Source organism: Haliotis rufescens, unplaced genomic scaffold (genome assembly GCF_023055435.1).
Source record: "Haliotis rufescens isolate VD_foot unplaced genomic scaffold, xgHalRufe1.0.p SCAF_77, whole genome shotgun sequence".
Lineage (NCBI taxonomy): Eukaryota > Metazoa > Mollusca > Gastropoda > Lepetellida > Haliotidae > Haliotis > Haliotis rufescens.
In genome coordinates, this window is record NW_025964369.1 from 1525219 (window position 1) to 1597307 (window position 72089).

General features: G+C 42.6%; 5 protein-coding genes across 6 annotated transcripts in view; all 5 read left to right on the plus strand.

The window, feature by feature from the left end:
* The window catches only part of LOC124111644, a 5529-nt gene extending 4692 nt beyond the window's left edge, over nt 1–837 (plus strand). The window contains exon 3 of the mRNA XM_046471399.2: nt 387–837. Within this exon, the coding sequence (XP_046327355.2) occupies nt 387–655 (269 nt within the window). The 3' untranslated portion in view covers nt 656–837. The remainder of the gene's footprint in view (nt 1–386) is intronic.
* Nucleotides 838–20937: 20100 nt separating this feature from the next.
* LOC125376784 lies at nt 20938–24294 on the plus strand. Its single transcript, XM_048388707.1, has 3 exons — nt 20938–20995; nt 23131–23317; nt 24129–24294. Exons 1-3 carry the CDS (start codon nt 20938–20940, stop codon nt 24292–24294), a joined length of 411 nt encoding a protein of 136 aa, XP_048244664.1.
* Nucleotides 24295–26868: 2574 nt separating this feature from the next.
* On the plus strand, nt 26869–46088 carry LOC124111673 (zonadhesin-like). The gene is made up of 8 exons (XM_048388711.1): nt 26869–26998; nt 30794–30861; nt 32423–32608; nt 33098–33325; nt 36965–37153; nt 39168–39383; nt 41137–41356; nt 45956–46088. Exons 2-8 carry the CDS (start codon nt 30804–30806, stop codon nt 45969–45971), a joined length of 1113 nt encoding a protein of 370 aa, XP_048244668.1. The 5' UTR covers nt 26869–26998; nt 30794–30803; the 3' UTR covers nt 45972–46088.
* Nucleotides 46089–49706: 3618 nt separating this feature from the next.
* Nucleotides 49707–59483, plus strand: LOC124111645 (probable endochitinase). Its single transcript, XM_048388715.1, has 4 exons — nt 49707–49757; nt 55091–55162; nt 56971–57154; nt 59170–59483. Exons 2-4 carry the CDS (start codon nt 55105–55107, stop codon nt 59348–59350), a joined length of 423 nt encoding a protein of 140 aa, XP_048244672.1. The 5' UTR covers nt 49707–49757; nt 55091–55104; the 3' UTR covers nt 59351–59483.
* A 10085-nt stretch (nt 59484–69568) lies between these two features.
* LOC124111646 overlaps nt 69569–72089 on the plus strand; it is an 18881-nt gene continuing 16360 nt past the window's right edge. For both annotated transcript variants that reach the window (XM_048388723.1, XM_048388724.1), the window contains exon 1: nt 69569–69623. In XM_048388723.1, the coding sequence (XP_048244680.1) occupies nt 69596–69623 (28 nt within the window). In that variant the 5' untranslated portion in view covers nt 69569–69595. The remainder of the gene's footprint in view (nt 69624–72089) is intronic.

Here is a 72089-nt window from a genome sequence, read left to right on the forward strand (position 1 = left end):
TAAATAATCGAGCGATGAACATCGATCCACGCGATTGGCATATGATGACATGCATCAACCAAGCCAGCGAGCCTGACCTTCCAATCCCATAAGTCACCTCTTACGACAAGCATAGTTGCCTTTTACTGCAAGAATTGGTTGCTGAAGACCTATTCTACCACGGACCTTCACGGGTCAGGGTATCCTCAACAGGGAGGATTGGATATTTCAAGGCAATGTGTTGAAAAGTATATTATTCTAAAACAATGTCATACAAGTGGACTGGATCAACCAAGGGAGTTTTTTTCTCTGGCCTATTCTCTGTTAGTTTTTTTGACTGGCATGGTATAAATGTTTTTTTATAGATTAGCCATCAACAGAGACTAATTCGCACCATTGTATTTCAGGGTGCAGGGTGTATGGGAAGATCATGTCTGTTTACGAAGAGCTGTCCATAACAGGGCACAATGATTTCGAATCGCGATCCACACCAAATGCAAAATGCATGCATATGTGTACGGCTGAAAAAAGCTTTTTGTGTTTGAGTGTGGACATGACTTCAACTGGCAGCTTTTGCCACCAGTCTAGTTCCGGGTACCTTGACGTTAGCAAAAGCGACAGACAATCTGGAGAAGTTGGTTGGCTGTTTGGAACCCGAGATTGTGAATACCCCTAAATAATGCTATTGTCTGTTGTGTGTTCAAGTAGTTTTCCCGTTGTGTTTGTTGCTGGTGTATGGACGTGAAATCCCTCTTGACCACAATGAACCAAAGTAGGTGACGTCATCTATTAATGCCAGAACAGTTTTCAGTCATTTTGGAAATTAAATGTCACATGTAAAACATACACTATCTATGAAAGAAGGTAATCAAGATTAAATATTAATAATGCTATGTACATGAGTTCATCCTTTCGCTGTTTTCTTGAATGTCTGAACAGAACTGTACAATAGAGCCCTAGGTTGTGCAGCTCACCTGATATGGTACTAAACAGACTTGCCCACAGCATGTAAGCTACTTTTAACAGAGCTACAGACATCATACATCATTCGTAAGAGGCGACTTACGGGATCGGGTGGTCAGGCTCGTTGATTTGGTTGATGCATGTCATCGTATCCCAACTGCGTGGATCGATGCACATGATGTCAATCACTGGATTGTCTAAACTCGATTATTTTACAGACCGCCGTCATACAGCTGGCATATTGCTGAGTGCGGCATTAAACCCCTTAAAAATACAAAACAAACAAACATACATCATTCACATGTCTACCATACAATTTTTGATTGCTTTACTGATGCCTTGAAGGTTAGGAACTTGATCAAACAGTTTTGTTTGAACAACACTCATGGGAGGCTCTTTGAAACCTTCGTAGAAAGAGCATGCTCTACTGAAAGTAAATCAGGCAAAGGCTGAAACTGCTAGAATATTGGACAGTTAGTGTCATCCCCCTTAGCATAGTCTTTTGGAGAGGTTTTTTATCTTTGAATCTTTATGTACATATCTTGGTATGAAACAGATGAAGCAGTCTCAATTGTCTCCTCTATCACTAGTTCAGGTGGGTACAGCAATGGAAAGGAATTGCCTCTGTGAATGTTATTTAACAATATAATAACATCTTCATATGTGAAGCTTAATGTAAAGGTCTTGGCAAAATAGACCATGTTTTTTTGGTGTGTTTTTTTTTGTTTTTTTTTGTTGTTGTTATTTTTTTTGGGGGGTGCCCATCCGAGCCGCCATTCGGATTCAGACCAGCAAAAAGGAGAGCACAACTGGTTCCCCTATGGGTCTACTTATGCCTCACCCCTACAAGTTTATCGTGTGGTATAGTGATGCAAAAAGTTGAAACGTCGGTGCGTCAAGTACTCACTTTCCATCTCCTGGTGCAAAAGCTGTGCATGATATTATGGATAAGAAGCTCTCAAACTTTACCGAGTGCAATACCACCCGAAGAAATACTTCAGCGGATCCTTTCAGGCTTGCAAAACATAAAGGAAGCTTTTGTACATATGTATGTATATAAAAGCTTCCTTTTGGCTTTGCATACTGAACCAATAACATAGTTGACAGATGGGACAAGCTTGTTTGGGTATTAAAGCCGCACAGTTAATTGAACAGTATCAAACGTCACAAGCACAATGCTAAAACATGCAAGTCGCACAAGTAACATGCCGTATATGTGAATGTTAGGGTGACTGGTTATAACTGACGGCAATTGTTAGGACAGCCTAGTATTTAAGGCATGTGCTCGTCACGCCGAGGATCCAGGTTCGATTCCCGACATGGGTAAATTGTGTGAAGCCTATTTCTGGTGTCCCCCACCGTGATATTGCTGGAATATTGCTAAAGACCAAATTAACTCACTCACTCATAACATTTACATCTTTTATGACGTTTTCGTGAACATCAGGGTTCCTGCATCAGCATAACGTCTTATATCACTTATACGCTTCTTCCGGTTCGTTGCCTAGGATACCTTTGTCCTGAGACTGCCAACTTGTGACAACTGAGTACGTTCTTTAACTGGCATTTGGAACATGGTACGACTAACAAGGGAGATAATTCTATGGATATACAACTTCTTTATTACAATCAATGCTAGTGCTTGCTTGATAACGGTATCTAAACCAAAACAGCAAATTCATTGTCTTAAAGAAGTTGTATATCTATAGAATTACAGAACACTACGGTTATAACAGACTCAAAGGGATCACTAATTTAAGTTTGTTATAACCGAAGTTTGTTATAAGCATATATGCAGCATATATACAGCACATGGCCAGGACCAAAACTAAGTTCATTTTATCTGTTATAAGCGTGTTCGTTATAAATAGTAGTTTACTCAATCTCCTTTGTTCAACTAAGTGTTGTGATCTTAGTGATCGAACATGTAAAATCAAATATTTCAAAACTAAAAAGTACTTGGGACTTGAACTGACATTTAAGAATTTGTAAGTGTTTAACAGCCTTCAGCACAGACACGTTACGCATGTGCTGGCAGGACTCCAACAAATGAAATGCATTTTTAATGCTATACAATCTATGACTTTGACAGCTTGTTTAAATATTTTACGGACGCATTCAGCAATTTGGGATTTTCATCCCGTTGTATTTGTGCAACATAAATAAGTTTACATTCCTATGAGAGGGAAATAAGAAAGTTATACCCACATTTACTGGGAAACTCAGTGTACCTAATAACAGTAAGGCTATTGATCGATACACCTCGGAAAGTATAGGGATAACTTTTACTTATCGATTAAAGAAAATTAAAGGTATTTTGCATATGCAGTAGAGCCAACATAGTAACGTTCTTATCACAGGGATGTTATAACATGACCCGTAATTAGAGTTACGTCCCTTGGTACGTCGTCAGCTCACTTTCAAATCGATATGTTTCACTTTGATGTTAAGGTATATGATAAGAGGCTGAAATTGGGATTTCGAGCTGATCTAAGGCATGGTATGAAAAGGGCCATATAATAACCTCTAATTATAAGACCTGTGTGGTTGAGTGATTGGTAAATGGTAGTTCATTACTTGTAAGGATCGTTTCATTAATACTAACAAATGAATTTAAAGACATAGTAGTTACAGAAGGTTATACATAAACGTGAAGGGGGTCATTACATATTGATTTTGTACATTGAATGGCAGGTGAATCAGTCGGAAAAAGACCCGTGAAGATCCAGGGTGGAATAGCAAGCCATGCTTGCCTTAAAAGGCGACTAACAGGATCGGGTGGTCAGGCTCGCTGACTTGGTTGATGCATGTCATCGTATCACAATTGCATGGGTCGATGCTCATAACGTCAGACTCGATTATTTACAGACCGTCGTCATATAGCTGGAATATTGCTGAGTGCGACGTTAAACAACAAGCAAACAAACAAACTGTTAGAAAAGAACAGCAGCTTGGACAGTCAGAGTTAGTCTGAATTTGGATCAGTGTTACGTTGTGTGGTTTTTGAGTATCGCAGTATCACTCCAGCTTGATAACGGTGTAAGAATCTGCATCGTTATATCGGTCAGTTGTTATAGGCGTGTTCTTTATAAACGTAGTTTACTGTATTGTGAATTTGACCGCATGCTGTTGTGATTCACATTCCTGCTCATATGGCCTGTTCCTGGTATGTTGACCTGACATCCCTGCTGTGCAGAATAAATCAATGATATTGTTTGCAGATAGTAGTTATCGATGAGTTGAAAATAATACCTGTCTGTATATCTTCCAACAAATGCATGTAAAAAGGGGACACACACAATTGTCACATCATTGATATTTTAGTTGTCCTCTTGAAGTTCCGAGCATGTCTGCAGCAGACCAATACATTCACCTGTACAGGTTGTGATGTATCAGCACACTCATTACCTCTTTTATAGAGTCATTCAAAGTCTCCGCTCTATTGAAAGAGTAACCTTAGTGGTCCAATAATGACAAGACAGCCTCCGTGGTCTAGTGGTAGAGTGTCCGCCCAGAGAGGGGAGTGTCCGGTGATGATCTCCGACCGCGTCACACGAAAAGACGTTAAAAGGTGGTACTTGTTGTTACCATGTCTGGCGCTCGGCAGTAAGGGGATAAAACAAGGACTGGTCTCGTAGGCCAATAAGTGCCCTGATAGACCTTGCTGCTTATCGGAGGCATGGGCTGTCTGGTCATCAGAGGCGCACTGTAGCACACATTCTTTACATGTTGAAACCGGCAGATACAAAAACATGTCTTGAGACCCGGGCAATGTGGAGGATGACTGTTATTTCTTGTAAATTAATAACGCATAAGGTAACCTTCTACAACAATCATATATGGCCTCCTGAAATGTTCGATTTTATTTCCCACATTATCTGACTGAATGTAATGTTGCGTCCGTGATTGCAGGCCATATTTTCTGTGAGACCGATCGAGTGAAGGACATCCATTTCGTCTACAGTACCATGAATGTGATCGAACAGTAAGCGAGAAAAACATGTACATGACGGATGGCACACGCCTATCATCAACGGGACAGGTTACTGGACGATACTGGAACTTTTACAGTGTTGTAGAACCGATTTGATTCAAGAACTGATGAAGTGGGTAAATGCATTAGGTACTCGTGAGCTAAAAATACCGATTTTGTAGAATGTGCCTAACTGACCAACTGTAAGACTAGTTAGTATAAAGGGCGTAATGACACCACGCCACACCAAACCACGCCACGCCACGCCACACCACACCACACCAAACCGCACTACACTACACCACACCACATAACGGCAATACATGCTGGCTTCGAAAACCTTTACTTTTGTTTAAAGAAGTATATTCACTTAGTGAAGCACTTAAGTTCTCGGGGGCGGTCGGGTAGCCTATTGGTTAAAGCGTTCGCTCGTCACGTCGAAGACCCGGGTTCCATCCTAAAATGGGTACAATGTGTGAAGCCCTTTCTCGTGTCCCTCGCTGTGATATTGCTGGAATATTGCTAAAAACGGTGTAAAACTATACTCACTCACTCACATAAGTACCCGAGTGATAAAATGGCTTATTTTGGGGCACACTAGTGAGGACAATAGCATTTTACGTGAACAATACAGAGTATTTCATATGACACAATCGTAAGCATTTTATGTGACACAACAGAGAGTATTTAAGTCCAGAGCCAGTGAACAACCAGTCTCGATTATCCGACGAAACACATTCCAGTGAGGGTAAAAGGCAATATAGCGATGAAAGATTATATGAATGGATCACTGAAAATGAGTGAAGACACCAGATCTTTGCTAAAAGGATAAGCAAACAGGTAGCACCCGTCACTCACACAATTATGGTAAGTTGTATGGTAAGTAACGATTGCGTGCATTTGAAAGCCTGGAATAGCTTTGAATTTACAAATATTAATGGTTTTCGAGCAGTGTTGGTGACAACGCCAACTGCTGCATACTGCACGGCTATTCTTGACTTCCTTGCCAAAAAAGTCCCCACGATCCCTAGCATTGTGGCCTAACTTTGGTTGATGGCAATCTATAGCCGTTTTTATATTGTGTTGTTAAATGGTAGTTTAATCTTTCACATGCCCTCAAGCAAGTTTTAAATACAATCTGTGATAATCTAGTTATCGAAATGGCCTTTGATGACAGAATTTGATACACTCTAAATATAATTGCTTTTAATGTGTAGTTTTGTTTCGTCTCGATATGGCTGAAATATTGCCGATGTGACGTGAAATGTTAACTCACTCACTCCTTGCTAAAAAACAACACCCTTGCTCGTATGTCAAGGCCATCAACCTCACCGAATATTGCCTCGAATGAGCATCTCTGGGACACCGAATCTCTGCTTCCAGTGTGTCACATACTGTGCTGGACCTTCGAGGCAGTACTGGTCAGGTAATGGATGGAAGTACCCCCGGTCTTCTTCCAGACTTCAACGACGTCTATAAGAAGACCTTGCACTGTCCGTGTCAACGCATATGGTTGCCACATCCTGTACTAAGAGAAGCTCACAACTGTCCCACTCAGTCAATGTTTTTGCTGAACCTTTGTTCAAGACCCCTCTGTCTTTCATCACTCTAATTGAATATTGGCGGATCACTGATTGTGAGCCATTTGGGTTACGTGGTCCAGTTAACACCTGTTCTGCCTATGAATTAAACAGTTTTAATATTTACCAACTATAGTAGATATACTAACGAATATTTATTAAAAGGTGAGGACCCCCCGTTTTGTATCACTTGTGATGAGAGAATCACAGTTAAGCATGTCCTGCTTGACTGTATTGATTTTTCCATCACACGGAATAAATATTTCAGTGCTAAAACCGTTAAGGACCTTATTAGCACTGTTGATTGACATTTATTCATTATGTTTTTAAAAGATATAGAACTCATTCATGTAAAAAGTGATGTATCTTTTTAATCGATAGTGTATAATTAGTAACTGAGACTGTTCGTGGCTAGACCCTGGCTATTATTGTCCCCCTGAGAGGGTATGTAAGTCCACCTCTTTCAAAGTATATTCATATCTACCTCTATATTAACTGCAGAATATTTTTTTACTTTTAAGCTCTGGCTAAACTCGCAACAATCGCCAGTAACTTAGAAAAGTGTAAATCCTGCTTGAGAACCATGCAGGTAGCAGAGGTATCGTAAGTCCCCTTGGTCCCAAGTATGGTGATTTTAACTTTGTTGCTGGCGATCTATAGCCCCTTTATTATATTGTGTCATACCTCAATAATCAGATATTTTTAATGTTCTACAACTATTTTTAAGTCAATCTGTGATATATTGCTAGTTCTTATACTGTCCTTCGTAGACAGTTTTTATTAATATTGTATAACTGGCTCAAGTCATATTATGGCTGAAATATTGCCGATTTGACTTTAAATTGAACTCACTCACTCACTCACTTCGACTTTGTTTCGCTTGATACAAGAAAATGCAAAACCTCCTATTTCACTTTTACTTCGTTGATGAACATATTTCAATTTTAAAATATTCCTTCCACAAAATATCTATTAAAAATAGAGAGTTATCGTCTTGCACAAACCATGAATTTGTCAGTTTGTCTTTTCAGCAAAGCTCTAATCACCTTTTAATTTCAGAGAAGATAAATCTTGGCTACAGATGTCAACTTATAGACACTGGTATGCCGTTAGTTAGAGGGATTCCCCAGAAGGGTTTATCATCCAGCTAAAGCAGACGGATACCACGACAAACCCATTATTCTTTCCAATGCTCTGAATAAGTAAGCTTTGCAATTCTTTTCCTTTCTGTTTAACAAATCTACCGGCCTCAGACAGGTTGTTGGTCTGTTGAGAGGGAGTACTGCATATTTGCAGCTTTGAGAACTGTACCCATTTTGGAAACTGTAACTTGGTCGTTGTTAGAACAATTTAACACCACTTATTTGATCATCACCGCCTAACTATGGTACACCTATTCATAGCAGGTACGTTCCTTCTGATGTGTCACCAAGAAGTGAGCACGTATATTAGCTTTGAATACTTCAAGAGGGTCCTGGTTGAAGAAAAGACGGAGATTGCATGGAGCGTAGGCAATGTGTCCACTAGGCTGAAGTGCACATCACTGTGTCTCGCTGATGTCAGGTGTTATACGTTGGGTTATGTTGAAGCAACGGGTACCTGTCAAGCGTTTGGTCCTGGCATGCGGAGAGCAACGGGCAAGCATGGATTCACTGTCTATACTAAAGGACGTAAGTTTTTCTTAATGTTTTATTTTAAAGAAGACATATTTAGAAGAAGTGGAACAACATTCTATATTGAGCATATCTATGATAAGTATGCCTTTTTGAAATACCTCTTAAATCAGTACCGTGATATTGCTGGAATATTGCTAAAAGCAGCGTAAAACCGTACTAATACTTAAATCAGTATGCAAACCGTGAAAGTACTGTTTTGTTGACTTGTATTAACAAAACACACGTTATTGTTTGTTAAAACATTCCCTATCTTATATTTTAGAATTAACTTGTATTTGTGTTAAAGTAAAGCTACCATAAGTCTACCTGCCCAAACCCATGACGATCCGGGGTAGAATAGGTCTTCAGCAACCCAGTCTTGCCGTGAAAAGCGACAATGCCTGTCGCAAGAGACGACTAACGTGATCGGGTGGTCAGACTCGATGACTTGGTTTATGCATGTCATCAATCCAAATTGTATGGATCGATGCTCATGATATTAATTACTGAATTGTCAGGTCCAGACTCGATTATTTACAGACTGCCTTCATATAGTTGGAATATTGCTTAGTGTCAACAAACTAACTAACCAACCATCTGCCTCAATCAGAGGCAGAAAAAGTCACCACATGAGCAATATGGCTTAAAGTGTTTTAGCCTCAAATTGGAACATCGTATCACAGTTATATCTAAGGGTCACGGTAACTACTAGCATTAATATTCATTTGATATTAATGACTATGGTATCTTGAAATGATGTTAAAATCTTTCTATCATATGTAAATAGGTAACGGATGTATATGCAAAGTGTACGCACCGGTTTTTACCGAGCTACACCTCCATTAACGCAAAAACATATTTCTTATTTACGACCCACCAGAAATAAGGGAACCAATGATTTGAATGTACCTATCGTTGAGGTGTACATTTGTAATACAATGGCGTTGCATCTGAACGCAACATCTTATCATAATGAAATCATGCATGAACAGCACCTGATAACCCAAGGGGTGTGCACCTTATGCAAATGGGCCAAGTACACACTTTCAAAATGCCTCAGAGACAGTATATCGATGGACATGCAAATTGTGGGTGCGACCGAGGAGGGGGACGTCAATATCCCAAGTTGCACGAATGTTAGGCAAATCAAAAAGTGTAGTTTCTCGACTGTAGGACTAGAACCGTCAAACGGATGGGTTTGCAATGAGACATCGGTGTGGCAGGTTTACAAATCAACACCAAGGCAAGATCGTCTCATTACATTGATCACACTAAGTTGATTCAAATCTACTCCAGTTATTAACAGAGAGCACAAGGAAGGTGAATTTCTAGCAAATACGCTGGCACTTTAAACGAGCGACTGCGAGCAGGATGTGTTACTCAGGGGAGGCGCCCGATGGTTGAGCTGGAACTCCGCTCACCTCATGAAGGTTTCAGCTCGAAGCTCCGCTGATTGTCGTGTTTGTGATGTGGAGCAGGTTTGTTTGTTTGCTTGTTGTTTAACGCCGTAATAGTAAGTACACATACAACATCAGATGAAGTACATTCGACGCAGGACATGTTTGTATGAATGAGATGATCTGTATTTGTGATACCCTTGTTGATGTTCACAGACGTTTCAGGTGCATCAGTAAATAAAATTAAGAGCAACTTTGTTAGCAGGATCTGGTGACATGCAGCTACCGTGTGTAAAGGCCAACGACTGCTACATGAAAGGTTCCTTGTGCTACAGAGGGCGGTGCATATGCGACCCAGAGTTCAGCTACCACAAGTCGCAGCAAGCATGCGTCAGAAGTGAGTCATAATGTTATGTAAGCATGTTAAATAATCATATCTCAAGGGAAGATTGTCAGTAAGTTGAAATGTGTCGAATTAGGTGAGACTGTTTCTTGGACTATACTCCTGCCCATCCGAGAACACAGATAGTACAACAGTGTGATGTGACGCCAAAGGATTCTCATTGCCTGTCCTCCAAAGCGCTAATCTGACTATCAGAAGTAATATCAGAATCAACACTTTTGATTGATGGTTCCTCAAGTTTATGGTATAAGCAGAAATGTAAGTGGTTATGTGATTTAGGATTAGGGTTAGATGTATTAGTCAATATAAAGTTAACTGCAAAGGAAACTTTGCACATTTGAAATAAAATGTCATTTTAAATTAGTTGTACTGGTTCAAACCCAAATAGGCATAAACACATAGACCAAACGCTTCGTCGTTGTACCTGTAGTTTGTACCGGCAATGCATACGTGTTTTTGAGAAAATGCGAAAAATGTAAAATCACGTGATGCCCTTGCTGATAGAAATGCACGTGCCACAGAAGCAATAAAAACTGCACAGAAGTGTGTCAAATATCTATATTGTAAAGAAATACACATATGAAATGCCAAGACTAAAATCAGATCCACATCCATGCACACCCTCGTTGCAAGAACCTTTGGCTGGTCCCATGCTGCCGTTGGAAACTTGTTGCAGCCTTTCAGACAGATTGGAAGAACAACGGACAGGCCTAGGACAGGGAGACCACAGGTCACTACGCCACAAGGAAACCAGTATATGTGAACGTTGCACCTCCGCAACCGCTTCCTCATAGTGACGTCTTCGGCAATGAATGCTTTGGATCGGCGGGTGAGCACACACACAGCGACCAGGCAGCAAGACTTCGAGCAGCATGTATCATATCCTACCGACTGTTCAGTGGACAGATGTTGACCGCTGAACATTTATGCAGACGAATACGACGGGCTACTACATTGCGTGGTCTTTACGGATGAAAGCAGCTGCTGACTGCGTTCAACAAGTCGTTCCTTACGGTGAAGGTGGCGTGATGTGGTGTGAAATTTGTGGGGACCAGACACGCCACTCGTCGTCTTAAATGAAAACCTCAATGTGCAACACTATAGAGATGACCTCCTCCATTCTGCAGTGCTGCCCTTTGTCCAGCAACAACCTCGAGGTGTTCTGTACCAACACGACAACGCCAGACCCCAAACAGATCGTATCGTAATGAACTTCCTTGCCAACAACAACGTCAACATCTTACCGTGGCCGGCATGTTCTCCTGACTTATCACCCATAGAACACCTCTGGGACGTCTTGGACAGGCGAGACACCCTCCCGCCAACTGTCTTTGCTTGTATGGAGGCACGGGGTAGCCACATTTGGTATTAAAGTGACAAATTTTGTGTCTGTGACCACTTTCCGTGTTTGAATGAATTGCAGTGAAAATCTGGACAACTGAATTTTTGACTACCACTGATTTTATTTATCTGGTGTTCAATATTTAACCACAAATTGTCAAGTTTGAGTTGGTCAATAGTTTGTGGGATTGATTGTTAGTTTATTATATATTCTTTACCTCAAACCTTTGTTATTTTTAGTTTATTAATTACAGTCACTTCAATCAGGTGCAAAGTTTATTTTGCCATTCAGTTCATATAATCCATTAAGCGTTATATTACGTTGAATTCGTGATTAGTTTCTTAGTTATCAAAGAGGCACAATTTGAAAAAGTCATTTTCAATTGCAGAGCCTGGTGGCATGCGTCAGCCATGTGTTGCTGACAACGACTGCTACATCAATGGTTCCTTGTGCTACAAGAGACGGTGCATGTGCACCCCAGGTCTCAGCTACCACAAGGAAGCTCAAGCATGCGTCAGGAGTGAGTCATCATATAGCAAGCAAACAAATCATGTTCGAACATATTTTATTGATTCTCATGTTCGCTGTCTTTTATCACTAAAATATGATAACAATTTTGGGGTTATTTTTTGTCAAAACCTCTTGGTTTGCAAACAAAATTATATGTGACTTTTTTCAACAGGTTCAGACAGGTTATTGTTATATAGAAGTCGTGATATATCTCATATCTGAAACAACTGGGACCCGCATTTGTTTGTTTGTTGTTTAACGCCGCACTTAGAAATGGTCTAGCTATATGACGGCGGTCTGTAAATAATAGAGTCATGAACATCGATCCAAGCGATTGGCATATGATGACATGCATCAACCAAGTCAGTGAGCCTGAACTCCCGACCCCGTTAGTCGCTTTTTATGATAAGCATAGTCACCTCTTATGGCAAGCATGGGTTGCCGAAGAGCTATTCCATCTCAGATCTTCACGGATCTGGGACTTGCATAGTAGTTGACTCATGCTCATAATTATCACTTACGGTTTCACTTTCACAGGTGAACAAAGCAACAGGCAAAGCTTTTCAAATGTGTTTGGTTTTTTGTATATGTTTCAAAATAGATGAGCAAGGCTAGAGGCGTGGCATTTGTTTATATTTGTTTTAGAAATTCACAGAACAATAATGACATTCATTAAAGTTTTTTTATTTACAGATGTTTCCTTAAGTGGCAGTAAAATAGTCAATGAAAAATGATTAGTATTGATTAAATATGAATTATTATTCATTGACGTATGAGTCTTAAAGTACAAGTAAAATTGTAACATCAGTATCCCTAAAGGTGAGTATTGAGGCAAAGTGTCGAAAAGTATATTAATCTAAACAAATATCGACCAAAGGGAGTTATTTCTCTTGCCTACTTCCCTGATGGTTTCTTGACTGGCAGGGTATAAATTTGTTAAAGAATTAGTCACCAACAAGTACTAACTCACTCATTTGTATTTCAGGGTGCAGCGTATATGGGAAGAGTATGTCTTTTTACAAAGAGCTGGCCATAACGGGGCACAACGATTTCAAATCATATTCCACACCAAACGAAAAATGCATCCGTATGTGTATTGATGAAAAAAGTTTTTTGTGTTTGAGTGCGGAAATATCTTCTTTATATGTCACCAGTTGCACTCTGTCGAGTTCCGGGTACCTTGACGTAAACAAAAGCGACAGACAATCTGGAGAAGTTAGTTGGGTGTTTGGAACCCGAGATTGTGAATATGACTAAATAATGCTATTGTCTTTTAGATGTTCAAGTGGCCTCGTTTTGTTTGTTGCTGGTGAATCGACTTGACATCCATGTTGACCACTGCGAACCAAAGTGGATGTCATCTATTGATGCCAGAACAGTTATCAGTCATTTGGAATTTCTGTGTGTTTGTTTGTTTGTTGTTTAACGCCGCACTCAGCAATATTCCATCTATATGACGGCAGTCTGTAAATAATCTAGTCTGGACCAGACAATCCAGTGATTGACATCATGCGCATCTATCGAGGCATTTGGGATCGATAACATGCATCAACCAAATCAGCGAGCCTGACCATCCGATCCCGTTAGTCGCCTCTTACTGCAAGCATTGGTTGTGGAAGACCTATTCTACTCTGGATCTTCACGGGTCCATTTGGAAAAATAAATGTCTACATGTAAAACAGACTATCTCTGTAAGGAGGTGATCAAGAGTAAATATTAATACTGTTATGTTCATGAGTCCATCCTTTCGCTGTTTTCTTAAATGTCAGAACTGTACAATAAAGCCGAGGCCTGATACTCACCTGATGTTTTCTGGAATTATGTTTTTATTAGATGTATATTTGATCAGCAGAATCGATGAAACTGGGAAAACAACATGTACTACACAGACACACCCATAGCATGTAGGCTACATTTCACAGAGCCACATACAGCATTAACATGTCCACCATACACTTTTGGATTGCTTTACTGACGCCTCTTAGAAAACTTTAGTGACGCCTTGAATGTTGTGAACTTAATCAAACAACTTTGTTTCAGCAATAGTCAGATGCTCTACTCCAACTCAATCAACCAAAGGCTGAAACTGCTAGAATATTGGACAGTTGGTGTCATCCCACTTACCAAAGAGTCTTGTAGAGAGGTATTTTTATCACTTTGAATCTTTATGCACATGTCTTAGTATGAAACAGATGAAGCGGTCTCAATTGTCTCCTCTATCACTAGTTCAGGTGGGTAAATCAATGGAAAGGAATTGCCTTTCTGAACGTTTTTTAACAACATAATAACATCTTCAATTGTGAAGCTTTATGTAAACGTCGTGGCGACACAGACTCTGTTTTTGTTTTTATTTTGCCAGTCCGAGCAGCCATTCTGATTCAAATGCAAAAAGATTCAGATCAGCAGGAAGGAGAGCACAACTGGTATTTCTATTTTTTGACTGCAATAACGTAGTTGATGTCTGACATGCGTGTTCAGGTATCCACGCCAGACGGTTAATTGAACAGTATCAAACGTCACAAGCACAATGATAAAACATGCAAAACGCAAGATCGTCGCACAGGTAACATGTCGTATGCGTGAATGTAAGGGTGACGGGTTATCATTGACGGCAATTGTTAGAACACGAGAAAACATCGTAAACACATTCTTATCCCAACGATTACCTTTGAAACCAATGCCAAGAATCCCCAATAATGTTCGTGACAGAGCCATCACGTTGCATTACAAGTCGCACAGATCTTGTTCCTATTCCTGACCGCCTCCGTGGTCTAGTGGTAGAGCGTCCGCCCGGAGAGCAGAAAGTCCGGGGCTCGATCTGAGGTCTAAACAACGTCTGAGGGAGCGTTGCAATGTAACATGAGTAACCACTGATCGTCTGAGAAGTGGACACCAGTTCAAGACGGCTCAATTGTGACGTCTTCTTTACGCAATCGTTTTCTCTCAGCAACTGTTACTGCACAGGTCACCCAAGGAGCTCATAACAACAGAATCAGTGGTGAAGCTGTTCACAATAGGCTTCGACGATATGGCCTGGGAGCCAGGAGGGTTTACTTTGGGGAAGTTCTTACCCAACGTCATCGATGTCAACGTCGAGAGTGGGCTCGTGCACATCTGCGTTGGACTCGACGTGAATGGCAGGGAGAGTTCTGTTGTGACGAATCCTGTTTATCACTCTCAAGAGGTGATGGTCGACATCGGGTGTACAGACGGATGAGCAAACGTTATGCTGACGCTTGTGTCCCTGAGAGAGATCCTTTTGAAGGAGCTGCAATGGTTTAAGGTGAAATTGCACACGGTCGTCGCACAGATCTTGTTCCTATTCGTAGAAATCTGAATGCGATGCGCTGCAGGGACGAGCTTCTTGCTGCCCATGTAGTCTCTTATCTCAACGCCAACGCCAACATGACGTTTCAGCATGGCAATGTCACAACTTACACTGCACGCATCACTTCCTGCATGCTAACCACGTGGGTGTCAAGCCTTTGCCAGCTAAAAGTCCGGACTTGAATCCAATTGAACTTTGGACAGACGTGTAAGACTCGTCAGAAGTCTCAGAACATCAGGAAACTTGAAACTGCCTTGCTTGCAGAACGGAAAAAAAACATTCCACAACAACAAATCCTGACATTAAAGACGCAAATGAGACGCCGATGACGAGCTCTGATTAATGCAGACAGGGCCAAATACGGTTTTGATAATGTCACTTTCAGTTGTGATACCACTTCCACAGTAACGTCAACATCATCGTTCTACAGATGTTTCAGTGAGTGATTTCTGTTGATATTTACTCACAAGGCAGTGCGTGTTAAATCATATTTTGCATTTTCAGTGAGTGAGTGAGTGAGTATGGTTTTACGCCGCTTTTAGCAATATTCCAGCAATATCACGGCGGGGGACACCAGAAATGGGCTTCACACATTGTACCCATGTCGGGAATCAAACCCGGGTCTTCGGCGTGACGAGCGAACGCTTTAACCATTAGACTACCCAACCTCCCCTCTGCATTTTCATGACAATGTAATAAAATAAAATATTGGTTAAAATAAAGTCCGGCGTATCTCTTTCATATATATATACATTATTTATTTTCAGAATAAATCTATTTTCATTAAAATTAATATAAAGCACAGTTACTTTTTTCAGTTGGTATCTAAATAAATATATTTTTCCCAAACTAAACATGTGTTGGTTTCTTATGAGTGCTTAAAATGTTTTTTTCATTCACCTTAGATCTTTACAGTATAGAAGATTTAGTAAATGAAAAACATCCTTGAACAAAATATCCAACTGCCAAATAGAATGTAAGGGACCTCTCTCCATCAGCGTCCTTATTTGGGATTAACTGATTAAGGGTAGCTCACTCCATCAGAGTCCTTACTTGGGATGAACTGCCGATGCCATATGAGATCTGATTAGGCTACGGAGTTCACCCACAGGCAGGATCATAGATGATGCTTCTTAGGTGAATGCAAATGACATAGCATTGACTTAAGCTGCGCTTCAACGTTGACAGTACTTCACACGACTCAAAAATAACAATTGACAAAGCAACCCTTCTGACCTTTTATATGTTCATAACAGGGAGGTCAGGTAGCCTACTGTTTAAGGCATTTGCTCGTCACGCCGAGGATCCAGGTTCGATTCCCAACATGCATACAATGTGTGAAGCCCATTTCTGGTGTCCCCCATCGTGATATTGCTGGAATAGTCCTAAAAACCAAATTCACTCACTCATTCATAACATTTACGTCTTTTATGAGGTTTGCGTGAACATCTGGGGTCTTTGCATCATCATAACGTCTTGTATCACTTATACGCTACTTCGGGTTCGTTGACATGGGATACCTTTGTTCAGATATACCTACACGTTTCTTAGACTGCCAACTTGTGACAACTGAGTGCGTTCTTTAATTGGCACTTTGAACATGGTAGTTATCGATGAGTCGAAAATAATACCTGTCTGTATCTCTCCCAAGAAATGCATCTTAAAAGGGGACACACACAATTGTCACATTATTGATATTTTAGTTGTCCTCTTGAAGTTCCGAGCATGTCTGCAACAGACCAATACATTCACCTGTACAGGTTGTGATGTGTCAACACACTCATTTACCGCTTTTATAGAGTCATTCAAAGTCTCCGCTCTATTGAAAAAGTAACCTTAGTGGTCCAATAATGACAAGACCGCCTCCGTGGTCTTGTGGTACACTGTCCGCCCAGAGAGAGGAGTGTCCGGTGATGATATCCGACTGCGTCACACCAATAGACATAAAAAGGTGGTACTTTTTGTTATCCTGTCTGGCGCTCGGCATGAAGGGTATAAAACAACGACTGGTCTCGTAGGCCAAACAGTGCCCTGATAGACCTTGCTGCTTATCGGAGGCATGGGCTGTCTGGTAATCAGAGGCGCCACTATTTGCTGTGAAGAGTTACGTCCCTCGGGCTCGCCAAACCCAACTGGCGTTCTCACTCACGCTCTTAATGCCGAGCAGAAGTCAGGGTATATCCTGTGCAGAGTAGCGTCCCTTGGGCACGCCAGAAATCTATGATTGTGGTTTCCATGCGTCGTTAAACCCAACTCACTCAGTCCCTAAGGGTAGTAGTAATATAAGTAGTAGTAGTAGTAGTAGAAGAAGTAGTAGAATTAGCAGTAGTAGTAGTAGTAGTAGTAGTAGTAGTAGTAGTAGTAATAGTAGTAGTAGTAGTGGTGGTAGCTGTAGCAGTAGTAGTATTATGTACATTATTGAGTAACAGTATGCTGTGTCATCTCCAATAAAATACTATAATTTTTAACCTTAATGATTTTATCAAATATGGCGGTGTTGTGGTGCCGGTGCTAGTATCTATATCAAGCATACCACAACATAGTCATACTTGATATAGATACTAGCACTGACACCACAACATAGTCATACTTGATATAGATACTAGCACCGCCACCACAACATAGTCATACTTGATATAGATACTAGCACCGCCACCACAACATAGTCATACTTGATATAGATACTAGCACCGCCACCACAACATAGTCATACTTGATATAGATACTAGCACTGACACCACAACATAGTCATACTTGATATAGATACTAGCACCGCCACCACAACATAGTCATACTTGATATAGATACTAGCACCGCCACCACAACATAGTCATACTTGATATAGATACTAGCACTGACACCACAACATAGTCATACTTGATATAGATACTAGCACTGACACCACAACATAGTCATACTTGATAAAGATACTAGCACCGCCACCACAACATAGTCATACTTGATATAGATACTAGCACTGACACCACAACATAGTCATACTTGATATAGATACTAGCACCGCCACCACAACATAGTCATACTTGATATAGATACTAGCACCGCCACCACAACATAGTCATACTTGATATAGATACTAGCACCGCCACCACAACATAGTCATACTTGATATAGATACTAGCACCGCCACCACAACATAGTCATACTTGATATAGATACTAGCACCGCCACCACAACATAGTCATACTTGATATAGATACTAGCACCGCCACCACAACATAGTCATACTTGATATAGGTACTAGCACCGCCACCACAACATCGTCATACTTGATATAGATACTAGAACCGCCACCACAACATAGTCATACTTGATATAGATAATAGCACCGACACCACAACATAGTCATACTTGATATAGATACTAGCACTGACACCACAACATCGTCATACTTGAAAGAGATACTTGCACTGACACCACAACATCGTCATACTTAATATAGATACTAGCACCGCCACCACAACATCGTCATATTTGATACAGATAATAGCACCGACACCACAACATAGTCATACTTGATATAGATACTAGCACTGACACCACAACATCGTCATACTTGAAAGAGATACTTGCACTGACACCACAACATCGTCATACTTAATATAGATACTAGCACCGCCACCACAACATCGTCATATTTGATATAGATAATAGCACCGCCACCACAACATCGTCATACTTGATATAGATAATAGCACCGCCACCACAACATCGTCATTCTTGATATAGATACTAGCACTGACACCACAACATAGTCATACTTGATATAGATACTAGCACCGCCACCACAACATCGTCATACTTGATATAGATACTAGCACTGACACCACAAATCGTCATACTTGATATAGATACTAGCACCGACACCAGAACATCGTCATACTTGATATAGATCCCAGCACCGCCACCACAACATAGTCATACTTGATATAGATACTCGCACCGCAACCACAACATTGCCATACTTGAAAAAGAGATACTAGCACCGCCACCACAACATTGTCATACTTGATATAGATACTAGCACCGCCACCACAACATCGTCATACCTGATATAGACACTAACACCGCCATCACAACATCGTCATACTTGATATAGATACTAGCACCGCCACCGCAACATCGTCATACCTGATATAGACACTAACACCGCCATCACAACATCGTCATACTTGATATAGATACTAGCACCGCCACCGCAACATCGTCATACCTGATATAGACACTAACACCGCCATCACAACATCGTCATACTTGATATAGATACTAGCACCGCCACCGCAACATCGTCATACTTGATATAGACACTAACACCGCCATCACAACATCGTCATACTTGATATAGATATTAGCACCGCCACCACAACATAGTCATACTTGATATAGATACTAGCACCGTCACCACAACATTGCCGTTTGACTAGCTTATATTGGCAGCACATTAAACATTGAATCAACCTGTATCGGACGTTTCTAAATAAGACATGTGTCAAGTTTTGTAATGCAAACTCAAGTGACGTTAAGTGAAATAAAAAATCCTAAATTATTTTATTGATTTCGGTTTGTAAACGTATTCTATTCTGAGAACATGCCGTGTTGCTTGAACTGATATGACGGTCCTTGCAAGGACACACGTCTAAGCCAGCCCATCTATTGCCCATTGCCCTAATCATGACGTAACACGCCGATCTATGTCTCGGGGCATGGGGGAGGATACCTACCTGTATCGGGTGGTTACGATCCTTCCCGAGGCTTAACGTACTAAAGAACGTTCCGATTGACTACCGAGATATGTAATGCTGGATGTATATATGCAGACACAAACTTCATAGTGTATCATTGCCTTCCTCGACACCTCCCTCACGCACAGCTGTAACTCGTAATACCTGTTCACTTCTATTCATCGAATTGATTGTATAACTGATTGTTTAACGCCTCACTCAACAATATTCCATCTGTATGATGCAGCCTTTAAACAACCGATTCCTAACGACACAAACCAGTGATTGATATTATGAGCAACTATTCACGCCTTCAGTGTACGTTGACACGCCATCAACCACGTGACTTCTTACAGCCAGGGCCCCGTTCCACAAAGCGATGTTAGCGCTAAGGTGATCCTAACTCCCATACTTTAACAAAGGCTTAAGATAGTCGTAGCGCTAAGATCGCATTGTGGAACGGAAGCCTTGACCAACTGTAACCAAAGTCGTCACTGGGATCAATTCAATTCAATGGTTGCGCCATATCCTAACGCGCTGAATAATATCGACTATTGGCAATTCACATCGTTATTTGTAGGTACCTCAGATACTTGTTTATGATACTCCGGTGACAAAGAGAAGAATTATTTTTAGGTGAGGTGAGGTGAAATGGGGTTTAACGTCGCGTCCAAGATTATTGCACTTATATAGTAACGTGCATGTACGTGTGTGTGTGTTTGTGTGGCTGCTTGTACTAGTCCGAACTGATGCCGATTTAAAGTGCTAGCTCACTGAGATACCATGCCGCAGTTTAACATGAATTTCCCACTCAGACACAGTATAATGACTCCGAGCCGACCAGTCCTTGTTTTAGCCCCTTAACGCCGAGCGCCAGACAGGGTAACAACAAGTACCATCTTTTAACGTGTTTTGGTATGACGCGGCTGGGGATCGAACCCTGGACCTTCCGCTCTCCTGGCGGACACTCTACAACTAGGCCACGGAGGCGGTCAGAATGTCTTTTAATGCCTTACGTGTCTTCGAATGGCTAACGGACTTTTTTCTTATTTCAGAGTACTCCTCAGCATGGCTGCCAACCAGCTCCTTGTGGTTGCAGTTATTTACAGTGTGTATGCAGTAGCAGGTATGTTCTCCTCACTCATTGCTGGGGAGGTGGGTGGCTTGTCACACTAAATGCCTGGCCTTAATTCCTCACATGGTTTCCTTCTATGCTTACACGTAAGGGAAATTTCAAATTAGACGCATCAGTGATGTCTGATGTAATTCGTTATTTTAACTTGTAAATATGTTCCTGTGTTTTTGTCATGTGAACAATTGACCTGCCTTTGCCTGTGTTTGTGATGGGTGTCACGGGCTGGGCAGGATAGGCTCACATTTTGGTGTCATCACTATTTGATTCATAATCACATGCTCACGATATAGTCGGAATCGTACAATCGTGAGTTGGGTTTAACGCCGCTTTTAACAGTATTCCAGTTATGTCACGGCGTGTCAGCGTAATGTGGGAGGAATGCCCGAAGTGATGCAGGTCTCAGACGTTTACCACTTCGGTGAAACCCACGAGCACGGATATGGTGCTGACAAACGTAGAAACATGATCGGGGCGAACCGGGGGCGAACCCATAATCATAGGTTTCTGGCGTGCCCAAGGGACGCAACTCTACACAGCGAATCGCTGAGTCTTAGACGACTGGGCCACCCGTGCCCCCTCGTACAATCGACTCTGCTTTATGCAGATATCTTTTGGAAATGGAAAGAGTTTTGTTCCATTTATTTACTGTTGGAATACTGTGGCATAAAACATAATCACTCACTTCGATTTTTTATTTGCTTCGACTGTTTATTGTATGCGTGTACTTCATTATTACCGCAATGTGGGAACGAGTCTCCCAGGAGTGGTAGGCGCTGCTACTGTTACTGTGAAGTTGTGTCCCTTGGCTGCGATAGGATCCGCTTGTCCCGATTATGACACTTGGTCTGTCAGTACTTTACCCCTTGGATTTCTGGCAACATTGTGCCGTCACGTCGTGATGTATCGGTGTTACGCAAACCCTTTAATCCATTTCGTTTACCTGCGATAAAATCATTATTATTGTGTATTAAAGCTGAACGATCGCCATTTATATTCCTTTGAAATGTGCCATGGGAACAATTCATAATGATATCGTCACTACTCTACTACTCCCACTACTACTACTACTACTACTACTACTACTACTACTACTACTACTACCACTACTACTACTACTACTACTGCTACTACTACTACTACTACCACTACTACTACTACTACCACTACCACTACTACTACTACTACTACCACGACTACTACCACTACTACTATTTCTACCACTACTACCACGACTACTACCACTACTACTATTTCTACCACTACTACTGCTACTACTACCACTACTACTACTAATACTAATACTAATACTACTACTGCTACTACTACTACTACTACTTCTACTACTAATACTAATTATAATAATATAGGCCCATTTACAGCCTCAGACGTATCCAGGCCAACAAACCTGATCTTGTCCTTTTTGATATATCCAATGAAATCATTTATATCATTGAATTTTCTATCCCTTTTGACGATAATGTTATTGACAAGATTGCGGTAAAACAAGGCTAATATGCAGACCTCGCTTTCGAAATGTCACGCTTGCATCAAAGGTACCAAGTTGTCAGAGTCCCCATAGTTCTCGGTGCCTTAGGTTTGGTACCTCCAAATCTGTTGACTGACATTGGGAGAGTACCCGGGTTTGCTTCCAGGAATACAGCCCTTCTGACAATCTGGGTAATGCAGAAGGCGGCAGTGTTGGGGAGTCTTCACATTCTCGGAAAAGTTCTGGCAGGGTTTGACTAGGCACTACTTCCTGGGAGAAGTCCCATTCGCTGTCTGGACTGCGTGTAGAGGGGGCAAGGGCCCTAAGCTGATGATGAGCCTAACCAGCCTTACTGTGCGAGGATAACCCAAACCCTCTCTGCTGCATTTCATTTTTTTTTAATCTGTTCATCATCATCATCATCATCATCATCATCATCATCATCATCATAATGCATATTATACTGGATGTTACCATGCACATGCTGAGTGAGTGAGTGAGTGAGTGAGTGAGTGAGTGAGTGAAACGCTACTTGGAACAGGATTTCAGGACTAGCATGTCTCTGGTCACTCTATTAACCACTCACTCACTTCACGTCGATTAAGCGAACACATTATAAAGACGAGGTCTCCTCTTTCAGTCGCCAACAACCCGTGTATCTCAGCGTGTTCAGGCCGCCCCAGCGGAGACTACCAATCCTGCAACGGCTGCAACGTGTACGCGACGTGTGCCAACGGCAACGTGTACGACAACCGGCCCTGCGTTGCTGGCACAGTGTGGGATGACACCCTCAAACGCAGCGAGATGACTTCAAGCACCTGCCCCCCGTGAGTACAATGAGTGAGTGAGTGAGTTGGGTGTACCGTCGCTTTCAACAGTATTACAGTTACAACACGGAGTGCCAGTTTGATGTGCGAGGAAAGTCAGAATGATGCTGGTCTTAGACTTGGGTGAAACTCATGGTAACGGATAAATAACGGTCCCAGGTGTCTGGTCAGCTAATTGCGGCGCCTCGTAACATGGGAATCTGTGGGTTTTGAAAACCAATCGAGAGTCAACTATTTACATTCGCCGTTATACAGCTCTAGTAGTGCCGACTGCTGCGAAATTCACTTACTACTTTTTTTAACTTTGGCGAGAGTAATTTTACTTCACAAACATTCCAATAGTCTGCCAACCCATGCTTGCAGTAAAACATGACTATGCTTGTCGTAAAAGGCGACTAACGGGATCGGGTGGTCAGGCTCGCTGACTTGGTTGATGCATGTCATCGATCCCAATTGCGTGGATCGATGTTCATGATATTAATCACTGGATTGCCTGGTCCAGACTCGATTATTAACAGACCGCCGTCATATAGCTGGATTATTGTTGAGTGCGGCGTTAAACAACAAACCAACCTACCGATCGCATAGTCTGCCATTTGTTTACATTCGACAAATACAGAGGACAAATGACTGCAATGTTTAGTTTCGTCCAATCGCAACCTACAAGACGTCGGTCACCGCATGTTACTAGTTCATGTAGACGGGAGACAGTTGACCCACCCATTGAGCGTCCCCGTCTCCTTGACGACGAAGCTCAACGACAGTTACATATCGTGTCAATGCAATGCATAATTACCTATTTCTGCTACAGAAACCCCAACGGCGTCGCCGACGGTGACTACCAATCCTGCAACGGCTGCAACGTGTACGTCAGTTGTAACGGTGGCCGCCTCTTCGACAACCGACCCTGTCCTGCTACCCTTGTGTGGGATGACAGCCGCAAGGTCTGCGATAGAACCTCTACAACGTGTTCTTAAAACACCGCCTGTGTGACGTGTTCTTAAAACACCGGCTCTGAAATGTGTTCTGAAGACACAATCTCGATGACGTTTTCTTAAAACGCCACCACTGTTACGTGTTCTTAAAGCACCGCCTCTGTAATGTGTTCCTAAAACACCACCTCGATGACGTATTCCTAAAACACCACCTCGATGACGTTATCTTAAAACACCTCCTCTTTGACGTGTTCTTAAAACGCCACCTCGATGACGTGCTGTTAAAACACCACCTCTATGACGTGCTCTCAAAACATCACCTCTATGACGTATTCCTAAGACCCCACCTCGATGACGTGCTCTTAAAACACCACCTCGATGACGTTTTCTTAAAACATCCCCTCGATGACGTGTTCTTAAATCACCCCCTCGATGACTTGTTCTTAAAACACCACCTCTATGACGTGTTCTTAAAACACCACCTCGAAGACGTGTTCTTAAAACACCACCTCTATGATGTGTTCCTAAAACACCACCTCTATGACGTGTTCCTAAGACACCACCTCTATGACGTATTCCTAAAACACCACCTCTATGACGTATTCCTAAAACACCTCCTATTTGAGGTGTTCCTAAAACACCACCTCCATGACGTGTTCTTAAAACACCTCCTCTTTGACGTGTACTTAAAATACCGCCCCTGTTACGTGTCCTTAAAATTAACGTGTTCTGAAACATCACCTCTTTCGCGTGTTCTTAAACACAACCCATGTGACGTTCTCTTAAACACCTCATCACAGGAAATGATGTTTTAACTACATGTACACTTTGGAATTTTTGAGAATAAAATGCATGCATTAATATTGCTATTATTTTCATTCCGTGTTTAATTTCAAACAATGCTTCCTTAATTTGGTAAACAAATTGCTAACATTATTCATTCCATTTCCTTGTCTGAAAACACCCCTCCAATCTGTATCACAGCGTATTGCGTCACGCCAGGATGATAAATTGGCATATTTTGTTTTGGATGATAATGTTTCAAACAACGAATATATCATTTCATGTCCACATGGTTTTGTTAAGCGTGTATGTCTGCAACATATGTTTTTATATTCATATTTTAAACATATCATCTGTCAATCAATATGTATTAAGCATTTAAGTTTTTATAAATAAATAAATTTCACCCAAGCGTTTGTTTTGTATGTGTATTGTTCACCGGCATGTGATGTTCAGTTTCTTACCCTCCCCACAGAGTCACTGGGGGGAGAGAGCTTCTGGGTGTTTTCATTTTCAAACTGTTATGAAACTAAGGATGACTTTCGTACTGAAATCGCCAATTTCTCTAGCAGTACCTGTGATTGGTAAGATATCATTTCCATGTTCCTGTCCATTTATGTGAACATTACGTCACTTTGAATATTAAATATTTATAGTAAGTGACTACACTCAAGGCAGACGAACCAAGAAACCACTTTTCATGTTTTGCAAAAATACACCTTTTCTAAAAACAACAACATTGGTTTTATTCAGATTTACTTCAAGGCTCCATTTTGAACAGCAACTCTGTAAAAGGTTTAACTGTTTTTGCAAGCCATTTACAGAATAGGAAAACATTACAACATCATCAGTAAAGAGAAGGAGCATAATGTCCAATATTTCTTGTGTTACAAATATCACATGTTGACAACTATTTTGCAACTCTATAGCAAGTTCATTTATAAAAAATATAAACAACAACGGACATAAAACACAACCTTGTCGTACACCGGAGGATGTTGTCAAGCAGTCCGAACGTTCGTTATTGATCTTTATACATGCGCCGACTGATGCATACATGTTTTTTAAAAGTACAGACATTTTACCATGACATCCCTTAGTAATAAGTAAATACATCAATGTTTTCCCATTCACATAGTCAAAAGCTTTTTTAAAGTCAATAAATACACAATAAAAACGACCTCTGGTTCTGCACAAATATTTAGAACAAACAACTTGTAAAACAAACAAGTTATCAACAGTAGAGTAGTTTGGTCGGAACCCTGCTTGAGACTCGGACAGTAAATCATTTACTTCCATCCAGATTCTCAAGCGTTTTTCTATGATTGGCGTGAAGATTTATCCCATAGCATTTAGTGGTGAAATGCCTCTATAATTATTTGGTTCACCAACTGACCCAGATTTATATAATGAAATAATCATACTTATATTCCAAGATTCGGGAAACACACCCACGTCTAAAATCTTATTGAACAATAGCTTCAAGTATGGTGCAAAGAGACAAAGTCACTTTGAACATTAAGTAACTTATATCATGACGTAATAGGGTAATGTGTGAGTGAGTAAGTTATGTTAAACGCCGCTTTGAACATCATACCACTTATATCGTGTGTGAATGAATGAATGAAATGTGCAGCATTTATTCATTTCATAACATGTATCTGTATGTTTACTTTGAGAGATAATGTAAATCTAAACATTGCTCAAACACACGTGACCGACTCATCGTGACATGGTTCGAGAGTAATTCATATCCGTGATGTCGTGTTGTGGTGATGTGTCCTCACGCTGAGACCTCGTGGGCACAGCTCTTGACGTCAGGCAACGCGTGACTTGTGGTTTGTAGGGACAGGGGTCTGCTGGGGCGATGGTGTGTATCGGAGAAGTATCGACACCCAGACCATGCCCCCCAGAAACCAGCTAACGATTGTCACAATCACGTTTTCGAAAACGGCGATGGCACGTAAGTCGGGAAACTAATTCAGGTTATTAGCTCAAAATTAGTCAAATAATTATTATTTTGTTGGTGTAAGCGTTAAGAAAGTGGGGCGGGGGCCACTCCCTTGATCCGTATGTATGTGTGAGGTGCTCCCTATATGGATCCACAGGGTGTTCCCTGGTTGATTGTGTATCAAAGAGATCGGTATGTTTATCCCTGCACATGCCATCAGACACTGTTTCGTCTCCATGGTTATTTTACATCTTCGCAGATGCAATCTGTACAATTGATGCGGCCATAAATTAGTTAACTCATTTTATTTCACAGTGAGTGAGTGAGTGAGGTTTTACGCCGCTTTTAGCAATATTCCAGCAATATCACAGCGGGGAACACCAGAAATGGGCTCCACACATTGTACCCATGTCGGGAATCGAAACCGGGCCTTCGGCGTGACGAGCGAGCACTTTAACCACTTGGCTACCCGACCGCCCCCATATTATTTCATAGTTACTATTTGGCATACCTGCTCAGAGTTTGAAATATAACCCTTCTGAGATACAGTTATTCAGTAAGTGTGAGATATAATTTGGAAGAGGAAACAATAAATATCCTTTAAACACCCCTACCTCAACCCCACACCAACACCAACACCCCCCAAACCCAACCCCACACCTCCACCCCCACCCCCCAAACCCAAAACACACACCAACACCCCCTTCCCCCCAAACCCAACCCCGAACCAACACCCCCACCCCCAACACCCAACCCCACACCAACATACGCTGTTTTCCCTCTTTTAGTGGTTTACGTTTAAACAACAATCATCATGAAGAATTGGATTGTAATTTTAAGTGTCCTCGTGCTTTTGATACAAGTGTATATTATTACACACATCTTTCCTCCAACACATGGTAGTTGACGACATCCCCACGCAAAATAGATCCAAATAATGCTTAGCCGTAAAATGTGCAAGGTCATTATATCCTGTCGAAATACCGGAAACAGTAAAACCACAGACAACCCTGAATTGCGAGAGGCGTTTCCTGGCAACGGAAATGACAGATCGCCAGAGGCGCATGATGAGATGGGAGTCATGGGGAATTTTTATGCTCAGAAAATCCTCACGTGATGTTTAGAAAAATAGTATATAATAGTGATATCATGTAGCTATTCACAAACCTCATCTCCACACAGAAACAGGTAAGGTGCAGTTTTATGTTGTTCTTTTTGGGGGCACGGGTGGCCTAGTAGATTGGGGAACCACAATTCACTGTGTAGAGTTGCGTCCCTTGGCAAGATCTTGGCTTCGAATCCCGGTTCGCCCCGATTATGTTTCAAGGTTTGTCAGCACCATACCTCCGCTCGTAGATTTCACCGAAGTGGTAAACGTCGGAGACCTGCATCACTTCGGGCTTTCCTCTCACATTAAGCTGACACGCCGTGATATAACTGGAATACTGTTAAAAGTTACCGTCAACCTAATTCTCTCCTCATGTTTTAAATGTAAATCATATTCTATTGTAAATTTAGATTTGTCCTTTCATAAGTGCCTATATATTTAGAAACTTTTCCATTTTCCATTGTCTTTAACATATCATAGAATATATATGTATCTTTATATTTGACACTTCCATGCAGGAAGCTAAAGTACTGTAAGTCCCCATGGTACCTAGTATGGTGATCTACCTTCAGTTGCTGGCGATCTACAGTCCGTTTTTATACCGTGATGTTATATTTAGTGCTATCAATTTTATGATTCTATACTAGTTTTAAAATATATTTCTGTGATAAGTCTAGTTATTTGACTGTCCTTCGTTGGCAGGTTTTTATATAAGTTTCAATACATGTTAAACTATTGATAGTCACGATATGGATGAAATATTAAAAAATTTAACTCACTCACTTATATTGGACACGTGAAGATTCCGGGTTAAAACAGAACCCATAAGCCCATGCTTGTCATAAGAGTCGACTTCAGGGATCAGGTGGTCTGGTTCGGTGACTGGATTGATTGCCTGACGGTTTTGTCGGATCCAGACTCGATTATTAATAGGCCATCGTCTTTTTAACTGCCGGGTAAAAGAGTGAGTGAGTGAGTGAGATGGGTTTAACGTCGCTTTTAACAGTATTCCAGTTATATCGCGGCGTGTCAGCTTAATGTGGGAGGAGAGCCCGCAGTGATGCAGGTCTCAGACGTTTACCACTTCAGTGAAACCCACGAGCACGGGTATGGTGCTGACAAACCTAGAAACATAAGCGGGGGGACCGGGATTCGAACCCCAAATCATAGGTTTCTGGCGTGCCCAAGGGACGCAACTCTGAACAGCGAATCGCGGCGCCTTAGACGACTGGGCCACCAGTGCCCCCCGCCGGGTAAAAGGAAGTATACACCTATGTTTGATGGTAGCTAAAACGAAACTAACAAAAAATGGTTATTCGACGGTGATATATTTGATACGGGTATCATAGGTGTCTGTTTCCAGGCTAGTAATATGTTGATAACGTTAGTAATGCCAAATCTAACGCCGTGTTTTTAGCCGTGTTCCGATGTGGAATTTTACCCGGTACCCCTCGCTATAGAAACTGGACGCTATTCTAAACCACCAACCCTACTATGTGATAGAAATCGAAGTTGTAAATATTGTTTTAATGCTTTAAATATCCGCACTTTTGAAGTTGAAAAGCACTTTCTTATATGTTGTCCTTTTTATGAAGATTTAAGATATGAATTATTGTATGAAGCTTCAAATGTATCCTAAAGTTTTTATACCCTTGACGATATGCGTATGGTATGTTTTATAATGAAATCGGACGACTTACAGTACTGTTTACATAAGCCACTTTAAGTAATGTGTAAACGATTATTATGATAATCTTTTATATGAACTGTCTTTAACAATACTTATATAGTGCTGAAATTGTCATAGCTTCATGCGTTTTATATGTTTTCATCTAATACTGGCTGGGCGGTACATATTTTACTTATGTATTGAATTTGTATATAATTAATCTGTAACATTGTGACGCGTGACACGCAAATACTGTAAATCTTGAAATTAACGCGAACGTGAATTAAATGCGAAAAGTTCGACTGGTCTTTGCTCGCATTAATTAACTTCGCATTTATGTCTCGAAATGACTATCAACAATAAGACGGCCTCACTGCACACTTAGGATAGCGGAAATACCAACTTGAATATATACACAAACACGGTTTATTGAGCTGCAGTTCTAACAAGTATATGACAATGTCATTTAAAGAATAGGAAATACACAAAGGGAATCCGGTGAGTTATCACTGCTGGGTCAAGAGTTTTATTTATCTGTCTCTAATTTCTATGTGCATACTTCGTTTTGCTCTTGATTTGCGGCTTAAAAAATATAGTTTTCTAAAACGACAATCGCATTTGTTCTAAGGGGGAGTTCACATGCTCGTATAAAAATCTGTATTTATTTTCTCAATAGCTCACAAAGCGGCGTTGTTTCCTCTAATGACTGGGCATGTGAAGATCCAGGGTAGAATAGGTCTTCAGCAACCCATACTTGCCGTAAAAGATGACTATGCTTGTCGTAAAAGGCGACTAACGGGATCGGGTGGTCAGGCTCGCTGACTTGGTTGATGCATGTCATCTATCCCTATTGGGTGGATCGATGCTCATGATATTAATCACTGGATTGTCTGGTCCAGATTCGATTATTTACAGACCGCCGTCATATAGCTGAATATTGCTGAGTGCGGCGTTAAACAACAAACCAACCAACACTAATGGCTGTATTTGTCTGTATGTTTAGGAGAATAACATCGTCGGCTTGTTGCAGATCTCACATCATGGCCGTGGGAGTTTATGTCATCGGTGTGATGCTGCTGGTGATTTGCGGAGTGTCAGGTATGTCCAATGCAGTCACTTCTTTGAGGGGGCACAGGTGGCCCAGTCGTCTAAGGCGCCGCGATTCGCTGTGCAGAGTTGCGTCCCTTGGGCACGCCAGAAACCTAGGATTGTGGGTTCGAATCCCGGTTTGCCCCGATTATGTTTCTAGGTTTGTCAGCACCATACCCGTGCTCGTGGGTTTCACCGAAGTGGTAAACGTCTGAGACCTGCATCACTTCGGGCTTTCCTCCAAAATTAAGCTGACACGCCGCGATATAACTGGAATAGTGTTAAAAGCGGCGTTAAACCCAACTCACTCACTCACTCACTTCTTTGGCCGGATGTTTGAAATCTTCGGTTTGGATCCCGGTGTATTTTTACTTTTAGTTCAGCTGCTGAGTGAGTGAGTGAGTGAGTAAGTGAGTATGCTTTCACGCCGTTTTTAGAAATATTCCAGTCACATTTTGAGAGGGGACACAGGGCTTCACACTTGGTCTCCATTTGGGGAGTCACTGGAATATTGCTGAAACACTGTTGGAGTATTGCTGAAAACTGATGGAATCTTGTCGGAATACTATTGAAATTGTATGCTAGAATACTGATGAAATATTGCTAGAATATTGTTGGAATATTGCTGGAATGTTGCTGGAATATTGCTGGAATATTGCTGGAATGATGCTGGAATGTTGCTGGAATGATGCTGGAATATTGCTGGAATGATGCTGGAATGTTCCTGGAATGTTGCTGACATGTTACTGGAATATTGCTGGAATGATGCTGGAATATTGCTGGAATGTTGCTGGAATATTGCTGGAATGTTGCTGGAATATTGGTTAAATGATGCTGGAATGATGCTTGAATATTGCTGAAATGTTGCTGGAATGATGCTGGAATGTTGCTGGAATGTTGCTAGAATGTCGCTTGAATGTTCCTTGAATGTTGCTGACATGTTGCTGGAACGTTGGTGAAATATTGCTGGAATGTTGCTGGAATGATGCTGGAATGTTGCTGACATGTTGCTGGAATGTTGCTGAAATGTTGCTGGAATGTTGCTGGAATATTGCTGGAATATTGATGGAATGATGCTGGAATATTGCTGGAATATTGATGGAATATTGATGGAATATTGCTGGAATATTGCTGGAATATTGCTGGAATGTTGCTGGAATGTTGCGGGAATATTGCTGGAATGTTGCTGGAATGTTGCTGACATGTTACTGGAATATTGCTGGAATGTTGCTGGAATGATGCTAGAATATTGCAGGAATGTTGCTGAAATGTTGCTGGAACGTTGGTGAAATATTTCTGGAATGTTGCTGGAATGATGCTTGAATGTTGCTTGAATGTTGCTTGAATGTTGCTGAAATGTTGCTAGAATGTTGCTGGAATATTGCTGGCATGTTGCTTAAGCGGCTTTAGAACATTTTCACTCACCGACTGACACTTAAAGTGGATAACTTCGTCTTACTTATAAGCTATGAACATGATGAGAAAGGTAGTTTTTTTGTATTTCTTTTAATGTTTTTGCTATAAAATTGTGTCATAAATAAAAACATTGTATTCAATATTTTTTGTACAGCCCGACAGCGCTGCGTGCAAAATTGCAAGGGTATCCCCAACGGTAAATACCAGTCTTGTACTGACTGTCGACATTACACCGCCTGCTTATATGGGTTCAGCATTCGATTGAAGTGCCCTTGTTGGACAATATGGGACGACGAAGCAAAACGTTGCCAGAGGACGTCGTCGACGTGTCCACAAGGACGTAGGTGTTTATATATATACTTTACGAATTCATAAGTATTAACTTTATTAACTGCATGTCAATTCACGAGAAGGAAAATATCCCCGATTTATGCAGTTATAACCAGTGTCCGACAAATGTTTCCAAGCATCAACGTAATAGTGTTGATAATTATCCGCAATATGATTTTTTATTTTGTTTGTTGTTTAACGCCGCACTCAGCAATATTCCAGCTATATGACCGCGGTCTGTAAATAATCGAGTCGGGACCAGACAATCCAGTGATTGATATCATGGGCATCTATCCATGTAATTTGGATACGATGACGTGCACCAACCAAATCAGCTAGCCTGACCATCCGAACCCGTTAGTCACGTCTTACGACAAGCATAGTCGCCTTTTACGGCAAGCATGGGTTGATGAAGACCTTTTCTATCCAGGATCTACTCGGGCCATCGCACAATGAAACATACAACCGATTGTTAATAGCACGTTCTGAATAATTCCAGCTAACAACCCCTGCATAACGAACTGTACGAGTCGACCAGACGGGAGCTACCAGTCATGTAAGGGGTGCAGCCTATATGCCACGTGCTTTCAGGGACGAATCAGCCTGAATAAATGCTCCCCAGGAACATATTGGGACGACTCTCTGAAGAAATGTGAGAAGATCTCCGTCACTTGCCCCGGGCCTTCTCCCGGCCCCGGCCCCGCCCCCGGGCCAACGCCCGGTCCAGGTAAACATAGTCACTTTCTCCTCGGATAAAACTATTTTTATGAATACGCCGTATCCTTTAAGGGGGCATGGGTGGCCCAGTCGTTTAAGGCGCCGCAATTTGCTGTGTAGAGTTGCCTCCCTTGGTAACGACAGACCCTATGATTGTTGGTTCAAATCCCGGCCCAGGTAAACATATTCACTTTCTCCTCGGATAAAACTATTTTTATGAATACGCCGTATCCTTTAAGGGGGCATGGGTGGCCCAGTCGTTTAAGGCGCCGCAATTTGCTGTGTAGAGTTGCCTCCCTTGGTAACGACAGACCCTATGATTGTTGGTTCAAATCCCGGTCCAGGTAAACATATTCACTTCCTCCTCGAATGAAACTATTTTTATGAATAAACCGCATCCTTTAAGGGTGCATTAGTGGCCCAGTTGTCTAAGGTGCTGTAATTTGCTGTACAGAGTTGCCTCCCTTGGTCACATGCATGACGTCATTCTATATAGTGTTATCTGTTTTGTGTAAACTAATTAACATAAACAAATGCATTTGGACATATCTACATGGAATTACTGTGGTCGAAGGCTTTAATACTATTGCAATTCGGGAAGGGAAGGTGTCAAGGTCCTGTAGGTCAAGGTCAAGGTCAAGTAGTATACGTTCCCTGAAACCATACTCGACTCACTTTTACTTCAAATTATTTGAAGCTAAGTTGACACCAATACTTTCAAACGGGGCTGAATTTGGGGGTTCAGTGACATAGAGCCATGTAATAAAAGACAAAGAAAAAATTCCATTGTATGAATGTAACCGTGTTCAACTTCAAATAATGAGGCGTTAGCGAGTGTGGTAGATATTCTATTCTTGGTTTCTTGGTTTGTTGTTTTACGCCGCAATCAGCAATATTCCAGCTATATGACGGCGGTCTGTAAATAATCGAGTCTGGACCAGACAATCGAGTGATTGATCATCGATCAACGCAATTGGGATCGATGACATGCATCAACCAAGTCAGCGAGCCTGACCACCCGATCCCGTTAGTCGCCTTTTACCACAAGCATTGTCGCCTTTTACGGCAAGCATGGGTTGCTGAAGACCTATTCTTCCCCGGATCTTCACGGCAAGATATTCTATTCAGTCGCCTGCTGTTTCAAAATGTGTCAAATATGTCTCTTATCAATAAGCAGGAATCTCGTTTACTAAAAAAAACGTTATAATATGATGCGGTTGTATGATGAATAAGGCCACGTGAGTTGGGTACAGAAACTTAAAACTGTTTTTTTTCGATTAGGATGTGGTCAAACATTTGGGCATTTTCAAACATGGGGTAATAAAACCGTATTATTTAATATGTTACGTCAGCATTTAAAAGACGACCTTTTTTTAGTGAAAGACTGAATAAATGTTAATATACTAATAATCACTACAAGAAATACCAGTTAAAAATATTCAGTAGTAAACGAACGTTTTTGAATGGCGGTGCAACAGGGTAACGTTTTAGCTTGGCTCCGTCTCTACATGTAACTAGTTGTCGCAGCGCACATTGATCCGGGAACCGGGAAGCGACAGATATCATTTCAGAAAGATAGTTGTGCTAAGGAACAAAAGATCACCCATTGCGGCGTATGTAACGTTTTTGTTTGCTGGGTATACTCTCTCTCTCTCTCTCTCTCTCTCTCTCTCTCTCTCTCTCTCTCTCTCTCTCTCTCTCTCTCTCTCTCAAGCCTAAAAGAGTTAATGGTTCTTGGGCATCGATGCGTTACATTAAATCCTGCACGTACTTCATTTTTAATACCTATAAAATATATATTTTCAAAATTCCCGCGTTTTGCGAAGATGATTCTTGTTAAAGACTGCTTGACAACGGTGTAAGGATCTATACCGAAACGTCGCCTTTACATAATTAAAGAAGTTGTTATGCATAAATTGTGTCTCCCTTGTCATCCGTCAACTTCTAAGTAATGCCTATCAAACAATTCATTCTTGTTATCTGTTCTTGACAAATGACATTGTATTAAAGGGCCAAGTTTAATGTGTGACCAATAGATCGACAGTCTTTCTAGTCTGTACACTTTACTGAGCCCATGTGCACTAAATACTAGCCATCTCGGCTATGGAAGAAGAAGCGATGGTTGCGAGCTTGCACATTTTCCAAAATGATATTCACTCCGCTTTATACCTATTAAAAAATGAACAAAAGTAATTAACAGTAATTATGTATTCAGTACATAATCAGTGTTCATTAATCATATTTAATGACACAGCTTATGAGTCAAACATTGAACCCATATTCATTCCGCTTTATACCTATTAAAAACTGAACAAAATTAATTAACAGTAATTATGTATTCAGTACATAAACATTGTTCATTTATCATATTTTATGACACATCTTATGAGTAAAACATTGAACCCATATTCACTCCGCTTTATACCTATTAAAAATTGAACAAAATTAATTAACAGTAATTATGTATTCAGTACATAAACAGTGTTCATTAATCATATTTTATGACACATCTTATGAGTCAAACATTGATCCCATATTCGCTCCGCTTTATACCTATTAAAAATTGAACAAAATTAATTAACAGTAATTATGTATTCAGTACATAAACAGTGTTCATTAATCATATTTTATGACACATCTTATGAGCCAAACATTGAACCCATATTCATTCCGCTTTATACCTATTAAAAACTGAACAAAATTAATTAACAGTAATTATGTATTCAGTACATAAACATTGTTCATTTATCATATTTTATGACACATCTTATGAGTAAAACATTGAACCCATATTCACTCCGCTTTATACCTATTAAAAATTGAACAAAATTAATTAACAGTAATTATGTATTCAGTACATAAACAGTGTTCATTAATCATATTTTATGACACATCTTATGAGTCAAACATTGATCCCATATTCGCTCCGCTTTATACCTATTAAAAATTGAACAAAATTAATTAACAGTAATTATGTATTCAGTACATAAACAGCGTTCATTTATCATATTTTATGACACATCTTATAATTCAAACATTGATCCCATATTCACTTCTGTCCATGCTGTCTAGGTTGGGGTGACGTGATATAAAATGTTCCTCTGATCCCTCTTGTTTTGAACAAGAAAAGTCCTACCGCTGTTCTCACTTGTGATACAGGTTCCCGAGAAACAATTTCTATGCAGCCAAAGGAATTTATCATCCAAAACTGGCTCCCACAGGAGATATCGCTTGGATGAGATCAAGCGATATCTACACTGTAGATATCGCTGCAATGAAATTACATCACAATGCTTTGCAGACCATTGTGACATCACTGGTTACCATGACGTCACAATCAAATGACATCACTAATGGCTCTGCTACTGAAGCTGTCAGCAGTACTTTTTACACTGAAGACACTGCTAATTACTGTCTCCAAATTGAAAAAGTTGGAAGAATGATGTTGGATGATAAATAAAATCTCACTCTCGTTTCTTTTGACATCAAATATATCAACACTCGTTGATAAAAGTGGCAAAAATCCTCGGCAAGCCTCGGAATTTTTCCACTTTTATCAACTGGTGTTGATATGTTTGATATCAAAAGACACTCCGGTGAGATTCTCTATATGTTGTAAAACAATTGACGTATTCTGACATTGTTGCAGCTTCTGATCGGTGTGTATCGGGCTGTGCTGGAATTCCTACTGGCGACTACCAGTCTTGCATTGGATGCCGTGTCTTCGCCTCATGCGCCAATGGCCATCTGTACGACAACAGGACCTGCCCCGCCCACCTGGTGTGGGACGATTTCTACAAACGGTGCGAGGGGATTTCTACAACATGCCCCCCGGGAGGTGAGAAAGTCATGTGTAGTGAGTGAGTGAGTGAGTGAAGAGTGTTTCAATTATGATGTAAACATATGTTTATTCAATGAATCTGAATCGGTGAACAAGCCCAAAGGCTTATGTAAATACCTTTACAGTACAAGTTACATTCATGAATGCATTCAACAAAATAATAGATGATGATAAACTAAATATGTTAACAAAATCAAGTGGTAATGAACATCAGTTTGGTAATGAGTAGAAAACATAATATATAAGTTGGATTTATTGACTAACGTTAGTATAAATTTTTGGAATGAAGTATGTATGAATGTACTGATTTTAAGATATCTAGATTACTAGGTTTTTTGTAACATTTGCATTGCCTTTCAATATGGAGTTAGGATCAACTCCCTCAGAGCAGAAAAAGCAATCACTTCTTACATCAATATGAAAGGGACAGGGGGCACGGGTGGCCCAGTCGTCTAAGGCGCCGCTATTCGCTGTGCAGAGTTGCGTCCCTTGGGCACGCCAGAAACCTATGATTGTGGGTTCGAATCCCGGTTCGTCCCAATTATGTTTCCAGGTTTGTCAGCATCATACCCGTACTCGTGGGTTTCACCGAAGTGGTAAACGTCTGAGACCTGCATCACTTCGGGCTTCCCACATTAAGCTGACACGCCGCGATATAACTGGAATACTGTTAAAAGCGGCGTTAAACCCACCTCACTCACTCACTATGAAAGGGACAGGAAAAGACATTATGTGATACATTTTCATACATGTATCCACAAGAACAGGCTGCATTGTCAGACATGTTTCAATTATATCACGGCGTGAACCCACAAAGACGGTACCCGTACGGTTCGCATTCGGCAATTGGACGCAATCTGGACGCAATCGACAAGAAACGGCAATGAACAAATCATGCCCGTTCAACACGATAGCGTCTCGATCCACAGGACACCGTCCAGGCAACACGGGACATTGTTACGATTTTCATCCCATACAGCAGAATCTGTCACGACATAGTCACGATTGTAATCCGACAAGTCAAAATCGGCTGAGTTTCCGAATGTTACGGGACGCACCATACTGTCGGGAGTGCTTGGCCGACCTCTCTGGACCTTTCCCGATCCGTATCACTCTGTTACGAACGTATACGACAGCGTTCAGACCGTGATATGACATTCCAGATCTTTGAGGACAGTAGTCCGACTTTTTCACTTTTCGTGTCGTAGCGCCGTCTGATCTCAAACGGCACTGTGTGAACCTGGCCTTACCCAGTTGACGGGTATGGTGCTGACAAAAAAAAGGTTGGATTCGAACACACGAGCAAAGATGGTGGGAAGTCTAAGGAACGGCGCTCACACAATACTGTGAGATTTTAGAATGTGATAGGTTTAGTTTGGAGCAGCTCAAATTAATATATTTTATAGAAGTGTTTAGTGTTATTTGGCAGACCAATCAACGAGCTCGTTACGTGATCCTGTTCAATACGTCAGTGACCGCCTACGTGGTCTAATGGTAGAGCGTCCGCCCGGAGAGTGGAAGGTCCGGGGTTCGATCCCCGGGCGCGTCATACCAAAATACGTTAAAAGATGGTATTTGTTGTTTCCCTGTCTGGCGCTCGGCATTAAGGGGCTAAAGCAAGGACTGATCGGCTCGGAGTCAGCATACTGTGTCTGAGTGGGGTTTCATGTTAAACTGCGGCATGGTATCTCAGTGGGCTAGCACTATAAATCGGCATCAGTCCGGACTAGTACAAGCAGCCACACACACACACACACGTACATGCACGTCGCTATATAAGTGCAATAATCTTGAACGCGACGTTAAACCCAATTTAACCTCACCTCACTTCAATACGTCAGTTGACACTTGTGTGGCAAGCATGAATGTCGAGCTCCTGCTTTTTGTAACAACTACTTAATATTCCAGATTCCCCCTACTGTACTAATATCACATTCTCTGTTTGAAAAAATATGAAGTCACTATACAGTTGTGTCTTGTAGGACTTCAGTAACCCCTGGTCTTGTTGCAGAGAAAAGTCCGTGCATGACGAACTGCACTGGGAAGCCTGACCTGACGTACCAGTCTTGTTCCGGCTGTGACGTGCACGCTAAATGCCAAGGCGGCAAACTCACTGATAACATCAAATGTCCCGGCGGGACTCTGTGGGACGATTCACTGAAGCGCTGTGAAAAGACATCGAAAACATGCAGACCAAAATCCCCACAACGTGCTCTGCCTAATATAAGTAAGTGATGATGCAAATGAGGAGGTGTTTTGTTGGGAATGCCCTGATAGTGATTTTTTTTTGGTTTAGTTTGTTGTTTAACGCCGCACTCAGCAATTGGGATCGATGACTTGCATCAACCAGGTCAGCGAGCCTGACCACCTGATCCCGTTAGTCGCCTTTTACGACAAGCATAGTCACATTTTACGGCAAGCATGAGTGCTGAAGACCTATTCTATCCCGGAATCTTCACGGGTCCACTGATAGTGATCTCCTCTTATGTTAATATTTCGAGGTGAAATACATAGAGGTGGAAACTTGTATTGGTATGGTCAGAGGTTCTGGGAGTGGGATGAGCTTGGTTGGTCTTATTAGTTTGTTTTTGGTTGGTTTGTTGTTTAACGCCGCACTCGAGCAATATTCCAGCTATATGACGGCGGTCTGTAAATAATCGAGTCTGGACCAGACAATCCAGTGATTAATATAATAAGCATCGATCCACGCAATTGGGATCGATTACATGCATCAACCAAGTCAGCGAGCCTGACCACCCTATCCTATCAGCACCAGTACTCGTGTTTATTATTTATTTATGCCGCACTCAGCAATATTCCAGCTATTTCGCAGCGGCATGGACCAGACAAACCAGTGATTGATATTATGAACAAAGTGCTACGTGTTCGGGGTACGATGACAAGAAATCGACCAGAAACGCCACCTTCAGGAAAATTCCGGAAACGTCAATTTAACGACAGTTACTGATGAAAAGGCTTGCACTTGCGCAAATGATCATTGCTCCCCATAACTCGTTAATCCGGACGTTTTAAAGGGCGTGTCCGGATTAACGAGTTCCACTGAAAAAGGTTGGTTGGTTTGTTGTTTAACGCCGCACTCAGCAATATTCCAGCTATATGACACCGGTCTGTAAATATTCGAGTCGAGACCACACAAACCAGTGATTTATATCATGAGCATCGACCCACGCAATTGGGATCGATGATATACATCAACCAAGTCAGCGAGCCTGACCACCTGATCCCGTTAGTCACCTCTTACGACAAGCAAAGTCGCCTTTTCGGTACTCATGGGATGCTGAAGACCTATTCTTCTAACGGCGGTCTGTAAATAATCGAGTCTGGACCAGACAATCCAGTGATTAATATCATGAGCATCGATCCACACAATTGGGATCGATGACATGCATCAACCAAGTCAGCGAGCCTGACCACCCGATCCTGTTAGTCGCCTTTTACGACAAGCATAGTCGCCTTTTACGGCAAGCATGGGTTGCTGAAGACCTATTTTACCCCGGAATCCTCACGGGTCAGATATCATTTTGAACCCGACGTTAAAAACCACGAGATGGCACGTGGTCCCGGAGAGTCTTTGGACCGTGAACCTTGGAGAGTTCCTGAGAGTTTCTAGGGCTTCGGTCCTGCCTGCTCCACACTGAGGCAGATGTAGCATATACATGTGCGTCTCCTTGGGTAAGTGACTTTGTTCGAAGTGTGCACCTGTTCACCAAGCAGTGCATGGGTACCCGGTAGGATGAGATGGCAATGTGGTTGTTGACCTTTTAGCGCCTAACAGGCAGCTTGGGTTGTATATATACTCCCCAGGGAGCCGAGAATGATTCTTGAGTGCACATTGATCCAGTGACCGTGGTAATAATAGCTCTTTGAGAATGCCCCTTAGAGGATTATTATTATTATTATTATTATTATTATTATTATTATTATTATTATTATTATTATTATTATTATCATCTCCACAGGCAAGTACCCCTGCATCACCAACTGCACCGGTCTGGAGGACGGTGACTACCAGTCTTGTAAGGGCTGCAACGTGTACGCCATCTGCTCAAACAAATACATCTACATCATGCCCTGCCCTGCCAAAACCGTGTGGGACGACGCCGTCAAACGTTGCCAGGGCCGCTCCACAACGTGCCCTGGATCTGACAACCTCACGTTCGAGCCTCAACACAGTGGCGCGTAAGTTATGGAAATATCATCTAGACAGAGTGAGTGAGTGAGTGAGTTGGATTTAACGCCGCTTTTAGCAGTATTCCAGTTATATCACGGCATGTCAGCTTAATGTGAGAGGAAAGCCCGAAGTGATGCAGGTCTCAGACGTTTACCACTTCGGTGAAACCCACGAGCACGGGTATGGTGCTGGCAAACCTAGAAACATAATCGGGGCGAACATCTAGACAGAGTGATTCAGCAGGGCATTACTACGTACACATTATTATATAAGAATGTTTTTTAGGTGTCGAAAAACTAATGATAAAAATCTAATACTATATTATATACAGTAAACTACGGTTATAACGAACTCAAAGGGACCACTAATTTTAGTTCGTTATAAGCATATATACAGCATATATACATCAAATGGCCGGGACTAAAAATAAGTTCGTTATATCGGTCAGTTCGTTATAAGCGTGTTCGATTTACCCGTAGTTTACTGTATGCTATATTGCTAATCCCTGGATGTTTGAGTACAGTGCCCAAATGCTAGGATTATGGTTACCGTGGATGTTTTATTAAGATACATGTCATGTTGCTGTTGTTGGGTGTAAATTGTCCTGATGCATTTCCGCGCTGAGGTGGCGAGGTTTGGGTGCGTACATGTTTTGTACTTCGGGATATCAGTATGTTTATTATAACGCCGTCTTATACGACGTGTAGAGCGATGGCGGCCTAGGCTGCCCCCTTCATTAGGCCCAGGGTGTGGTGGTGCTGCCCCCTTCAGTAGGCCAAGGGTGGTGTGGTGCTGCCCTCTTCATTAGGCCCAGGGTGGGGTGGTGCTGCCCTCTTCATTAGGCCCAGGGTGTGGTGGTGCTGTCCCCTTCATTAGGCCCAGGGTGTGGTTGTGCTGCCCCCTTCATTAGGCCCAGGATGGAGTGGTGCTGTCCCTTTCATTAGGCCCAGGGTGTGGTGGTGCTGCCCCCTTCATTAGGCCCAGGGTGTGGTGGTGCTGCCCCCTTCATTAGGCCCAGGGTGTGGTGGTGCTGTCCTCTTCATTAGGCCCAGGGTGTGGTGGTGCTGCCCCCTTCATTAGGCCAAGGGTGGGGTGCTGCTGTCCCCTTCATTAGGCCCAGGGTGTGGTTATGCTGCCCCCTTCATTAGGCCCAGGATGGAGTGGTGCTGTCCCTTTCATTAGGCCCAGGGTGTGGTGGTGCTGCCCCCTTCATTAGGCCCAGGGTGTGGTGGTGCTGCCCCCTTCATTAGGCCCAGGGTGTGGTGGTGCTGTCCTCTTCATTAGGCCCAGGGTGTGGTGGTGCTGCCCCCTTCATTAGGCCCAGGGTGTGGTGGTGCTGCCCCCTTCATTAGGCCAAGGGTGGGGTGGTGCTGCCCCCTTCATTAGGCCCAGGGTGTGGTGGTGCTGCCCCCTTCATTAGGCCCAGGGTGTGGTGGTGCTGCCCCCTTCATTAGGCCCAGGGTGTGGTGGTGCTGCCCCCTTCATTAGGCCAAGGGTGGGGTGGTGCTGCCCCCTTCATTAGGCCCAGGGTGTGGTGGTGCTGTCCTCTTCATTAGGCCCAGGGTGTGGTGGTGCTGCCCCCTTCATTAGGCCCAGGGTGTGGTGGTGCTGCCCCCTTCATTAGGCCAAGGGTGGGGTGGTGCTGCCCCCTTCATTAGGCCCAGGGGTGGGGTGGTGCTGCCCCCTTCATTAGGCCAAGGGTGGGGTGGTGCTGCCCCCTTCATTAGGCCCAGGGTGTGGTGGTGCTGCCCCCTTCATTAGGCCAAGGGTGGGGTGGTGTTGCCCCCTTCATTAGGCCAAGGGTGTGGTGGTGCTGTCCTCTTCATTAGGCCCAGGGTGTGGTGGTGCTGCCCCCTTCATTAGGCCAAGGGTGGGGTGCTGTTGTCCCCTTCATTAGGCCCAGGGTGTGGTTATGCTGCCCCCTTCATTAGGCCCAGGATGGAGTGGTGCTGTCCCTTTCATTAGGCCCAGGGTGTGGTGGTGCTGCCCCCTTCATTAGGCCCAGGGTGTGGTGGTGCTGCCCCCTTCATTAGGCCCAGGGCGGGGTGGTGCTGCCCTCTTCATTAGGCCAGGGTGTGGTGGTGCTGCCCTCTTCATTAGGCCAGGGTGTGGTGGTGCTGCCCTCTTCATTAGGCCCAGGGCGGGGTGGTGCTGCCCTCTTCATTAGGCCAGGGTGTGGTGGTGCTGCCCTCTTCATTAGGTCAGGGTGGAGTGGTGCTGCCCTCTTCATTAGGCCAGGGTGTGGTGGTGCTGCCCTCTTCATTAGGCCAGGGTGTGGTGGTGCTGCCCTCTTCATTAGGCCAGGGTGTGGTGGTGCTGCCCTCTTCATTAGGCCAGGGTGGAGTGGTGCTGCCCTCTTCATAAGGCCAGGGTGGAGTGGTGCTGCCCTCTTCATTAGGCCAGGGTGTGGTGGTGCCCCCTTCATTAGGCCCAGGGCGGGGTGGTGCTGTCCCCTTCATTAGGCCAGGGTGGGGTGCTGCCCCCTTCATTAGGCCCAGGGTGGGGTGCTGCCCCCTTCATTAGGCCAGGGTGGGGTGGTGCTGCCCCCTTCATTAGGCCAGGGTGGGGTGCTGCCCCCTTCATTAGGCCCAGGGTGGGGTGCTGCCCCCTTCATTTGGCCAGGGTGGGGTGCTGCCCCCTTCATTAGGCCAGGGTGTGGTGGTGCTGTCCCCTTCATTAGGCCCAGGGTGGGGTGCTGCCCCCTTCATTAGGCCAGGGTGGGGTGCTGCCCCCTTCATTAGGCCAGGGTGGGGTGGTGCCCCCTTCATTAGGCCAGGGGTGGGGTGGTGCTGCCCCCTTCATTAGGCCCAGGGTGGGGTGGTGCTGCCCCCTTCATTAGGCCCAGGGTGGGGTGGTGCCCCCTTCATTAGGCCAAGGGTGGGGTGGTGCTGCCCCCTTCATTAGGCCCAGGGTGGGGTGGTGGTGCCCCCTTCATTAGGCCAGGGTGGGGTGGTGCTGCCCCCTTCATTAGGCCCAGGGTGGGGTGCTGCCCCCTTCATTAGGCCAGGGTGGGGTGGTGCCCCCTTCATTAGGCCCAGGGTGGGGTGGTGCCCCCTTCATTAGGCCAGGGGTGGGGTGGTGCTGCCCCCTTCATTAGGCCCAGGGTGGGGTGGTGCTGCCCCCTTCATTAGGCCAGGGTGGGGTGGTGCTGCCCCCTTCATTAGGCCAGGGTGGGGTGCTGCCCCCTTCATTAGGCCAGGGTGGGGTGTGGTGGTGCTGCCCCCTTCATTAGGCCCAGGGTGGGGTGGTGCTGCCCCCTTCATTAGGCCAGGGTGGAGTGGCGCTGCCCCCTTCATTAGGCCCAGGGTGGGGTCGTGCCCCCTTCATTAGGCCCAGGGTGGGGTGGTGCTGCCCCCTTCATTAGGCCAGGGTGGAGTGGTGCTGCCCCCTTCATTAGGCCAGGGTGGAGTGGTGCTGCCCCCTTCATTAGGCCAGGGTGGGGTGGTGCTGCCCCCTTCATTATGCGAGGGTGGAGTGGTGCTGCCCCCTTCATTAGGCCCAGGGTGGGGTGGTGCTGCCCCCTTCATTAGGCCCAGGGTGTGGTGGTGCCCCCTTCATTAGGCCAGGATGGAGTGGTGCTGCCCCCTTCATTAGGCCCAGGGTGTGGTGGTGCCCCCTTCATTAGGCCCAGGGTGTGGTGGTGCCCCCTTCATTAGGCCCAGGGTGGGGTGGTGCTGCCCCCTTCATTAGGCCCAGGGTGGGGTGCTGCCCCCTTCATTAGGCCCAGGGTGGGGTGGTGCTGCCCCCTTCATTAGGCCCAGGGTGTGGTGGTGCCCCCTTCATTAGGCCCAGGGTGGGGTGGTGATGCCCCCTTCATTAGGCCCAGGGTGGGGTGATGCCCCCTTCATTAGGCCCAGGGTGGGGTGCTGCCCCCTTCATTAGGCCAGGGTGGGGTGCTGCCCCCTTCATTAGGCCAGGGTGGGGTGGTGCTGGTCGTTTCGGGAGATGCAGTAGCGGCAGTACCGGAAGTTCTGTCATGATATTAGAAGTATTAGTAGTATTTGTGAGTATTCGTAGTGTTTGTGTTAGTGGTAGTGGTGTCAGTGGTGTGACGGTAGTGTTAGTAGCAGTGGTGTTAGTGTGAGTGTTAGTGGTGTTTGTGTTAGTGTTCATGGTAGTGATGTTACTGTAAGTGTTAGTGGTGTTCGTGTTTGTATTAGTGATAGTGGTGTTAGTGTTGTTAGTGGTGTTTGTGTTAGTGTTAGTGTTTGTGGTGTTAGTGTTAGTGTTGTAAGTGGTGTTTGTGTTAGTGTTAGTGTTTGGAGTGTTAGCGTTAGTGTTAGTTTTAATGTAAGTTTTAGTGTTAGTGTTAGTGGTGTTAGTAGTGTTAGTGTTAGTGTTGTTATGGTTAGTGTTAGTGTTAAGTGGTTTTAGTGTAAGTGTTTGTGTTTGTAGTGTTAGTGTTTATGGTAGTGATGTTAGTGTAAGTGTTGTTAGTGTTAGTGGTAGGGATAGCGATAGAAGTATTGACGGTAACAGAAAATTCATTTCCAGATGCTACGTTCAGTTCACATGTTATAATGTCTGACTGATGCTACTTGCCTTATTTACAATCGTAAGTTCAAAATTTAAACATATAATTAAATACATGTATGAATTATTTTCAGAAGAGGCTGCGACTGATATGCATGAGATTCCATAACACAACCTAAACGGTCACCGATTGCCCCATTGACCTTACTGGACACAGCTGTGAACTGATGTCATTGCGTTTGTAAATAAATGAGTTTGCATAAGCCATTCATTGGTCATGTTATTTATTTACATTCAAACTAAGCTGAATGAAGCAACTGTTAAGATCAACAAAAGAGCATAGCTCAAAACAAACATTCTATCATGTACGCGTGTGTGTGTTGGGGGTAGGGATGAACTAGAACTAAACATCCGATGTGACTATGAAGAACAATGAAATGTATTTTATAAAAATAAAAGCGAGTGATTTTTCAGATGTACAAGCATTAAATATACAAAAAAGACACGGTATTGAATCGCTGAACGGTAGATCTGAATTACCTTCTGTCCCTTACATCATTTGGACCGCCTCCGTGGTCTAGTGGTAGAGCGTCCGCCCGGAGAGGGGAAGGTCCGGGGTTCGATCCCCGGGCGCGTCATACCAAAAAACGTTAAAAGATGGTACTTGTTGTTACCCTGTCTGGCGCTCGGCATTAAGGGGCTAAAACAAGGACTGGTCGGCTCGGAGTCAGTATACTGTATCTGAGTTGGGTACTTAATTCATGTTAAAACTGCGGCATGGTATCTCAGTGGGCTAGCACTATATATCGGCATCACAAGCAGACACACACACACACACACACACACACACACACACACACGTGCATGCACGTCGCTATGTAAGTACAATAATCTTGGACGCGACGTGAAACCCAATTTCACCTCACCTCACCTTACATCGTTTACATAGAGATGGAAATCAGTGGCATCAGCGGCAACAGTGTCTTAGACATCAGCTTTGAAACCGAAACGCCGCGGCTCCTAGAATACAATGTTTGTTCCTAATACAGGATACTTACCATCCCCAAACACACAGGCGTGATAACCTCTATTTCTCATCGTTAAACAATAGATAAAACGGTAAGACAGTAGAATCCCCACTCCTACATTCATCAATGTGTTTGCTTTCATTTATACAACGTTCAATTGGATCTTGAACTTGCTGTGTATAGTGATTCGGTCTGTTAGTTATATACCAGTTTCTCCAATATTATGCTCACCACACACCCACACGTTAAAACATATATAACATCTTTAAAGCGGCAGTTCATGTTGTTTGTGACAGTAAATTGTTTATCGACGCAATAGTTGCAGTCTTCAATTATTGTTGGGCAAGTTCCACATCGAGGTGTGTGACATTTTGTTACACTGACGGTATTTGTATTTTGTGAGTATAGATAGGCAAAGGATTTGTTAGAGATGTTTAGGCTGTCTAGTGCTACGCAAACGTTACGCTTAGATAGCCATTTTTTTAGTTTTACGTCGCTGTAAAATTGGAAGTTGGCTTTCATGAGGGGCATAATGTTACAGTTACTAGAATTGTAGGGACACACAGATGAAAGAATCTCCGTGTCTGTATCTGTTTATGTAGACTAACGGGATCAAGTGGTCAGGCTCGCTGACTTGGTTGATGCATGTCATCGATCCTAACTGCGTGGATCAATGCTCATGATATCAATCACTGGATTGTCTGGTCCAGACTCGATTATTGTCAGACAGCCGTCGTATAGCTGGAATATTGATGAGTGCGGCGTTAAACCACAAACAAACAAATTTCATCTTGGTTTCTCGTGGGACTTTCATTGCTTTTTTTACAGCGGCGCCAACCACTTCACACTGATATCCTTGTAGTTGTAGAGTGAGTGAGTGAGTTTGGTTTAACGCCGCTTTTAACAGTACTCCAGTTATATCACGGCGTGTCAGCTTAATGTGGGAGAAAAGCCCGAAGTGATGCAGGTCCTAGACGTTTACCACTTCGGTGAAACCCACGAGCACGGGTATAGTGCTGACAAACCTAGAAACATAATCGGGGCGAACCGGGATTCGAACCCACAATCATAGGTTTCTGGCGTGCCCAAGGGACGCAACTCTGCACAGCGAATTGCGGTGCCTAAGACGACTGGGTCACACGTGCCCCCTGTAGTTGTAGATGTGTCTTTAATTCTTTTATTAAGTTACGTGTGCCACGGAGGACATACATTGAATTGCCGTTATTGATGCGTGTTCTTGGCTGTTAGTAAATATCTGTGTTTAATTAGTCTTGCTTTATGACTTTCACGTCCAGAAAATGAAATCTCAGTATGGTCACATTCCATAGTAAATGAAATTAAAGAATGGATCGAATCAAGAATCTTCCGGAAATTGTCTAACTCTTCCCACTGTTGAGAACCACATAAGAACACAGTCGTTGAGCTGTATTTTCATCCATCGAAGTTTCTACTTTGCAAATATATGACGGCACATGCTATGTGACGACCGTCGAATAACTTTGACGCTTCAGTGACAAAAATAGTGTCCGACGCATTTCTCTATTTTGACTTGTACTATATGGTCCCGTGTTTTTCAGGTGACCAGTTGACTTGCCTTTGCATGTGTTTGTGATGGGTGCCACCGGTGTGGCAGGACACGCTCACCTTTTCGAGAACACCTTGTTTAATCACTATTTGATAGTGATTCATAAACACATGCTCACGATATAATCGGAATCGTACAATCTACTCCATTTCTATTGGATATGGAAAGGGTTTTGTCGCTTTATTTCAAATTCATAGAAATATTAACGAGGTATAAATATATATCAAATACAGTACACTACGGTTATAACGAACACGCTTATAACGAACTGACGGATATAACGAACTTACCTTTTTGTCCCGACTATTTGCTGTAGTTATGCTGTATATACGCATATAATGAACCACGGCTACAACGAACTAAAATAAGTGGTCCCTTTGAGTTCGTTATAACCGCAGTTAACTGTAGGAAGTATACGTGTATAGTGCTGACAAACCTAGAAACATAATCGGGGCGAACTTCGGACTCGAACCAACGATTATAGGTTTATGGCCTTAGGATCTCTCACTTGAGGTGAAGGTGAGGTGAAATTGGATTTAACGTCGCGTCCAAGATTATTGCACTTATATAGCGACGTGCATGCACGTGTGTGTGTGTGTGTGTGTGTGTGTGTGTGTGTGTGTGTGTGTGTGGCTGCTTGCACTAGAACGGACTGATGCCGATTTATAGTGCTAGCTCACTGAGATACCATGCCGCAGTTTAACATGAATACCCCACTCAGACACAGTATACTGACTCCGAGCCGACCAGTCCTTGCTTTAACCCCTTAATGCCGAGTGCCAGACAGGGTAACAACAAATACCATCTTTTAACGTCTTTTGGTATGACGCGGCCGGGGATCGAACCCCGGGCGGACGCTCTACCACTAGACCACGGAGGCGGTCTCTCTCACTTGAACTGATTAATCACGGGGTTCGGTTTCATATCCATACATATACATGCCAATATTCATTCAGTGCTTAGGGCCAACCTAACTGTTATCGTTGAATTATGACATCGTAATATCGTGTTTATCTCTGATCACTTCCTTTTATTCGCCTGTAATCAGTACATCGATATCATACAGTTTAACACTTGATAAATACGCACGGATAGTCAAATAAAGAGGCCCGTATCACGTCATCACGCCCATTATGAACACCTCTCCAGCACTATTGCTGATCCAGGCATCGCCCAAGGGGCGTCAAGAGGCCGGGGCGTAGCCTGGGGTCAGTTGGGCGATGGGGAGACGATAATGCCGAATAATCTCCAGACATACGGTTATATAAACTCTACACGCAAGTACAACATATGCAAGCATCAGTTCTGCGTCCACATCCAAAGGTAAGAGTAAAATATTTGCTGTTTCTGGTAACAGTTGTATGATTTATGTAGTGGTGGCGTCCAACTCCTTGTAGATGGTACTTATTGTTACCCTGTCTGGCGCTCGGCATTAAGGGGCTAAAACAAGGACTGGTCGGCTCGGAGTCAGTATAGTGTGTCTGAGTGGGGTATTCGTTTGAAACTGCGACATGGTATCTCAGTGAGCTAGCACTATAAATCGGCATCAGTCCGGACTAGTACAAGCAGCCACACACACATAAGTACAATAATCTTGGACGCGACGTTAAACCCCATTTCACCTCACCTCACCTCCAACTACTTGAATATGAAGTGCTGAAACATTAACTGAACAGGTGAACAAGAACCTCTGTTGAGTACACTATGGCCACCTGCCTCATCTCGGTAAGGGTGGTTTTAGGCCCCTTTAAGCAATACTCTAGCAATATCAGCCGGCAATACCAGACATGGGCATCCCTCATTGTACTTATGTGGGAATCGAAGTGAGTGAGTGAGTGAGATGGGTTTAACGCCGCTTTTAACAGTATTACAGTTATATCACGGCGTGTCAGCTTAATGTGGGAGGAAAGCCCGAAGTGATGCAGGTCTCAGACGTTTACCACTTCGGTGAAACCCACGAGCACGGGTATGGTGCTGACAAACCTAGAAACATAATCGTGGTGAACCGGGATTCGAACCCACAATCATAGGTTTCTGGCACAGCGAATCGCGGCGCCTTAGACGACTGGGCCACCCGTGCCCCCTTGGGAATCAAACCAGGGCCTTTTTGGTGTGACGAGCAAACGCTTTAACCACTTCGCTATACCACCGCTCCGGTGAGTGAGTGAAGTTAACGAGGCTTCCAACAGTGTTTCTGTTTTGTAATACTGTGCCAGCTTAGATGTTTGAAATCAGTGAGAAAGAATATATCGCTGACAGTCCATGTATCATAGCCTGGGATTCGAACCACGGTCACAGATCGACATGCCTAAATGCACAGCGAAGGCACCAGTGACTATATAATATTCACTAAACGTCATCTCGAAACCAGCAGAGTCATGATAATGTCATTTGAAACCTCTGATCAGAATTGTGGATGATGCAGTCATTGTAGGAGATTTGACGTGATAAAGTGTTGCAGTGGACCTGTTTTATTTCTGAAATGAACAGAACGTAGTACATATTACATTTGAAACATATGAGTGCGGATGACTACGTGAGATTCCTTTACACATTTTATGAGTGGGCGAGTAAGGTTTTACGCCGCATTTAGTAATATTCCAGCAATATCATGGAACATTTAGCAATATTCCAGCAATATCATGGTGCATTTAGAAACATTCCAGCAATGTCAGGACGCTTATAGCAATATTCTAGCAATGTCATGACGCTTTTAGCAATATTTTAGCCATGTCATGACGCTTTTAACAATATTCTAGCAATGTAATGGCGCTTTTAGCAATATTTCAGCAATATCATGACGCTTTTAGCAATATACCAGCAAAATCATGGAGCTTTTAGCAATATTCCAGCAATGTCATTATGCTTTTAGCAATATTCCAGCAATATAATTATGCTTTTAGCAATATTCCAGCAATGTCATGATGCTTTTAGCAATATTCTAGCAATGTCAGGATGCTTTTAGCAATATTCCAGCAATATCATGGAGCTTTTAGCAATATTCCAGCAATATCATGATGCTTTTAGCAATATTCCAGCAATGTCGTGGGAGGGGACGTCTAAAATAACCTTCTTACATTTAACCCACGTGGGCAACCAAACCCGGTCCTTCTGCGTGACGAGCGAGCGCTGAAACCACAAGGCCACCCCACCAACCATTAGACACGTAGATGATAACGTTCAGTAGTGTGATGTGTGCTACCTGTTCACACAAGACTGAAACCACAAGGCTGCCCCACCAACCATTAGACATGTAGATGATAACGTTCAGTAATGTGATGTGTCCTACAAGGCCGCCCCACCAACCATTAGACATGTAGATGATAACGTTCAGTAGTGTGATGTATCCTACCTGTTCACACAAGACTGAAACCACAAGGCCGCCCCACCAACCATTAGACACGTAGATGATAACGTTCAGTAGTGTGATGTATCCTACCTGTTCACACAAGACTGAAACCACAAGGCCGCCCCACCAACCATTAGACATGTAGATGATAACGTACAGTAATGTGATGTGTCCCACAAGGCTGCCCCACTAACCATTAGACATGTAGATGATAACGTTCAGTAGTGTGGTGTGTCCCACAAGGCCGCCCCACCAACCATCAGACATGTAGATGATAACGTACAGTAGTGTGATGTGTCCCACAAGGCTGCCCCACCAACCATTAGACATGTAGATGATAACGTTCAGTAGTGTGGTGTATCCTACCTGTTCACACAAGACTGAAACCACAAGGCCGCCCCACCAACCATTAGACATGTAGATGATAACGTTCAGTAGTGTGATGTGTCCGACAAGGCCACCCCACCAACCATCAGACATGTAGATGATAACGTTCAGTAGTGTGATGTGTCCGACAAGGCCACCCCACCAACCATCAGACATGTAGATGATAACGTTCAGTAGTGTGATGTGTCCTACCTGTTCACACAAGACTGAAACCACAAGGCCGCCCCACCAACCATTAGACATGTAGATGATAACGTTCAGTAGTGTGATGTGTCCGACAAGGCCACCCCACCAACCATTAGACATGTAGATGATAACGTTCAGTAGTGTGATGTATCCTACCTGTTTACACAAGACTGAAACCACAAGGCCGCCCCACTAACCATTAGACATGTAGATGATAACGTACAGTAGTGTGATGTATCCTACCTGTTCACACAAGACTGAAACCACAAGGCCGCCCCACCAACCATTAGACATGTAGATGATAACGTACAGTAATGTGATGTGTCCCACAAGGCAGCCCCACTAACCATTAGACATGTAGATGATAACGTTCAGTAGTGTGATGTGTCCCACAAGGCAGCCCCACTAACCATTAGACATGTAGATGATAACGTTCAGTAGTGTGATGTGTCCTACAAGGCTGCCCCACCAACCATTAGACATGTAGATGATAACGTTCAGTAGTGTGATGTATCCGACAAGGCCACCCCACCAACCATCAGACATGTAGATGATAACGTTCAGTAGTGTGATGTGTCCTACAAGGCCGCCCCACCAACCATTAGACATGTAAATGATAACGTACAGTAGTGTGATGTGTCCGACAAGGCCACCGCACCAACCATTGGACATGTAGATGATAACGTACAGTAGTGTGATGTGTCCTACCTGTTCACACAAGACTGAAACCACAAGGCCGCCCCACCAACCATCAGACATGTAGATGATAACGTTCAGTAGTGTGATGTGTCCTACCTGTTCACACAAGACTGAAACCACAAGGCTGCCCCACCAACCATTAGACATGTAGATGATAACGTACAGTAGTGTGATGTGTCCTACCTGTTCACACAAGACTGAAACCACAAGGCCGCCCCACCAACCATCAGACATGTAGATGATAACGTTCAGTAGTGTGATGTGTCCTACCTGTTCACACAAGACTGAAACCACAAGGCTGCCCCACCAACCATTAGACATGTAGATGATAACGTACAGTAGTGTGATGTGTCCTACCTGTTCACACAAGACTGAAACCACAAGGCCGCCCCACCAACCATTAGACATGTAGATGATAACGTACAGTAGTGTGATGTGTCCGACAAGGCCACCGCACCAACCATTGGACATGTAGATGATAACGTTCAGTAGTGTGATGTGTCCCACAAGGCCGCCCCACCAACCATTAGACGTGTAGATGATAACGTTCAGTAGTGTGATGTATCCTACCTGTTAACACAAGACTGAAACCACAAGGCCGCCCCACGAACCATTAGACATGTAGATGATAACGTTCAGTAGTGTGATGTATCCTACCTGTTCACACAAGACTAAAAACCACAAGGCCGCCCCACCAACCATTAGACATGTAGATGATAACGTTCAGTAGTGTGATGTATCCTACCTGTTCACACAAGACTAAAAACCACAAGGCCGCCCCACCAACCATTAGACATGTAGATGATAACGTTCAGTAGTGTGATGTATCCCACAAGGCCGCCCCACCAACCATTAGACATGTAGATGATAACGTTCAGTAGTGTGATGTATCCCACAAGGCCGCCCCACCAACCATTAGACATGTAGATGATAACGTTCAGTAGTGTGATGTATCCTACCTGTTCACACAAGACTAAAAACCACAAGGCCGCCCCACCAACCATTAGACATGTAGATGATAACGTTCAGTAGTGTGATGTATCCCACAAGGCCGCCCCACCAACCATTAGACATGTAGATGATAACGTTCAGTAGTGTGATGTATCCCACAAGGCCGCCCCACCAACCATTAGACATGTAGATGATAACGTTCAGTAGTGTGATGTATCCTACCTGTTCACACAAGACTAAAAACCACAAGGCCGCCCCACCAACCATTAGACATGTAGATGATAACGTTCAGTAGTGTGATGTATCCCACAAGGCCGCCCCACCAACCATTAGACATGTAGATGATAACGTTCAGTAGTGTGATGTATCCCACAAGGCCGCCCCACCAACCATCAGACATGTAGATGATAACGTTCAGTAGTGTGATGTATCCCACAAGGCCGCCCCACCAACCATTAGACATGTAGATGATAACGTTCAGTAGTGTGATGTATCCCACAAGGCCGCCCCACCAACCATTAGACATGTAGATGATAACGTTCAGTAGTGTGATGTATCCCACAAGGCCGCCCCACCAACCATTAGACATGTAGATGATAACGTTCAGTAGTGTGATGTATCCCACAAGGCCGCCCCACCAACCATCAGACATGTAGATGATAACGTTCAGTAGTGTGATGTATCCCACAAGGCCGCCCCACCAACCATTAGACATGTAGATGATAACGTTCAGTAGTGTGATGTATCCCACAAGGCCGCCCCACCAACCATCAGACATGTAGATGATAACGTTCAGTAGTGTGATGTGTCCTACAAGGCTGCCCCACCAACCATTAGACATGTAGATGATAACGTTCAGTAGTGTGATGTATCCTACCTGTTCACACAAGACTGAAACCACAAGGCCGCCCCGCCAACCATTAGACATGTAGATGATAACGTTCAGTAGTGTGATGTGTCCCACAAGGCCGCCCCACCAACCATTAGACATGTAGATGATAACGTTCAGTAGTGTGATGTATCCTACCTGTTCACACAAGACGAGTTATTATGATGACTTACAACTGCTTCACTATTGTTCCAGCTTCATCAACAACCATGCGAACTCCTACCAATATCGCCACCGCCCTGGCCTGTCTGTTGGGACTTGCTGCAGGTGGGTATTTACCACAAAGTAACAAACTATTCTCATCAGCTGGTGATAAAGGTTTTGAACAAATAGCGTTTTATATAGTACCTTGTCATTTTTTGTTTGTAAAAGAAGCAACAGTTTATTGTACATGTAATTATAAGTGCAACTTATAAACTGGAGTTGAACTTTAAATTTTTTTTATGTTTTCAGACGTTTTTCAGGAATATATTCTATACTCGAACTGATTGTCTAGGACAATATGGTGTGGTAATTCCTGGTTACAATAGGTCCCAGTGCCCACGCCTGAGGTAAGAGCTGACCGATGAGTATCAGGTGGTCACAATGGCTACCCCAACATATCATCGCTCATGGACCACTTGGATGGTTGCCCAGAACTATTAACTATTGTTTTCTCTGGCCCCGATGATCTACTGACCTTCGTGTTATGACTGCAATATTGGTGAAACAGCTTCCACTCAATCCCTCACGTATCTTGGTTGGTTGGTTTGTTTGTTTGTTGTTTAACGCCGCACTCAGCAATATTCCAGCTATATGACGGCGGTCTGTAAATAATCGAGTCTGGACCAGACAATCAAGTGAATAATATCATGAGCATCGATCCACGGTATTGGGATCGATGACATGCTTCAACCAAGTCAGCGAGCCTGACCACCCGATCCCGTTATCGCCTTTTACGACAAGCATGGGTTGCTGAAGATCTATTCTACCCCGGATCTTCACGGGTCCACGCATCTTGGTAGTATCGACAGCGACAGATTAAATATACACTGCCGGACAAAAGAACGCATACACCCATGATTGATGGTATCCAGAAATAAGTGAGTGAGTTGGGTTTAACGCCGCTTCTAACAGTATTCTAGTTATATCGTGGCGTGTCAGCTTAATGTGGGAGTAAAACCCGAAGTGAGGACAGCGAATCGCGGCGGCTGAGACGACTGGGCCACCCGTGTCCCCGGCTAGAAATGAAACAATCACGAAATGGCTATTCGATAGTGGTGTTTTTAATACGGGTATGATAATTGTGTTTTGGACTGTGCACTTTTCCATCCCCTGTACATTGTATTCGTTTGACGCTAATGCTAACTAGATTTTGGTAATAAAATGAGTCACCAATATGCTGTATGACGATGGTTCGAATTCTAAAATATGAGGTCTAAAGTAAAGCAGAGGTCTGTAATTAATCCAGTCTGTGCCAGACAGTCCAGTGATTGACATCATGGGCATAGATCAATGCCATAGGGATACGATGGCATGCATCATTCAAGCCAGAAAGCTTGCCCACCTGATCCTGTAAGTCGCCTCTTACGCCAAGCATATGTTCCTGAGGAACAATTCTTACCCGTATCTTTACGGGTTAATATATAGAGAATCTCACCCAAGTGTATTTAGATATCAAATATATCAACACGAGTTGATAAAAGTGGAAAAATTCGGAGGCTTGCCAAGGATATTTGCCACTTTTATCAATGAGTGTTGATATATTTGATGTCAAAAGACACGAGGGTGAGAATTTATTTATCATCCAACATCTTTCTTCCAACTTTTTTAATTTGTAGACAATAATTAGCAGTGTCTTCAGTGTAAAAAAAGTACTGCTAACAGCTGCAGTAGCAGAGCCCTTAGTGATGTCATATGATTGTGACGTCATGGTAACCAGTGATGTCACAATTGTCTGCAAAGCATTGTGATGTAATTTCATTGCAGCGATATCTACAGTGTAGATATCGCTTGATCTCATCCAAGCGATATCTCCTGTGGGAGCCAGTTTTGGATGATAAATATAATATATCATACCATTTATTTTTACCTAGCGCAAAACCCGTGCATCACGACCTGTACCGACTTACCTGACGGCGACTACCAGTCGTGCAACGGCTGCAAGGTGTACGCCACTTGCTGGCATGGGCAAATCTTCGACGACAGGCCGTGTGTCGGGGACACCCTCTGGGACGACTCCTTCAAGCACTGCGAGTTGAGCTCCGCTACATGCACGCCGTACGTAACTGTTGTACTTGGATTTGTGTTGATCTCGTTATCTCAAAGTCCTCGAGTTGAGCTCCGCTACATGCACGCCGTACGTAACTGTTGTACTTGGATTTGTGTTGATCTCGTTATCTCAAAGTCCTCGAGCTGAGCTCCGCCACATGCACGCCGTACGTAACTGTTGTACTTGGATTTGTGTTGATCTCGTTATCTCAAAGTCCTCGAGTTGAGCTCCGCTACTTGCACGCCGTACGTAACTGTTTGTACTTGGAGTTGTGTTGAGCTCGTTATCTCAAAGTCCTCGAGTTGAGCTCCGCTACATGCACGCCGTACGTAACTGTTGTACTTGGAGTTGTGTTGATCTCGTTATCACAAAGTCCTCGAGTTGAGCTCCGCTACATGCACGCCGTACGTAACTGTTGTACTTGGAGTTGTGTTGATCTCGTTATCTCAAAGTCCTCGAGTTGAGCTCCGCCACATGCACGCCGTACGTAACTGGTTGTACTTGGATTTGTGTTGATCTCGTTATCTCAAAGTCCTCGAGTTGAGCTCCGCTACATGCACGTCGTACGTAACTGTTGTACTTGGATTTGTGTTGATCTCGTTATCACAAAGTCCTCGAGTTGAGCTCCGCTACATGCACGCCGTACGTAACTGTTGTACTTGGAGTTGTGTTGATCTCGTTATCTCAAAGTCGTCGGGGTCGTCGAATCATAATCGAAGACAGTCACCTACGATTAAAACGAACTCAAAGGGACACTTATTTTAGTTCGTAATAACCGTAGTTCGTTATAAGCATATACAGCATACGTACAGCAAATGGTCGGGACAACAAAAATAAGTTCGTTATATCCGTCAGTTAGTTAGAAGCGTGTTCATTATACACGTAGTTAACTATATGTGATTCGAGATAAGCGAAGTTTCTAATTTTGGACACAATACCAAAAAGGATTCTTCAAGGACAATACAAATATTTTATAGAGCCTTATTTCGATCATTTAAGAAGTGTTGAATTAACTATGCTTGTAAGATTTCATGTGTGGCCATTTATTTTGACACATTTTGTATATTGTTAATCTAATGAATAGTTTTTAAAGTTGAGATAATAGTTGAAGAAAAAGAAACCATGAATGAATAGAAACAATTTTTATTTTTATTGTTGCTTAACATGCTGAGAGTTTATTATAGACGTTAACATTGCTATGGACTTTTTAACAATGGCTGTATTTATGTATGGCTGTGACCCGCCAGGAGAAAGGGTTGCAATGATACAACTGTGCTATGACGTCAAAAAGACGTTTGACGTCAACTTATTTCAGTGAAGATCGATATATGAGATGTAATGTATCATAATGAAAATGAATTGCAGCTTGCCAATTCTATTTTTATGTTCCAAAGATGCTGTAGTTTTAAAACATGATGAAAAGTCAAAATGTGATTTATCTCATTATCTCATGGTTGGTCACGTGTTTTCAATATGATATCAGACATATGAAAACATAAAATCTTGAGTTAAAAGATTAAAATATGATAAATTCTTAAAAAATATAAATTATTTTATTTCAAAATGATTTTTTTAAAAACAAGAATATATTACAATGGTATAATTAAGTAATATGAACATGAGACAATAGGAAAGCAATAATAATAACATATAAATATCAAAGCATCGTGTCACGATTACAAAAAAAATATGAAAGAATTAAGACGAAACTATGGATTGGTAATGAATATAAGATTACCAAAGTATTCTTGGAGTGAGTGTGTAAGTATGGTTTTACGCCGCTTTGTGCAATATTCCAGCAATATCCAGCGGGGGACACTAGAAATCGGCTTCACACATTGTACCCATGTCGGGACTCGAACCCGGTCTTCGGGGTGACGAGCGAACGCTTTAACCATTAGGCTACCTGGTATTCTTGGAAGGGGGGGGGGACTACAGTCATGAGGCCGTAGTTTGAATCCTGTACCCGAGGAAACATCTATATGTCCTATAACCGGAATGCAACATGGCCTCTCTATTTCAGTACAACCTGCGTGAGCAACTGTAACGGTATGGCCGACGGCAACTATGAATCCTGCAATGGCTGCAACGTGTACGTAACCTGTCATGCTGGCAACATCATCGATAACAGACCCTGTCCTGCTGGACTCGTGTTCAACAGCAACACGAAAGGATGTGATCACAAATCCCCCTCATGTCCATAGCCACGTGCCTCATTGAAATGGCCCCCCGAGGCCTGGGGATACGGGATCCTAATGTCTGAATGTACACAGTGCATTTCTGTTTGATATGCCGTGAATAAAACATTTTTTCTGTTTGATCAATGTGCATTTTGTTCATGATAAAGCGCTTTTATAGATGTGTACTGTACATGTGAAAGTCAAGCCGTAAAAATAAGCTTACCTACCTCTCCCGAAAAGACGGTGAGTAGAGATGACTGTATTTCCCAGACTTAGACTGATATGTAATTTTCATATGCTTCATAATACTGCAAGTATTCACATGTTTGTTTGTTTTTATAAAATACGCTTCTAAAACTAATGAAATGCTTGGACAAAAGTGTAGTATATATCGTCCATTTAATTGAAATCTGACTTTGGGGGTGGGTTGGTGTTGCTAGAGAAAAAAGCTTTCAATATATCATTTGTTTTATTGTCGGATATCCATTTACCACATTAGTCAGTGAATAACGAACATCATTGAAATGACAATAAAAAAGCTCTCATATGACCATGTTGAAGAACTATGTAAGATCTTGATCTTGAAATCAGGTCGAAATGGCGGCCATCTTGAAATTCAAGATGGCCACCACACATGTTCATGGAAAAAACTCATAATTTTTCTTTATGTCTTTACTATTTTGGTGTTTTTAAGCATTGTTGCAATTATCTTACACACCAAACAACATTAACATAATCTACATCCATATCTCAACAAGCAATTTGCGTCAATATTGATTTTTTGGGGTGGGGTAACATTGTATACAATATCTCAGCCCCTATGTAATATATTTTGATTTTGTTTTCTGTATAGGATAGAACAATGATCCAGACAAATTGTGATAGACAGTTATAGTGGTTTTAGTGTCACAATTGAATGTAATTAGTGTTTTACCTACAGACAAGATTTGAAAAAAAAATGATTTCTATCAATGTTTTCACTGAGAATTAGAATAACAGTACAATGAGACAAAATGTTTGCCAAATTCAGATAACCGAAGACATAAATTGGAAAATTTAATAAGAAAACAAAATGTAACAGCCAATTTGGTCAAATTATGCATTTTCCCTTCAATTTGTCTAATTCTGACCCCTTGAAAATTCACTTACATGCTTACTACCCATCGGACAGTGTGTGTAGATGCGTTCTTCATGCAAAAGAAAAAAGTGGGAAACTAATAGTGTTGTTGGCTGAAATTTGTAACTGCTTGGTCAAGTAGTTGCATGTGTATTATGCGTACTGTTCAAGGGTGTGTTTCCGCGATCTGTTCTTGAGTGAAACATGGATTCTGGGTCTTAAATACACCGCGTTTCTCTCATCTGAAACTGGGGAAGCATTGGTCCGATATTGACCAAATTTGACACATGTATGTAGACTAGGAGTGATGATCCTAGTGACTCAAGGCAGTCCCATAGCTCTGCATACTATGGGACATTCATATTATTTAAGCTAACGCCTTCAAAAGTAGTTCATATAACTGTATAATATTTAAAGGCATGATGAACGTTTTGAAATTAATATAGTCATATAGGGGTATCTAGGTTATATTCTCAGAACCTTATCCACACAGGGGACGGTCGGGTAGCCTAGTGGTTAAAGTGTTCGCTCGTCACGCCTAAGACCCGGGTTCGATTCCCGACATGGGTACAATTTGTGAAGCCCATTTATGGTGTCCCCCGCCGTGATATTGCTGCAATATTGCAAAAAAAGCGGCGTAAAACCAAATCTCACTTACACTCACTCACTTAACCACATGGAGATTAACGTTTCTTCGTATTTCAAGCAAAATGATACAATATTAAAAATTAAATGTCGAATAGGCTCTGAAGTAAGACTCATTACAGAAAAAGATAGCCAGTATACCCCCAACAAATAATATACAGATTATGTATTGCGTGCATGTAGTTCTATGTGCATTTGTGAACCATGTCTGAAGTCAACCAATTCTCTTTTGGGAGTAATTTTAAAAATGTCACGGTTTCAGTGATTCACTCAAATTCATCACAGACCAAGATGCCTTTTTAAACGTTGATGATTGCCTATACCGTCAAGTATTGCTGTTTTATGACAACAAGATTTCAATACATGCTCAAGCAATCTTAAATCAAACAAATTAACACTGTTAACGTTGTGAATTTGTTTTATTGCACTTCTTGTGTGTCTTAGTTTATCAACATGATACATAATTTGGTTTTCTTTCAGAACATGATATACATCCATCAATATACCTCACACACTTTAAATGTTCTTTAATTTCACATTAAGCAATAGCTCAGGTATATGAATGTATGTAAATAATTAAATATGGGCTGGAAAACACAGTGACCTTCATGAGATAACAATTGTATTGTCTTCTGAAACACATTGTATGAAGTAAGGAAAATATGAAAACATTGAACATATCATAGATCAATGCATCATATTAATAAGAAAGATGACAAATATTCATTGCCCAAACAAAGCTAAAGAAACTCATTTGTACAATTAAACAGATACACTCTTCCAAAAAAAGAAACTCACAGATATATTTTAGTAAATGTGATGTACCAAATAAGTCGATATATTTAATTTAATATCATAGGTACAAATATGAAATTTTTGAGCTCGATAGTCACATGTTGTCGTTGTACAAAGGCTATACATTGTCATGTCACATAAGGCCACAGGGTGGCGCTGAACTCGGTATCTTGTATGGCCGCCCAAGGCAGCAATCACAGCTCTGCATCTCCTCGGCACTGACTGGATAAGAGTACGAATTCTGTTCTGCGGAATTCTGCGTTATTTTGCCTGTAACGCGTTGGCCAGTTGTGGGACTGTCTGCGTTGACGTACACGTCGATCGAGTTTATTCCAGATGTGTTCGATTTGGTTGAGATATGGAGATCTAGACGGTCAGGGCAAGGCGTTGATGTTGGCATTATCAAGGTAGTCTTACGTGACACGAGCTGTGTGCGGTGGAGCGTTGTCCTGTTGAAACAGCTCCCTCCATGGGGCAAAACGCTCATTTAGACGACGATAAACACGTTGTCTTCCATCTCGCCGGTGAAGAAGAAATCGTGATTCATCGCTGAACCACACTCGTCTCCAGTTTCTCAAATTCAAAGGCTGTAAGGTATGGCACTAACGCAAGCGTCGCTGTCGGATCTGTTGCAAAACAGGCACGATAACTGGTCTTATGGGTCGGATCCCAGCCTCGCGAAGGTGGCTCTTGACAGTCTGGTCTGATATCCTCCTCAAACAAGGGATGCGTCCTACAGTCTCCGTGGCTGTGGGATTGCGATGACGTAGGTGGAACAGTTGAATGTAACTATCCTGTGCAGGGGTGGTTACTCTTGGTCAGCCGGTTCTCGGAATGTCTGCAGTGGAATTGAACTGTATCAGTCTCAAATCCCGATCGGCAGCGCTCGTCTCGACTCGTCTCGTCATGATCGAAATTGAAAAATGTTGCCAATTGAAAGACAAATTATTGACTTATGCTTGCCTTTTTATAGCCACTACCACGAGTTATGAATGGCATAACTTGCACGTACATTTTCCTTTACTGTTTTCCTTTTTACTGTTTAGATTGTGGTGAATTCCTAGAAAAAACATATTCACTCACTCGAGAGTGAACACATGTATTCAAATCTGTTATTGTGTATTTAAGAGTGTGCACTGAATTCAATTTCGATACCTTATGCCCGGGATATGTTGGTGTGGCCCTATTGTAGCCCGGGATCATCAAGGGCTAGATGGGCCTTAGCATAAGTGTAAAAATGCCACCCTCAGCAATATTGCAACTGACAGCCCCCTGTAAATAACACACCACACATTAAGTTGTTGTTCTCTGTGATTGAGACCGCCTCCGTGGTCTAGTGGTAGAGCGTCCGCCCGGAGAGCGGAAGGTCCGGGTTTCGATCTCTGGCCGCGTCATACCAAAAGACGTTAAAAGATGGTACTTGTTGTTACCCTGTCTGGCGCTCGGCATTAAGGGGCTAAAACAAGGACTGGTCGGCTCGGAGTCAGTATAGTGTGTCTGAGTGGGGTATTCATGTTAAACTGCGGCATGGTATCTCAGTGGGAAAGCACTATAAATCTGCATCAGTCGGGACTAGTACAAGCAGCCACATAAACATACACACGTGCATGCACGTCGCTATATAAGTGCAATAATCTTGGACGCGACGTTAAACCCCATTTCACCTCACCTCACCTCTGTGATTGACAGTGAGCAGCGACTTACATCCTCGGGGTTCGACCCCCCACATAGATAACATGTGTGAAGGTGTCACGAGCCGTGATATTGCTGAAATGTTTCTAAATTCAGCATAAAACCATATTCATCCACTCGAAAGTGTCGTAAAACTATACTCACTCACTTGAAACTGAACACACTTATTCATTCCTGTTATTGTGTATATTAGAGTGAATATTAAATTCAACTGCTGTCGGGTTTTTTTAAATTTGAAAACAAAAGCAATGTATTCTTGCAAACAAATTATTCAAAGTAAACAAAGTAAACAGTATTTTTGGGTGCAGGATATTCAAGGACACAATATCCAATGTATCACGACGAATCTGTGTTCATATTAGTTTCAATTACCTGCTAGCATGTCTAATATATTGATAGTAAACTCCTTGATTTAATTCTTCTATTGTGTATTTTAAAGTGTGCATTGAATTCAGCTGTTGCTGTCAATTCTGAAATTCAAGCTACCAATGGTTTTCTGCAGGAGAATGAACAAAGTTTACAGCAGTGTTTTAGGTCGCAGAAACACAATGACAGATATTGCCTATCTGTTTTGTCTTAGATTTTAATTTTAAAACACCTGTTGAATTTTAAAATTATTTTGATTTCCTCAAGTGGAATAACAATTCAGATTTTAATTTTGAGTGTGTCACAAACCAATACATACTCCTAATATTATTAAGAAAATAACAAAACATTAGTCCAATTACCATTTAAATTAGATTCAAGCATCCAGTATGATACTTTATGAACATACGACTACTTCAAAATCTGCAAATTGGCTGGTCGAAAATTAAAGAGGTGAAAGAATAGGTCAGACCTCGAACGTAAACATCGAGCTTGTTGTAATGTATGTGCAAGAATTTTTTTAAATTTTTTTGCCTATGAAAGAAAATCCTCCCTTGTCTAAAAGCAAGGAAATCTTTTGGCATGAGATGAGATTTTGCAAATACTCAGAGATATTTTGTTATCCCACAGTGGAAACTGTATTGGAAATTCGGTATTTGTGTTTTTTGTGTTTTTTTGTTTTACGCCACACTCATCAATATTCAGGACGGCGGTCTGTAAAATAATCGAGTCTGGACCTGACAATCCAGTGATTGACATCATGTGCATTGATCTACGCAAATGGGATAGATGACATGTATAAACCCGAAGTCGATCCCGTTAGTCGCCTCTTACGACAAGCACAGTTGCCTTTTACGGCAAGTATGGGTTTCTGAAGACCTATTCTACCCCGGAATCTTCACTTGTGGCATTAGTCCGGACAAGTAGAAGCAGACACACACACACACACACACACACACACACACACACACACACACACACACACACACACTGGATTGTCGGGCCCATATTGCAATATTTATAGACTGTCGTCATACAGCTGGAATATTGCAGAGTGCGTTGCTCAGCAACAAACAAACAAACAAACCAAATATACTGAACCGCAAAAGAAACGTCACTATGGGTAGATATATGAGAATCGTCATTTGTCCAAACACTGTAAACATACTTTGAGACATATTAAAAAGATGAAAAATGGCAAAACTGATCATCAAGGTTGAAATTATAGTGTCAAATGTTCTCAGAGTGAAACACAACACTAGTCTCTGAGAAAATGGCACCACAAGTCAGTATCTCGTGTGTCCGCCGTGGGCACTGATGACTGCCGTCTAAGGTCGATACATGTAATGGATGAGGCAGTTCATGAAGGCCATAGGCACTTGAGCCCACACTCTGAGGTACGCCTGATGCAGTTCAGCTGCAGTTGTCTGCCTTGGTCGGACGTCATTCAGCCGTCCTTGAATCTCGTCCCACAGGTGCTCAATGGGATTTAAATCGGGACTGAGGGCAGGCCACTGCATGGTTCTGATGCGATTCTGATGGAGGAAGTCTCTTGTTGCTCTTGCAGTGTGGGCACGGGTGTTATCATGCTGAAACACGTGGTTGTGGCGACGTGCCAAATGAGGTATGGCGTGTGGTCTCAAGACTTGATCAATGTACCGAGCTGCTATGACACCATTGGCTCTCCCTGTACCGATGTTCTGGAAGACCACAGGGCCGACCCTCTGTGCAAGACAAATTCCAACCCATACTATGATACTCGGACCACCCACGAGTCTCTCTCAACAACACAAGCATCCGAATAACGTTTCCCACGGCGTCGCTATCTGCTGCTGAGATACAGTAACGGCTCTCGTCTGAGAAGAGGACTCTTCTCCACTGCTTGTGGCGCCAATGCTGGTGCTGTGTTGTCCACTGAAGACGGTCCCGGCAATGACGTGGTGTCAGAATGGGTCCTCGATGTGGCCTGTGACACTGGAGTGTCTGCTCGTCAATCGCCGACGCATGGTGTCCGCGCTAATGGTGTCCGCGTGGCTGGTTGTCCCCATGGTCTGTCGAGCAGTTTCCACAGCGATCTTGAAGTTGCTGTCGCACAATCTGACGATCATGACGTCGGGTGGTGACCCTTGGTCTTTCACTACATGGTCGGTCATCTGTAGTGGTGGTGATCTGGTACCGTTGCTGGAGCCTGTACATGGTCCTTACGTGAACTTGAAATGCGTTGGCTACTTGCTGGGTCTTGGTGTCGCTGACTTCTTGTCAATCTTGGCGTGTGGTAGCAATTCAATAACGAATGACTGTTATCCGATCTGGGTGGATTTTTATAGGGCAAGAAATGGGGGAACGCATGTGCATTTCATTTTGCGCGGAACTCACGTGCATCGGGTTAACATGGCAATTGTCGTGAAAATTTGACCAAAAATACCTAGATATTTCAATGACAACTTTTCATGCAATGTTACTTGGGGTGACGTTTCTTTTGCGGTTGAGTATATTATCGATCACGTAATTTGTTTTTGTGAATCCTCTAAACATATTTAATTATCTACTTCGGACATAGCACAATGAGCTAGTGGGCCGAACTTATTAAAGCCCATTATTGGATTCGAACTCAGGACAATTACCATAACTCCATGACAGACCAAAAATCTTTAGTAATCTAATTCGGAGAGAGCGTATAATCTAGTTTTGATTTGTCTGCCCTACTAATTTCAACGAAATATATAAAACATGTTTCAAACACATCGGATTAAAATACAGATATGGTTCCTATTTATTCCTATTGTTATCGATACTCTTTATGTCGGGATGAACCTTACTACGCCTTGTCAACTGCTAAACACCGTAAAACTGAGTGGAAGTCTTCCGGACACTGATCCTCAAACCAAATGAGTAACACGTGTTCAGAGAAGAGACTCCACCTTTTTCAATAATAATTAAGATTTATATCAAACACATATCACATATCTCATTTAGTCAAGAATAAACATTTTTAATACCTCCTGGGTGGAACCTGTTGGGTTAGAATTAGAAAGTTTTAAATGAGAAACTTGTCAAACTAATGAGTAACACGTGTTCAGAGAAGAGACTCCACCTTTTTAATAATGAATAAGATTTATATCAAACACATATCACATATCTCATTTAGTCAAGAATAAATATTTTTAATACATTCTGGGTGGTACCTGTTGGGTTAGAAATAGAAAGTTTTAAATGAGAAACTTGTCAAATTCAAGCGTTCATGAAAATATGCTGAGGTATTCATGAATAGAAAAATATGTTGTTGGTTGTTGTTGGTTTGTTGTTTAACGCCGCACTCAGCAATATTCCAGCTATATGACGGCGGTCTGTAAATAATCGAGTCTGGACCAGACAATCAAGTGATTAATATCATGAGCATCGATCAACGCAATTGGGATCGATGACATGCATCAACCAAGTCACCGAGCCTGACCACCCGTTCCCGTTAGTCGCCTTTTACGAAATGCAAAGTCACCTTTTACGGCAAGCATGGGTTGCTGCAGACCTATACTACCCCGGAATCTTCACGGGTCTCAAATGTGTTCATTGAAATCACTCATTAATACCAAGTGACTCGAGTCTAGATCATATACTCTCCTAAAAAGGAAAGGCATGGGTTGCAACAATATTATCAAAATCCACTGCTACATGAAAATTAGTCTACATTGATGTTGACGTTTTGTTAATATATTTACTGATAAAGTATCACAAGTGTGTTTATCGTCTTCATATCAAGGGATTCTCTCGAGTTAGTGAGGCAAATTTGTGACACATGTCTTTTTTAACACATTGTTCTGATGCAACGAACACTGAAACACAAATTCCTGGTTTAAGTACCAGATCTGCACAGAATGTACGTAACCGCTTACGTACTGCCTGAATCTGGCGTTAATTTACGTTAACGTAATCGACTCCAACGGTTGCAGCGGTGTCGCTTACATAGTTGGGGAAGTGTCGTGATGGGGAAGATATCTGTCACATATCTCGTTCATATGCAGGGCAACTTAACATGTGTGCGTTATGGTGACGATAATCGTTTCTTGAAAGAATCTAAGAAAATCCCCGATCTCAAACGAATTGAACATATGAGGCATTTGCTCGAAAGACGTCAACGACAACGTCAAACACAGCATCTGCAGCGATTTGGCCAAGCTCTTCTTGATTGCATGGGGAAGATGTGTCATGCAGTCATTCAATGACGGACGTACGAGATGCTATGCTTACGACTGCCATACTTGAGATATGTAACCGGCACATGCAAATACTTATCTGTTAACGTGTATGAATTAGGTTTCAGTTTGTAATCTTCCGAACACACACTTGACACCTTATCGCTTTTAAAACTTGGAGATACGGGTGTCCCTGTCGTCAAGGAAGCAGCATTTCGCTGTGTGTTGCATGCCTTGGGTTCGCCCCGATTACGTTTCTAGGTTTGTCAGCACCATACCAGTGCGTCAGTGATTTCTCCAATGTGGTAAACGGCTGAGACCTGCATCACCTCAATTTTTCTTCCCACAGTAAGCATACCGGGAATATTGTTAAAGGCGGCCTTAAACCACACTGAGTCACTTTACAACCATGTAGACGTCGGAATGGATCTCGTGAAAACCACACTGACTCACTTTACAACCATGTGGACGTCGGAATGGTTCTCGTGAAAACCACACTGACTCACTTTACAACCATGTGGACGTCGGAATGGTTCTCGTGAAAACCACACTGACTCACTTTACAACCATGTGGACGTCGGAATGGATCTCGTGAAAACCACACTGACTCACTTTACAACCATGTGGACGTCGGAATGGATCTCGTGAAAACCACACTGACTCACTTTACAACCATGTGGACGTCGGAATGGATCTCGTGAAAACCACACTGACTCACTTTACAACCATGTGGACGTCGGAATGGATCTCGTGAAAACCACACTGACTCACTTTACAACCATGTGGACGTCGGAATGGATCTCGTGAAAACCACACTGACTCACTTTACAACCATGTGGACGTCGGAATGGATCTCGTGAAAACCACACTGACTCACTTTACAACCATGTGGACGTCTGAATGGTTCTCGTGAAAAACACACTGACTCACTTTACAACCATGTGGACGTCTGAATGGTTCTTGTGAAAAACACACTGACTCACTTTACAACCATGTGGACGTCGGAATGGATCTCGTGAAAACCACACTGACTCACTTTACAACCATGTGGACGTCGGAATGGATCTCGTGAAAACCACACTGACTCACTTTACAACCATGTGGACGTCGGAATGGATCTCGTGAAAAACACGTTTGCGTTTATTTTTTCGAGCATATATTTAATTGTCATTTCAAGGCGTCAAATATGATTTACATATGATTTGTGCTTTTTATTAACTTGGTATCATTTGATATGGGCTGTACTTTGAATACATTTGCATAAAGCTGTGTCGATTACACATTACAAAAGCAACCTGATACTACATGTTCTATTTCTATCCTGAAAATTAGAATCGTAAAAGACGAAAATTAAATCTAATTTCATGAAATTAATTGTTGAAATTGGTAGCATATAGCTATTTAAGTGAAATTCCCTGCAACACAAATATTTCATCGTGATCTTCCGTTTGAACCACGACTGCCATGCAATCACTGGTCCTCTTAGTTCTTGGTAAGTTTTTGTTTTGAATTTCCTTTCTTGCATATTAGGTCTCTGCATAGGTCTACTATAGATGTGAACTGAGTAAAGGCATTTATACTAAACATTGCAAAAATAATAGTCATATTTGCATTCCCGTCAAAGTTTTCTAAGTTCAAACATAATAGAAGAGACGTTAATACCATGAATATTTATGTCCAATGTATTTGTAACTAGGTCATTTTAGTAAGAGAGTGAGTGTGTGTGTGTGTGTGTGTGTGTGTGTGTGTGTGTGTGTGTGTGTGTGTGTGTGTGTGTGTGTGTGTGTGTGTGTGTGTGTGTGTGTGTTGGGTTTAAAGCCGCTTTTCAAACAGTATTCCGGTTATATCACGGCGTGTCAGCTTAATGTGGGAGGAAAACCCGAAGTGATGCAGGTCTTAGATGTTTACGACGTCGTTGAAACCCACGAGAACAGATATGGTGACATTCCGGGGAACATATTTGGGAGAAACCGCGATTTGAATCCATGATCATCGGTGTCTGGCGTGCCCAAAGGGACGCAACCCTGCAAAACTGGGCCACCCGTGCATCCAGGTTCTTATAAAAGCAGATCGAACCCAGGTACAACGGAGATTATGCATGGATGCAAATAGTTATTTTCTTAAAACAGCCATGTAACATGTATTCATTGAATATTCATGAAATGACGCAAGCACTGAATTGAGTTTGATCCAAATGAACAGTTTAATACTTGCACCTAACATTTCAACTAAGCATGGATGGTGATATATTTGTGGCAGAAATCCCTATGAAATAAGACTAAGAAAAACATGAAGAATTTGAAACTTTGGCGCATTGCTATCTGTGATTGTGACGTCACATTTATTACGTCACTACAAGGAATTCTGTTTCAACGTTGAAACAAGCATAGGGCGATCAGTTTTTGTGCGAGTACTTCATAATGAGTTGATGTACTGCACGTCTGTTGTGCCTCACCTGTAGTTTGTAGTGCCGCTATGGGAAAATCCAATGTTAAAGTTACAACTAATGAGTTCATGTACTGCACGTCTGTTGTGCCTCACCTGTAGTTTGTTGTGCCGCTATGGGAAAACCCAATGTTAAAGTTACAACTAATGAGTTGATGTACTGCACGTCTGTTGTGCCTCACATGTAGTTTGTAGTGCCGCTATGGGAAAACCCAATGTTAAAGTTACAACTAATGAGTTGATGTACTGCACGTCTGTTGTGCATCACGTGTAGTTTGTAGTGCTGCTGTGAGAAAACCAAATGTTAAAGTTACAACGTCTGTTGTGCCTCACATGTAGTTTGTAGTGCCGCTATGTGAAAATCCAATGTTAAATTTACAACTAATGAGTTGATGTACTACTAGTCTGTTGTGCCTCACCTGTAGTTTGTAGTGCCGCTATGGTAAAACCCAATGTTAAAGTTACAACTAATGGGTTGATGTACTGCACGTCTGTTGTGCCTCACCTGTAGTTTGTAGTGCCGCTATGGGAAAACCCAATGTTAAAGTTACAACTAATGAGTTGATGTACTGCGCGGCTGTTGTGCCTCACGGATAGTTTGTAGTGCTGCTATGGGAAAACCTAATGTTAAATTTACAACTAATGAGTTGATGTACCGCACTTCTGTTGTGCCTCACATGCAGTTTGTAGTGCCGCTATGGGAAAACCTAATGTTAAATTTACAACTAATGAGTTGATGTACTGCACTTCTGTTGTGCCTCACATGTAGTTTGTAGTGCCGCTATGGGAAAACTCAATGTTAAAGTTACAAGGTCTGTTGTGCCTCACGTGTAGTTTGTTGTGCCGCTGTGGGAAAACCCAATGTTAAAGTTACAACTGATGAGTTGATGTACTGCGCGCCTTTGTGCCTCACCTGTAGTTTGTAGTGCCGCTATGGTAAAACCCAATGTTAAAGTTACAAGGTCTGTTGTGCCTCACCTGTAGTTTGTAGTGCCGCTATGGGAAAACCCAATGTTAAAGTTACAAGGTCTGTTGTGCCTCACCTGTAGTTTGTAGTGCCGCTATGGGAAAACCCAATGTTAAAGTTACAAGGTCTGTTGTGCCTCACCTGTAATTTGTAGTGCCGCTATGGGAAAACCCAATGTTAAAGTTACAACTAATGAGTTCATAACTGCACGTCAGTTGTGCCTCACCTGTAGTTTGTAGTGCCGCTATGGGAAAACCCAATGTTAAAGTTACTAATAATGAGTTGATAACTGCACGTCAGTTGTGCCTCACGTGTAGTTTGTAGTGCCGCTATGGGAAAACCCAAATTTAAGGTTACAACTATGTGTATAATAATTCCAGGTGAGTATTGTTTACTCAATTATCCAATTCGTCTAGCAACCTACAAGATTAGACAACCCAGGACACGTCTCTCATCTTCGCTAACGTATCATTCGGAGTTGATTCTGTCATGGCAACACGAATATACGCCTACTATAGTCTGTCAGTATTTCCTGCAGCATTGAAT

Excerpts from the sequence above, each read along its gene's own strand:
- LOC125376784 (XM_048388707.1), top strand. The coding sequence starts at position 20,938 with ATGGCTGCCAACCAGCTCCTTGTGGTTGCAGTTATTTACAGTGTGTAT. Across the intron at positions 20,996-23,130 it reads CAGTGTGTATGCAGTAGCAG|TCGCCAACAACCCGTGTATC; the intron begins GTATGTTCTCCT and ends CTCCTCTTTCAG. Across the intron at positions 23,318-24,128 it reads ACTTCAAGCACCTGCCCCCC|AAACCCCAACGGCGTCGCCG; the intron begins GTGAGTACAATG and ends TTTCTGCTACAG.
- LOC124111673 (XM_048388711.1), top strand. The coding sequence starts at position 30,804 with ATGGCCGTGGGAGTTTATGTCATCGGTGTGATGCTGCTGGTGATTTGC. Across the intron at positions 33,326-36,964 it reads CGGGCCAACGCCCGGTCCAG|CTTCTGATCGGTGTGTATCG; the intron begins GTAAACATAGTC and ends ACATTGTTGCAG. Across the intron at positions 37,154-39,167 it reads TACAACATGCCCCCCGGGAG|AGAAAAGTCCGTGCATGACG; the intron begins GTGAGAAAGTCA and ends GTCTTGTTGCAG.
- LOC124111645 (XM_048388715.1), top strand. The coding sequence starts at position 55,105 with ATGCGAACTCCTACCAATATCGCCACCGCCCTGGCCTGTCTGTTGGGA. Across the intron at positions 55,163-56,970 it reads TCTGTTGGGACTTGCTGCAG|CGCAAAACCCGTGCATCACG; the intron begins GTGGGTATTTAC and ends ATTTTTACCTAG. Across the intron at positions 57,155-59,169 it reads AGCTCCGCTACATGCACGCC|TACAACCTGCGTGAGCAACT; the intron begins GTACGTAACTGT and ends TCTCTATTTCAG.